We start from the raw sequence: 69,766 nt of genomic DNA on the forward strand, positions 1-69,766 counted from the left end.
ATATTTTTAATGATGATGATAAAAAAGAATTTATTTGTTTCGGTACTTTTTAAGACTACATTTTTTTTTTGATGATTATGTTACTTATTTATCCATTTCGTGTTTGAAGTCTAAATTAACTACTTTGGTTAAAAATTAGAATTACGAACCTATTTTGGTTAAATTCAGCTTAGACAAAATGGTGAATTTGTGTTTTTCATATTTGGTTTTTTTTGTTTTAAACCGAACCGAATTCTAATTTGGTTAGTCTATTTTAAATTACGTTTTGGTTTTGAAAAATAAAAATAAAAAAACCAAAAAACCCGAACCAAATAAACCGAATAACCGAAAACCGAACCGACGAACACCCTTAATTAGAATGTCTAACTTTTTTTTTTTGAAAGGTAAACAAATAGTAGGGGAGAAGGCTCGAACTCGGGACGTGATTTTTGTAACCTGGGTGTAAGCACCAGAACTCCAGAAGTAACAAAAAGAAAGTGAGGTCGTTTCGTGTCTACCAAGTGGTAAAATAGAAAGTACAATGTTTGTCATTAAGAAGCCGGTTGACTTATTCCACATGAAGCTAAACCTTAATATACATTTGGTCAATTATAGGCTTTCAACCTTTTAAATATGAACTTCTTTTAATGTTATGTGGTATGTAGATTCCTGTTGATGATGACGGGACCACTTACTCGTCATTTCTATTACATTAACGTCACATCAATACTTTTATATATATATATATATATCACTTAGAGCATCTCTAATGAAGTTTTTATAAAGTTTTTTTAAAAGCTTTTTATTATTTCATTAAGCTTTTGGATAACTTTTTTACCATTGAAGTGAAAAACCTTTTAACTTGAAGAATTTCAAGTCTTTGGAAGAATTTTACACTTTCTCTCATCTTTGTTTCATAATTAAAAAGTATTAAAGTCTTTTTTTGAGGTTTAACCATTGAAGCAATAATTTGATGAAAAGCTTTTTTAAAAAAAGCTTTTAGTCAATGGCTTGACCATCGGAGGTGCTCTTATGTTAACATCTCATCTCATCACTTCATCACTTCATTTATTTTTATTATTATTTTATAATTTATTAAATTTTAAAAAGATAAATAATAACATCACCACAACACTTTTAAATACTCATTAGTTAATCAATGAAAAGAACTAAAGAATTAAATTGACACAACGCTTCCAATAGAATGGGTAAGCTAACGAGAACCCACCGTTTGGGAGCATAAATTCTTATCACCACCATCAAGTTAGACTAATGGTTAGATATATTGCTTGGGTTAACATCATGGAGTCAGGGGCGGTACTAAAGGGGGGTATTTTGACATGTATTTTTAAAATTTTTATAAAATTTTAAAAAATTTCTATAGGCTTTTAACATTTTGCCCCTTTTTAGATTTATTTTTCATAAGTTTTCTAAGTTTGACCATTTTAGAATTTTTTCCTGGTACCGCCTCTGCATGAAGTGGAAATGGAAAAGTCTGATAAGAGTATGACCTATGCTTATAAGAATCTACCAGTTGCGTCCTTCTGCTTGAGGACGCTCGACGTTGAGAGGTGGGTAGGCAACAACTTTTTATCTTTTTTTTTTATATGTGTGGTATATACATATATATATGTGTGTGTGTGTATTTGTGTGTGTTAGGTAAATTATAAATTAATTGATGATGTGGTGGAAAAAGTTCCAAAAAAATTTTTTTACAGGTGAAGAGAGTCCTGAAGTGAGTCATAGGTGATTAGGCGTTAAACTGGTAAATAAGAAGCTCCAAAAAGTTTGCCTTTATAATCACAGGCCTAATTAACATGACATGGATATCACGGGCTCCTATCCATACGTTTGAGTCTGTCCTTTGGTCTTATTGTAACCAGAATTGTGAAAATCTTTTTTGTTAATTATTTTGTGATAAATGTGGTATGTCTTATTATGAAAAGCTAATGACAAAAATTCATTGTTGAAGCATTATTTTTCCCCTTATCATAGGAGTACTTGTGAAGCATAATTAACTATAAACCAATTACCAAACACACGTAAACTTATCAATTTAATTCGTGAACAAAACATCACATTCACATCAACCAACAAGTTGCTCATTACTCAAAAGTCAAAACTAGTTCTTCATCGATCCCGATCTATTTCTTCTTCCTCAAATATTAAATAATGATAATATTTGCGAGAATACAACTCTTACAATCTAGTATATATAACAATTCAACTTATGCTATATATCTACTTTCATAAATACACCCAGGTCGTACGTACGTACCTGCATTCATTTAAACTTGTGTCATATGATCAAAAATTATCATGGAGTTCCCTCTAATAGGCACGACACCGGTGGGATGGTCATCGTCTTAATCTCCCCATATACGTTCCAACAAAACGCGTCCAACACCATCTCTCCTTCAGCAGGAAGCAACTCAATTTCAGACAAAGTGACGTTTCTACATGGAACCGCGTCACTGCAACCAAAATGCATAGGTGGGCTTCTAACATCGTATGTACCTTTTATGTTCTTGTACTCGATGTTTGATACCACCACGGCTGACGTTTGGTTCAAGCATTTTCGTGCTAGGCAGTAGAACTGGTCTATTATGATCGGATTCCTCACATTATCCATTAAAATGTTTTCGTATTTTACACCATCTACAGTTCCATACCCACCTTGCCATGTCTTTATCCTAAGTCCGTTGTGTGACTGCCTTATCGTTGAGTCCCTAACAGTAATATTAGAAACCCATGCTCGCGAATTGTGATTTCCTAAACTCCCTATGCTGGAAACAAGACAAATAAATCACATATCAAATATTAAGTTAAACATTGAGCTTGTAATAATTAAGACTGATATTTAATAGGCTATTTTATTGTGCAACTAATCGATTACTAGGAAAAAAAATTCAAAGGAGAGCAATATTTGAACATCCATAGGAAAAATTTAAAAGTCCATGGCAAACTTTAAATTATAAGGGGGTATTGGCCGCTCTTTGCCCCCTTTGGTATCGCCCTTGTGTGTATGCATATATACCTGATTCCATGACCTTGTCCACAAGTGATGTTTTTTATGTCAACATCGAAACAACCCGATCCAATTGACACACAATCATCACCTGCCATATATATATATAATCAAATCTATGATGTCAAGTCGTGGCAACATAGTGAAAAGGTAATAACAATGTGTGTATAGTACCATTGGATATTATTGAGTTATAGATTGTGACATTGTTGGTATTTGCAAGATGAATCCCATCTGTGTTTGGACTTGATGCTGGCGCCATTATAGAAATGGATTCAATACGGATATCTCTGCAGTTATCGAACCTCAAGTTGAACTGTGGGCTATCTTTGATCCTAAATCTCTGTAGTGTCAAATTTGTGCTCATAAAGAATCGTATGGCCTGTCATTCATTACAATAAAAACTTACACCAATTAACTTATGCTTGATACATTACCAATTTACCATGTATATAAGAAAATGCTCATAACTGATATTGATGGAGTCACTCACCATAGGGCTATCACAAGGTCCCGGCAAAGTTAACCCATTTGGACCCTGTATCGATATATTTACATGCACATTATTAGTACTTAATTAGCATATCGGAAATATAACATTAATACTAATAAATACATCTTGATCAATGAAGACGCTATATACAACCTTGTGAGGCTTGCATGGAAGATTCCACCATTGTTGTCCCCTTCCATCTATAAGTCCTATCCCTTGAAACGTCATCTCGTTGGTCTTATAAAACACCAACCATTGACGCCGACTGTTACTTTCTGGCCATGCCTCAGGTCCATCTGGGGGCATTATTGTTCCATCAACCTTTTTTTTAACAATCAACACATAGATTGGTAAAAATAATGTGCAATTAACTTTAGACTTAAGAAAATTTAATAAAAAAAATCCATATATAGCTCATACTAAAGTATACTTGAAGTTTGTCAAAACCATTCTCAGTTTATGTATTAAAGTGAAACTGCGGGTTGATTCTGGCGCCTTTGTTTGTGATAGTAGTAAAGTTAAACCATATAACATATATAGCATGTAGCGTAATAAAAATATGTAGGCACCTGAAATGTTAATGGAGATAGACAAGGGCCAGTGAAAATGGTGGATTGTAACATGAAAGAATAGCCATGAGGGACCAAGAAAAGGCTTGAATTGATTTGATATTGGCATGCCGAATCCCATGCTTCCTTGAAGGCATTGGTATCATCCGCTACACCATCTCCTATAGCCCCAAACTCTCTTACATTAAATATCCCAGAGATGTAGGGGATATTAGAAGGTGATGGTGAAGGTGAAAATGAAGGCGAAGGTGAAGGTGAAAATGAAGGTGACGGTGAAGGTGAAGGAGAATGATCATGCTTGTGTTTCTTTTCATGATGATGATGATGGTGAAATTTTGCTTGGGTGCTACAAATATAAAGAAACAAACAACCTAACATAAGTGACTTGGAGATGGAAAAGTAGGCCATTTTGTTGTATCAGAGAAGGGATGCCAGCCTATATATAGATATGGACCAATTCCAACTTAGCCCAAATAAAAATGATCAACATGGATAAATGTAATTTTGAATTCAGAATGAATGATCAAAAGATAAAGCCCTACACTTCTTGACACAAATCACTAAAAAAAATGAGGTAGCTTTGTGGAATAAGGTGAGTAATGTTATGCTAGTACTGTGATCTGCATTACAGAAGAACTTGTTTAAATTTTGTTAGGCTAGTCAATTTCAATAACTAATTTTAGAATTATAACTTTAGATAAATTCAGTAAGTACAAGCTAGTCCTACATTTGGTTCTCGAACTGCATTATTGTTTACACGATAATGGGTTCAAATCCTCACTTGTTGGGTCTTTTTCTTTCAACTTTGACCATAAATAACTTTTTTTTATGTTATATAATACATAATGAAAGTTATATTATTAAAAATACATTAAAAACCCAATACATTCATACATTTTATATCAAGTGTTATCAAACATAAACAAAAATATTTACGGTTAAAGTTGAAGGAAAAAGACTCAACAAGTCAAACTATGACATTTAAATAATAAACTTAAAACTTTTTATTGTAATCAGTATTTCAATCATTTAAACATGGTTTGACTGATTACGGAGTATTAAACAAATTAAACCTCAATAAGCTAGTGGGAATTTTTTTTTTTTTCTTCCTTTTTGAAGCATGCTTATTAACCAATTATTGAGCTTTGAGGTGACAAAGTCTACATGCTTTTTATCATTCAAATAAACATGAATTTTCATTAGTGATGAAGTAGCTAGATAAGTTGTCTGTATGTGTAACAACACTTTTGTGCAGCTGAGTCACACAATATTTAATTTGTCCTATTTCAATCTTAGACAACTTTCCCTAAATAATCCAAAAAGAAACCAAAGCTATATGAACGAAATAATTTATTGTATGAGAATATTATAAGACCATGAGAGTTAGAACACTTAATCCTGTCAGTTTTTGTTAAACTAATACACATTCTGCAAAATTCTATTAGAAGCGTTTGGTAAGTGTTTCTGCAATCTGTCCAATGCATTATAAATAATGCAGAAATGCTATGATTATAACATCTTTCGTTGGTAAATGTTTCGATTTTCATACTAACTGATCCCTAAAATGTGTTATACATACACATTTTTACAATCCAAATCCGTAATTGATCAATTTACATGTGTAAATGAAACATTATATCAATCAATAGTAACAAATTAATACCAATGAATTAACACGTACTTAAAGATTTAGATTGACAGGAACACCAGCTTGAGGTAGCCAAGATCCTGCATCTATAAATTTGTCGGCAGCAAACTTTGCAGCCTCTTTCTCATCTTTAATAACCTTAAAGCCGTCCCATTCAACCCTTTTGTCCGTACTTGAACCAGGTCCCTTGTTGTCATACTCCCTGAACACACATGTATCATAATTGTGCTTTGCCTCCTTTGTATCCAGTTTGATCCATCCTTTGGGTTCAATAATATCTTCAATCTCTGTTTTCATCACGATTACTCTGGCCTCTGGCTTCCAAGGGCGCCCGAGGTAACTTTTAACATCTTTTGCTGACTTGAGTTCTGAGGATGCCATGATCTTGCAGTTATGGAATACCACACCTCCGTCTTCTATATATTTCATTCTTCCATCTGCTGAGATCGTGTTACTTTGGTCCTTTCCCGGTTTCCTGAGAATAATCTTTGAATCTTGAAAGAAAGCTCTGCCACTTCCTATTATAAAGTCCACAGTTCCAGATATGACACAGTTTTTATAGAATTGGTCATGGGTGTGGTAGTATAATGTGTTTTGGTAACCCTCAAAACTACAATCAACCATGACCGTGTTTGGTGATTGTGATCTGAATGCAACTGCTTCTTCCCCTTGTGGCCCAATCGTGTTTCTGAATCCGATGTTTTTAGCCATGAATCTTTCACCTTCAGCAACAAATGTTGCGGTGTTGGAGGTTCTAATATGTGCTATCCCGCCGTTCATTTGACCATTAATTTTTGTTTTGTCGCAACCATCACCGTACATATAGACATTGTGTTGGTTCCTGTTGACAATTATTTGGCCTTCATTGTAATCACCAGCTTTAATGTAGATGATGTACCTGCCTTTATTATTACTAGGATAAGCAGCAAGGGCCTCTTTTATGCTTTCATAATCACCGCTTCCATCCTTAGCCACAACCACATTAGGCTTAGCATTTTCTTTTAGAGGTTCAGGTTCAGCAGATCTAAAGAATTCTTGAGGTTTGGGTGCGATTGCAGGTTTATTTTCATCTTCGTCATCTTTGGGTATTTTGTGATCGGCATCAGCATGATCATCATTATCATCATCATCATCTTTGTCTTCAGATTCACCAAGAAGTCGACGGTCACTCATAGGGACCCACGAAGGGAAACCTTCTTGTTCAATTACTTGTCCTTCCTCGAGAAGCTTTCGTTGTTGTCCAATTGGGATCTTGAATTTATTCACATCCATCCCAAAACCCTTGAGGATCTTTTTGATACTATACATGATCTTTTGGGCATTGAATGTATGTTTGTTGGCATATTTCAATGCCTTTTTCATACCCTTTTTTAGTTTCTCATCTTTTATTTCATCAATGCATGTTGTTTGGTATGCACGAGCAGCAGTCAGCCAAATAAGGATCGGTTCGGTTTGATTAGGCAGAGTGCTTGTTGGGGCCTTAGATGAGACCTCGACAATGTGTTTGATGTCATCCGAGGCATAACCCAAAAATTTCTCACAGCTTGCAAGGTCAGCACGAGCATGTTTTGCATAGTCATCTGTTCGACCATGTAATCCCTTCCTAATTTTAATAGCCTTTTTGATGGCTTTTTTGAGTTCGTAGATGGTGCTATTGAAAGAAGCATAAATGTAATCCTTTTTGGTAGCCGAGGTGTTCTTAGCTACATAATATAACGACTCATAACATGCATCTTTGTAATCGGTTGGTTTACACATTGTTTTTTGTACCTTAGTATTCACCAAATGGAGATCATCCAAATCTGCATCTCTAGCGACCAAAGCAACAATAACGAGAATAATAGCAATGGACAAGCCTAATGATAATATCGAAGTAACTAATTGGTTAGCCATGGTGGAGTCTTCTTGCGTATACAATCGCTATGAAATGGGAATAAAATACTGTTTGCTTGTTCTAAGTTATTGTCTTCCAGCTAACTACGGAAGATCAGAACTAAGAACAAGCAAACACGGGGAGACGGAGATTGAGATGGAGGTTACACAAATCCCCTCTATCCCTATCTCTATCTCCTAATCTTATATATGCATTTGAGAATGCCTAAATTGTGTTAGTGAGAATTTGGATTAATAAATTGCTACATTTTTACTAAATATAGCAATGGTGACCCTCTTCTTTAGTTTTCCATGGACTATCCCACATTCATCTCCTCTCTTATTTCACGGTCTACCTTATACTATTTTCAGACCACTTTCTTACATTGAGGATCAAATAAAATACAACATATTGCTAAAAAAGAATGCTCAAATGTGTGTATGTATATGTCAGTCTCGAAACTACATGCATATGTTATGTATTCTAAATTTAGTTACATTAAATATTAGTATATGTTTTTTTTCCTTATTTATTTTCAAATCATATGTTTTTTCCTACTATAACTTCTTCATTTAAAAAAAAAATATGAATTAATTGCTAATATTGAAACGTCTGGTATACTTTATCTGGGTTGTGTTAAAGAATCCCACGAAAAATAGATACCCCATTTTAATCTCTTAGGCCTGTGCTTATAAGAGCCAGCTTCTTGGGGCTTCTTCACTGCCACATCAACATCACATAATCCAGGACTCTCACTGCCTATAAGGACAACTTCTTCAGAACTTCTTTGTCATATCATCAATACTTTTATAATTTCTTATTACTTAAACATTAAATTAAATAACTATTTATATTAATTAAAAAAAATACAAATAGATTAATAAAATCTAAAAAGTATAAAGTAAAAATAATAAATTAAATTTAGGGGCTAAATTGATAATTTTCAAAACTCAAATTAATATTTTATACATGTATTATATTTTAGGGGTATAATTGAAAATTGTTTAACTATTATATAATATATGCAAATGTTTCTCTTCTTCAATCCACCTGCAATGACCACATACAGAAAACTATATCTATACTTCATATACATATATATGTATTAAAGCAAAAAAAAAAAAAAAAAAAATAGAAGAAACCAACCATTGGTCCCACAAGCAGGACGTCTTCTAACTTCTTGGTGGAGAACAACCAAAAGGACGCAAACGCAAGGACGATTGATGTTTATAACTCGTCCGCGTCTTCGTCATTTTGGACGCTCTCAAAACGGTGCTATAAGCACCGGCCTTATCATCTAGAAAACTATTGAGAAAAACTCACTCTAAAAAAAAAATACATGGGATCACTTCACATATATTTAGGCATTTAGTAACAACATATTTTTTTAAATATTCCATTACTTAAAGAATTAAAAAATATTTAGATGAAGATTTCTTAAAGTTATTTAAGGTTAATTTGTTAATCATAAACTTTAAGTTAAAATCAAAAGTCAAGATTCAAAGATAATCTTTAAATCTATATTTTTAATTTTAATTTAAAATCAAAATGTTTTCAACTTTACTTCTAGATAACTTTAGAAAATCCCATCTATGATATTTCGGGTATGACAATATGTATCCTTACAAATTGCATATACGTGTATACACTTTGTTGTTATCTAAAAAGATAAGAAAACAAATGCAACTTGAATTCTCATGCTACTATTAACACCTTTGTCATTTTCTCTTTGTTATCTGCTAGCTACTTCATCTTAAAAACCTTTAGCCACAATTACATTTTCTAACATATTAAAAATGGATGATCCCACCGGAACCATCATCTTCACCACCGTTGGATGCCCGCATTACGGCTTCGACGTTTTCTCAACTCCCCTTCCCTCTAGTCTCCACGACTTCCCGTCTTCACCTCCTCTAGAACGCCGTCTCACGGACGGCGTTTCCATTAACTACAACGCGCAATTCGTCGGGACAAATAATAACTCTGATGACATAGTTTATGTATCCGAAAGAACCGGGTCATCCCAAATTTATTTAGGAAAAGACCTTTTAACATCTACAAATACTAGTCTCTTTCACGACCGACCGGTTGTGAAACATGACCGTGTGTACTTTATATCAGCTCGGGAGCCATCTGGCACGCCATTTAAAAGCTGGTCCGCACTTTATACTGAGGAACTAAACGGTTCCAACAAAATATGTCGGTTAACACCGTACGGAACTGTTGACTATAGTCCGTCTATTTCAGGCGACGGCAAATTAATTGCCGTCGCGTCTTATGGTTCCCGCCCTTGGGGCGGGGAGTTTCACCATATGGAAACTGATATTGTGGTTTTCCGGATATCAGATCCGGAAAACCGATGGGTTGTATGTTCCCAGGGCGGCTGGCCTACGTGGGCTGGCAACGATATGATTTATTTCCACCGACAAGCTGAAGACGGTTGGTGGAGTATTTTTCGTATTGATTTACCGTCTGAATTTAATACCTTGGTTTCTGCTCCTTTACGTGTCACTCCGCCAGGAGTTCACTGTTTTACTCCTGCGGCCATACAAGGCCGCAGACAAGTGGCGGTGGCTACTCGTCGAAAAGACGACAGCCACCGTCATATTGAGATATATGATCTTGAATTGGAAAAGTTTTTTCCTATAACGAAGGTTTTAAACCCTGATTTTCATCATTACAATCCGTTTGTTTCGCCTGACTCCGGTTTTCTAGGTTATCACCGGTTTAGAGGTGAACAGGATTCCGCTGAAACCGGTATGAGTGAGACAATAATCCCCCACTTAAACCCGGTTTCATCACCGATAAAGACTCTTAGAATGCTCCGTTTGAATGGAGCATTTCCATCATTCTCTCCTGATGGAGATCTGGTTGTATTTAATCCTGATTTTGATTCAAATTCAGGCATTGAGATCATGAAATCAGATGGCTCAAAGAAATGGAATCTATTAGATGGACGAATTGCATTTTGTAATTCGTGGAGTCCGATTGAAAAGAATGTAATTTTCACATCAATCGGACCCATATTTGATTCAGTCAAAGCGACTGTTCAAATCGCTAGAGTTTCGTTTGATTTACATATGGCCAATAACCAAGAATCTGTAGTTAAACCCAAAATTGAGATCCTTAGTAAGGAAGAAACTGGCAACAACGCGTTTCCATCGTGTTCACCCGATGGAAAAAGTTTAGTGTTCAGGTCGGGCCGGTCAGGACACAAAAACTTATACATAATGGACGCAATAGAAGGCGAATTTAAAGGTGAGATACGACAGATAACCGACGGGCCATGGATTGACACAATGCCTAGTTGGTCACCAGATGGGAAGCTAATTGCCTTCTCTTCAAATAGACATAGTCCAGCGAATGTCAATGCGTTTAGTATATACTTAGTGTGCCCTGATGGAAGTAATTTAAGGCGAGTATATGTAGCTGGAAGTGAAGGATCAGAGGAGGTTGATAAAGAGAGGATAAATCATGTGTGTTTTAGTGGTGATAGTAAGTGGTTACTGTTTTCCGCCAATATAGGAGGTGTGACAGCAGATCCAGTGTCCGTTCCAAATCAGTTTCAGCCTTACGGAGATCTGTATGTGGCCCGTTTGGATGGTAGTGACGTGCGAAGGCTAACCTGCAATGGGTACGAAAATGGGACCCCCGCGTGGTATCCCAGAGATGAAAGTGTGTTGGGGAGCTTGTGTTATGGTGTGGGGAATAAGTTATTGGGACAGTTTGATGAACCATTATGGATCAAATGTGATTTCTAATGTTTGTATATGTGTTTTTGTAATACTTTTATTTGAGACTATGAGTCTCTTTAACAAATCATTGGTAAACTCCTGTTTTTGTATTACTATTATTAAAGACCCTTTTTTTTTGCTCCAGACTTTATAACATTATAATTGTCAAATTGTTGAGAGTGCTAATCAAGATTGTAATACAACTAGTGCTTTTTATAATTCACATAAAAAGCTTGATGTTCCTGCTTTTTGTTTACATACAATGCAGTCAAACAGGCTGCGGGTCGTTGTTGTTGTTGTTGTTGTTTCCTGGCCAATTCTTGTTGCGGTTTTTTGCTATTCATTTTTATGGTTCTCATGTTAATTATGTTCTTATACGTAGCTGCTGGTCATTACACTATTAAACTGGGTCATGCGTGAAGATGATGGTAGAATGGGTGGGTTGGGTAAAAGTCTCTGATTTTGCTTGCTGTTTTTTTGTAGAGCGTTTTGTGACCAATTGCTGTTTATTATATGCATTTTGAGGTAGAAAACTGATGTTTAAATTTTAACCCATATGGGTTTAAGTGTAAATAAATGAAAAAAAAAAGACGGAAGAAGGAAAAGACATAGATGTTGACTTTAAAGCCGAATATAATTCAAGATTTTGACCAACATTATATATGGCATGTAGGTTCATTTTACTCACTACGACGGATAGTGCCCGCACGTTGCGGCGGTGTGATGGTGGGGTGATAGGTGATAAGTCATAGAGTGTAGTAGCCAAATACTTTAGCCGTACAGGTTCCGCCCTCAGATTTAAAAATTCGTCGAAAGTATATCAAATGACATCTCTAATGAAAGAGCATCAAATTTTAAGAATACTCATACAATTTTTATAATTTATCGATAAACGGTTTTTGAGATAAACGATGTTAAATGAATTAAAGGAATAAAATGATTTATGAAAGAGGAGGAAAAAATGAGTTGTTAAGATTTGAAAAGAGAGAAGAAAATGAGTGGTTGAGATTTAAGGGTATTATAGGTATATTAGATAGAGATGTTTAAATTAGTGAAAAAGAAGAAGGGTAATTTAGGTAGTTCAAATCATCTTTTGAGATTTTAAAAAAGGACAAAATGCTTTATAATATATATATATATATATATATATATATATACCTAACAATAAACTAAAACAGGATTGTAGCCTCTATTTGACAACACGTGGCGTTGTATTAAAGCGACAAGTGTCCTTTTAGTCATATCCATTTAAAAAATCTTTTAAAATAATAATTAAAAATTATATAATTAGTATTATCCGTATTAGAAAAAAATAAGGTCGCGTTTGGTTAACAGAATTTGATGGAATCTGATGGAATTGGAATTGAATTTCATTTCTTAGTGTGTTTGGTTGGTTAAAGATGGAGGAATCACATTCCGTTGGAATGTTAACATTCCCTCATTTGATGGAATATCCATTCCTTGGGGATGGGGGAAAGAATCTCATTCCGTCCCTCACTTGAATCTTTCAAAAAATCAAAAACATTCCGTCAAATTCCATTCCTTCAGATTCCAATTCCTTTGAAAGATTTCATTCCTTCCAAAAACATTCCGCGAACCAAACACGCCATAAGTTTCCTTTATTGTGTCATTCTCCGATTCTTATGTTGTTTTCCTTGCTATTCTCCAACACTTCCCTTATTTTAATTAATGAGTAATAATAATATTAATGCCCATATATGAAGATTCTTTCGGTGCTGTATGGATATGTATACTTTCTATATATAATAAATCCTATGGGATTTGTTAACTAGTGCCCCTAGTACATTAATTAAAAAGCATTTAATAAATTTGTTATTTCTTTATTAATTAAAAATTATATTTAATGTGTATTAATTCAACTTAATAATTTCTATTTTTAAATCAATAATTAATACATATTTTTATGTTTTAGGAAAGTTGGACTTCATTAAATGCTTCTTAACTAGTGCACTAGGGCACTAGTTAGCAAATCTCATCTTTATATTATACTCATCTTTATATTATACTCGTGCTCATCAAGGATAGTGTTGGGCTATTGGCTGAATATGTATGTTACCCCCATGGCCCCATTGATCATGTTGAACAAAGTCAGAGGCTTTTAAGGGCAAATATCTTTTTTACTCATTAAATGCTAAACGTATTAAATGACCGAATATATAAATAATGTTTGTATGCATTAAGTATGGAAAAAAAAGGTAATAGACGGTTATTTTTGCATATAAAGGCAAAAAAGAATATAAAATTTGACTGAATAAATTAAGTTCATAACAATGTAGTCTATTATAGAAAAAAAGAAAATGGCCTAAAACAGTCAACGTGTGACATCCGTCACCAAAACTGGTAATTTATTATAGTCTCTAACTTACATTCCAAATTTCTTGACTAGTCAATATGCCTATATAGTATAACAAGCATAGAAATGTGGTGATCATTTCCAATATGGGATTTCTATTACTTGAATTTCAAAAGTTTAGGATTGAGATATTTGATCTTCCTAAACATAGATGACTATAACTATCCCCGTAATTTCTAGACTTGTAGTTGTTAGTCATATTTATTTCTAGACATTGATAAATTAGTATACGCTATTTAGCGGTGAACAAAATCAATAATTATGAAAATAATATATAATTAGTATAAGTAGTAAGATGGTAATAGTAATAGTAAAATATCATATGTTTAGTAAAAAATTTTAGTCATATATATATTACAACAATTTATGGTGAGCAAGGAATTTTAATTCCATTAGAATTCTTATGTTGCATTAAGTCTAATCATAAACTAACTAAAACACTTATCTCCATATATATATATATATATAATAACTATAACCTAAATAATAATAAAAAAAAAACCAAAACCTTTTTTTGATTCTTTTTCTTCTCTTTGGTCGATCAACACCAAAGCACCACAACATCAAATATATTTTTTTTTTTTTTATTAATCATCTCATTGTCAAAGCAAACTTTGGTAAGTTTAATTATAATTCTATTGAATCTTGATTTAAATTACAATTAATAATAAAATTCTTAAGATTATATTCTATTCTTTTTTTTAGGTATCTAAGAAGAAGATCATCAATCTTGGGGTAAAATCACTTATATTCTCTTTTCATATATATTAGTCTTTTTATTTATTAAATATATATATATATATATAAGCATATATTTCCTTTTATTTATTAATTTTTATTTATAAGTAACCTATTTGATGAATATATATTATGGCAAATTTATAATAATGAATGAAAGGGTTTTTTTTAAGGTTAAATCAAAAGCTTGAAGTATAAATCATATTAATGTTAAAAGTTTATGTATTTATTGTATTATAATAATTAATGTAATTAGAGAAATTCAATTATGAAGGCATGGAAATCATAATAACAGATGTAAATAGGTGTTGGAAAGATTTGAAAGTTTATATATGAATATTAGTTGTAGTAGTCTTTAAAACAGTAAGTTTGGGTTATTTCAGAATCTGGACAGATTCTGTTTGTTAACTTTGAAATGTCGTATCTTGGTCATGGAAGATGGTTAAGTCACGTTTTTGGTGTCTAAAATTAATTTCAGGAAGTCTACTTTCTGGTGGAAGTGGTTTCGTGTCAAAATATGAAGTTTAAGGTTGTCAAACGAATTTTATAACAAAACTGCGCAAAGCTGAGTTTTCAGAACAGATTTAGGTCGACTTCAAATAGTCATATCTTGGTCGATTTTATGAACTGGAAGATTATTTTTTTCCAGAAACATTTTTAAGATGTTAAGAGTGTACAGTAAAAATTTGGATTTTGTTTGAAACTTCGAAGGACCTTAACTTTTATAAAACTTTTCTGTGCGCAAACAGTGAATTTATTAACTAGTCTGTAATTATCGAATTTTTAAAAATAGTTCAAGAACAAAATAAATTCTGTAAAAATTCATTTAAGTATCTAACACATAAAAGTTACTGTGGTAAAAATTTAAGGACTTGGTTAGTTCGGGTGATCTAGAATACAAATTGATAAAGTTACCAAAAATTTCAGCGAATAAGAGCTTCTAGAACTAAATCATAAATCATTAAAACAAATACTCTATATTAAGTTATGTGACTTGTAACTTAATAATAGATGACAAATCAGTTGGGAATATTTTGAAAGTAGCCATATATGTATATATCATCAAATACGGGTTACAATGGATGGTTCTTGACCATGTCCATAATTGTAACTTGTTCATATATATGTTGTGTAGATTCTAGCGACCTTGTTGGACTTTGCATAACTACTTGCTTGTTGAGGTGAGTTTCGTGGCCCCTTTTTATATTATTTCTTTGGGGGAAATGATGCTCAAAACACTTTTCATTTCTTTACTAGTTGTGCCAAAACTTGTTTTCATGGACAAATACGTGTAATTATGAAATGTGTATGTTAGCTTGCTTGTATTGATTTCTTTGATGCAATAGATGTCTTTTGATATCTATTGAAGACTATTGGAAAACTATCGACCAACTTTATACTCCAGCTGGTAGTTGTTGGTATTTAAAGCATGATTGAGTTGTTAACAGGAGTGATGGGGATTGTGTTGTTGGATAACTATGATGGCATTGATCAGTATTTAGTATGCTACTACATGTTTATATTTACACTATTGTCCAAAACTTGATATATCATGCACAGCAAACTCATTTGTATTCCTTTAAACCTACGAACTCACCAACGTTATGTTGACATTTTCGAGCATTCATTTTCAGGTGATAACAATGCTTAAGAAGATTGAGCTTATGGACTTTAGGAAGACCAATAAAGAGATCCTTCATGGACTCCTAGATTGCATGTGAAACATTGAACACTATTTGCAATTGTTAATTCTTTGCTATTTGAGGCATGTTGCCTAGACTTTCCGTTTGTGAAAATTACATTTATTTGAATTTCATTTAGTATGACTCTATTATAAAGTCCATGTGCTATAACTATATCTTTTCGTCATATCCTACGATTCCGCCTAAGGTGGGGTGTGACACAACGGAAAGTATAAATCATTTAAGGAAGCTTGCTACACACTCGGCTTGCTGGATCACGACCCGAAATATATCAAGGCAACAAAAAAAGCAAAAAGTTTACGCCTCGATATCATACCTTGCGAAAGTTTTTTGCAATGTTGATTGTTAAGAAAGATTACTACAAATTGAAATTGTTAGGGCTCAAACATGGAAGCTGTTGGCAGACGATATACTTCAAAGAAAACAGAAAAGATACTGATTCAATATGATTGTGTAAAAGTTTTTTCTTAAGAAGTTTCCACTCTAATGGAGATGAGCTTTTATTAGCTTAAAGTTAAATAAAATACATTACTTTAGTGTAAAAATGGATTAAAAATTTAAGATTAATAGGTTGATAAATATTTAACTTTTCATTTCCTCTCTCTATCTAAAAAATTACATTATATCAAACTTTACGTTTTTGTTAGCTTTTTACCATTGGAGTATAAAATTTTCTCTACAATAAGTTCTTACACACTCTTCTAAAAAAAACACTTTTGAAAACTTACCATTGTTAATGCTTTTAGTATAATTATATATTGTTTAAAAAATGTTTCAACTTGAATTTAATTGCCTATGTATCAAATAAGTATAAAATTTATTATAAATAATATGAAATATAAATACACATAACAATAAGTCGACCGTACAACACGCACGGGTATTAGTACTAGTTATATATATATATATATATATATATATACTCACTGTATATATAAAACCCCCCAAACATAATTCGAATCATAATTCCCTACATATACGTACCCTGCTAACCCTGTCGGTTGCCGCAAATTTTCAATCCCATTATATATACGTTAAGCCTAATTAACTAACTAATCATAGTAAGAAAGAAACATATATGGACGATACTTGTGTTGTGTGTGCTGATACATTAGAATGGGTTGCCTACGGAATATGCGGACACAAAGAAGTTTGTTCGACTTGTGTCGTTCGTCTTCGTTTCATCTGTGGCGATAACTGCTGTTGCATCTGCAAAACCGAGTTGAAAACCATCTTCGTTACCAAGGTTTTTCTTTCTTTTACTAAATTGTCTGTGTTTTTCTTAATTAGTGTTTGTTCTTTTAGCTATGTATTATTGGTGCATATATGTTTATAGTAATGTAAGTTTGTATAGTTGTTTGCAAAACAAGTACTATTTTATTAAAGGTCCGTGTTTATGGGTTGCTAGCTAAAAGTTTGGTATATCAGATATCGTAGAAATACACGATTTTGAAGTTGCATATACACAATAGCAAAACGAGAGAAGTACATACATTTAGGTGCAATTAGACCATATATTTATATCTAAAGAAATAACAGTTTGCTGTACAATATTAATATTAGTTGCTTGGGGTGTTTAATTGAATGAACCTTTTTTAGCTGTTAACTTTTATATCGTAAGAATGAATGACCCATGTTAACTTTGCGAAAATTTGGCCTTGATACAGGCTTTAGGGGACTACACAAATACGATAAGTGATTTTTCGGTGTTCCCTTCCGAAGATAAGTATTAGACGTGTATATAATTATTATTGTATTGTATATTTATTATGTAATAGTTCGAGGTAGTCAAGTGTAACTTGTAATCTTATATATCTATAATACCTTATAAAAGAAATGGCATATTCTATATTAGGTAATTCTGTCTTTGAATTACCAGATTTGCCCTTGGACTTTTTTGTTTTTTTTTCTTTATGTAACTATCCAAAATCTCTAACAGACCATCTTCCCCACTACTGCCGCTGCATTGTGCGGGTACCATTCTCGTTCTTATCAATGAGAAGGGGAAACCCAAGCAATTAGTTATCTTACAGTAACCAAATGTGGACAACACACAAATCAATAATTACTTTTCATATTTTAACTTTTAGTTATTCCTGTATTTCAATTTTATGCTGTTATTTCTTGTTAAAATAAGCATACAATGTTGATTATTATGTTAGTAATTCTAATTATATATGTGCACATGTTCTAGCACTAAAGATATGCCTAATCCGTCACCAAATGGTTTACATGTATTTTCTTCATTTTCCGCACCTTTTGAGTTGTAACTCTAGATAGTTATATACAACTCTTTGTGAGGTCTAAGAGAATGTAACATTGGATTTGGTTATCGTAGGGGCAAAGTGGGTGGATCAAACACGTTGGGTAAGGCCGTAAGGGGTTCTTTTTACTAGACGGGTGACCGCGCGTTGCAGCGGCAAAAATAGACAACGTTTGAGGTGTCGTGACAACGTTCGAGGTGGGATGTGAAGGGGGGGCCAAATTATGAGTTAGGTTTTTTGCTATATGTTTTTGTGTGAGAGAAAAATAAAGTCTGAAATTTTTGTAAGGTATTTTAGTCACAGTGTATAAAATACAAATAGAGATGTATTAAAATGAATGGTGAAATAGATATATCAGGTTCTTAAAAGTTTAAGAAGGGAGTGTCAGTTTGATTTATAAAGGAATATAGATACTGTACTTTCAAAATTTTTTTTCTCAAAAGTGAAAATGTTTGATATGAACATTAAAAAGTTATAATATTGACTGCTAAATAACTTAGCTTAAAAATACTGCATCTATAATGCATTTCAAATAAATTTTGACATGTTTTCTCATTTAGTGTTGTACAGGTTATAAAATTAACTTTCTAATCTTAAAAATATCACAATCTATTAAATAATTTAAAGTCAAATTATTAAAAGATAGACTTTTTTATCTTAAAAAGACTAGATTTGGGACTATGTCAAATAAGAAGTTGGTAACATGAGATGCTCATTTTCTTTGTTCAATTAATTCAAATATTCTATCTTAATGAGGTTAGTGACTCATTGTTTCTTTTACCCTGGGACGATCGACCATGGTTTTTACTTTCCACATTTATGGAGTGGATTAATAAAAGGTATTTTAAGAGTCTTGGATTACATCCAGATTTGCATGTAATTAATGAATGAAAGTAGAATAAAATATCATTCTAAAAAGAACCAGATAGGAAAAGACCTATACTACCCTTAATTATAATTTTTAAACATAAAACCCACTGAGATAACTACATTACCCTTTTTACATTAATAACCATCACTTTCTTTCGCCCTACTCTAAGGGTACTTTAAAGATTTTGATATTTTTTTTATTATTTATATTATATAAAGGCCCCAGAACGCTAAAAGGTGAGGGAACCAGAGTTCTCACCGCTACCACCACCAGTCCACCACTAACACTTGCGGCCATCACCACACTAATATAGATAAAAGTGTTTGGGTTTCTAATGAAACAAATTGAGTAATACAATACTAACGTCGCATACATTGTAGCTCGGTCTACCCTATCTCTACACGTAGTTTTTTCCCTTAATATGTTTGGTAAATCTAGATGTAACTGATAACTGTAGTTTTTTATTATAGCTGTAAGTTGTAGTTTTTGAGCAAAGCTGTTAGCGGTTAACTATAACATTTATTTTCTAGATGCATTTGGCATGTTAGTTGTATTAGTTGCATTTAAACAAAGATTTTAACACAATAAAAATTTATTATTCAAAATTAAAACATAAAACTTCCAAAAAAAACTCTTAAAGTACAAAAAAACTCTTAAAAAATCCGGTCAAACATGGACCTGTAACCCGGTTTATTTTATCAGGCAGTTCCAATGCTTGACCCGAATCCAACGCATTGATTATTACGAGTATAAAAAGAACCCGAAAGAAAGGAAAGACATCGATATCGACTTAAACCCAAATACGAGTATAATTCAAAGATTTCGATCAACATTATAACTTCCATGCACGTTCATTATTACTCGGTATATATAAAAACCCCCCAAATTATTCATTCGATCAAAAATTTCCCTACACAAACCCTGCCCCAATTTTCAATCCCAAATTACAAAACCCTAATTAGTTAATCGCAAAAAAATTGAAAAATCATGGACGATACTTGTGCGGTGTGTGCTGATACATTAGAATGGGTTGCCTACGGAATCTGCGGACACAAAGAAGTTTGTTCGACTTGCGTTGTTCGTCTTCGTATCATCTGCGGCGATAACTGCTGCTGCATCTGCAAAACCGAGTCCAAAACCATCTTTGTTACCAAGGTTGTTTTTCTTTCTTTAATTTGTTTTAGTACTAAACTGTCTGTTTTTTTTGTTAATTAGTGTTTGTTCTGTTTTTGTTACCAAGGTTTTTTTTTTTTTTTTTTTTTAATTTGTTTTAGTACTAAACTGTCTGTTTTTTTGTTCATTAGTGTTTGTTCTGTTTTTGTTACCAAGGTTTTTCTTTCTTTAACTTGTTTTAGTACTAAACTGTCTGTTTTTTGTTAATTAGTGTTTGTTCTTTTATCAATGCATATATATTTTTGTATATATACAATTACTAAGTATGGACATCCAATTTATTATCAATACTTTTAGGACTAAGTGCATGAAAATAATGTAGTATATCCCTACTGGAAAATCTGCTTTTTGACGGCCGAATTAGTTGTTTGGGTTGTTTGATAAGAATAAATTAATTAAATGAATTTTTTTTTAGCTGTTAACTTTAATTTTTCAAGAATGAATGACCCGTGTTAACTTTGTGAAAACTTGTCCCTTTTGCAGGCTTTAGGGGACTACACAAATGTGATAAGTGATTTTTCGGTGTTCCCTTCTGAAGATAAGGAAGGTCAATCTGGATCATATTGGTATCATGAAGATACGCGGTCTTACTTTGATAATTTTGAACAATATAAGATGGTCAAGGCCATGTGTAAGCTTACTTGTAATGCTTGTGATAATGTGGAGAGAGAGAATACTGATAATATTCGTCAGCTTAAGGATCATCTGTTTCACCAACATAAATTGTACATGTGCAACTTGTGCTTGAAAGGAAGGAAGGTTAGAGTCTAAATCTTTGTATTGTTTTCTTGACTGTACCCATTTGCAATATTTGACTCTTTGTATGCTGCATTCACGATATTGTTTAGTTCATTAAGTGTTTCCCGACTTCTTCTGCTACAATTTGAATAAAAAGGCGTACGTATAATGTACTATTGACTGTCAAATAATGGATCTGATCTACTAGATTAGGAACAGAAGATATCCTATTAAACTTGTAAAGATTCATGATATAGTCTATATCTACTTTTTCGTTTTGCCTTTCTTTTCTAAAATTATCAAAGTTGTTTGACATGATTTCATTGTTTATAGGTATTTATTTGTGAACAAAAGCTGTATACCAAAGCACAATTAGAGCGACACAAAAATACAGGCGACTCTCAAGTTGATGGAACCGAAAGCGAAAGAGGTGGCTTCAAGGGCCATGTTTTCTGTAAATTATGCAGGTTATGGTTTTATGAAGATAATGAGCTTTATAGGCATATGGAGACCGAACATTACCACTGTTCTATATGCAAACGGTAAAATATACAGCCTTCCATTATCTAACACATCCTATTATGTCAGCTAATTAACACAAGTTGTTTAAACTATTGCCTTTTTTAACCTGGCAGACGGAATATTGGCAACTATGAATATTACAAGAATTATGATGACCTAGAGGTACGTTGTTTCTTTGAATCACAATGTTAGTTTGTCTTTGAGCTCCTATAGAACTCAACTCATCAAAGTTATGATGTTACAGAATCATTTTCGGGAAGCCCATTTTTATTGTGAAGAAGCTGAGTGTCTTGCTAAGAAGTTCATCGTTTTTCCATCTGAAGCTGAAATGAAGGTAACATTTTTAGCTAAATAACTGGTATCACACACACACACACACACACAAGTCACAGCCCATAAGGGGGAAGAAACATTATGTTTTTAGAATTCAATCTTTAGATTCTAATTTTGTTTTCAAATTTCAGTTACACATAACTCAAGAGCATGCGGGCCACATGTCACGAGCAAGGCGTAATGCTACTCTCCAGGTTTGACTTCATGTTTTGTGCTCATGCTGATAGAATACAATCAAATCAGAATATAACCCTTGCTCAGTTTGATTTTTAGTACATGGATGGGTTGGGTAACATGTTAAATACATTAAATGTCGAAACCGGCTTGAGAAGGTCGTCTACAAACACTTAGTCAATTTACCTTTTTTACAAGTATTTAACATGTTACTTGTGATTATGAAAATAATGATATTACAGTAACAATCTAGATATCTAACTAAATAAGAACGGTAAAGAGGTTGTATGCAATTTTTTTTTGTCTGCTTCTGCTCTTTTTTTTTTCTTTTCTAATTTGATTTTTCTTTTTTAGTTATCCACCAACTTCACATATGGACAAACCAGTGAACATGGTAATAGACGTGGTAGACGACAGAATGATCTATCTGAACCAGAGCTGTCTTCAGCATCGGAACCCAGCCATGAGACGGCTAATGATAGTGATGTGAATGACATGCCACCAGAGGAATCTGACTTCCCTCCACTTCCAACTGGTTCTTATGCTATTTCCCAAAATCCCGAACTTTTATGGAGCAACAATCAGGCTTTGCCCGCATTACCCCGTGTACAAACTAATAATAGCCTAAGAAGAAGAAAAAAAAGTAATCATAATAACCAACCCGAAAGTTCAGTCTCTAGATCTGAATCCGCCTTCCCTCCACTTCCCACTTCCACAGGCCATGATACTAGTGTCCAAACGCCCGAAAGTTTACAGAATAATAGTCGGCCCCCATCCACATCAGCCCGTTTAAAAACTAATCATAATAATCAACCCTCACCCAGTTCAGTTTCTAGAGCTGAATCCGCCTTCCCTCCGCTTTCCACCGGCTCTGATGCTATTACCCCAAATCCCGAAAGTTTACTTAGTAACAATCAGGTTCAGTCCACATCAGTCCGATTAAAAACTAATCATAATAATCAACCCTCACCCAGTTCAGTATCTAGACCTGAATCCGCCTTCCCTCCACTTTCATCTGGCTCTGATGCTATTGCTCCAAATCCCGAAAGTTTACCGAGTAACAATCAGGTTTGGTCCACATCAGTCCGTTTAAAAACTAATCATAATAATCAACCCTCACCCAGTTCAGTATCTAGACCTGAATCCGCCTTCCCTCCACTTTCATCTGGTTCTGCTGCTATTGCCCCAAATCCCGAAAATTTACCGAGTAACAAGTTGGTTTGGTCCACATTAGGCCGTTTAAAAACTAATCATAATAATCAACCCTCGCCCAGTTCAGTTTCTAGAGCTGAATCTGCCTTCCCTCCACTTTGCTCTGGGCCTGATGCTATTGCCCCAACTCCTGAAAGTTCACCGAGTAACAATCAGGTTTGGTCCACATTAGCCCGTTTAAAAACTAATCGTAATAATCAACCCTCACCCAGCTCAGTTTCTAGAGCTGAATCCGCCTTCCCTCCACTTTCCTCTGGGCCTGATGCTATTGCTCCAAATCCCGAAAGTTTACTGTGTAACAATCAGGCTTGGTCCACATTAGCCCGTTTAAATAATTATAATAATCAACCCTCTCCCAGTTCAGTTTCTGGACCTTCAAGCACTAGCAGAATTAGCCATTCAACGTCAGCCCTGAATTTGGTTGATACTAATTCGGTGTCTGATTTTCCACCAATGCAAAGACATAATGTGCCTGCAAACGGACGTTCCACAGAAAGTGCGAAAGATTTATATTCTAAAAACAAGCCAATGGTAGATAAAATCCGCACAGATCTAGAACTTGATGATTGGACATTACCTGGTGGTCAATTTGTTTTAAAACTGCCAAAGAGTGATGACGAAAGCAGCAGCAGTTATGGTGGAGTCAAGGAAGTTAGAAGCAAGCAGAAAGAGAAGAAAACGTCAAAGTTCACAAAGGCCCGTCTTGGTAATGGATCTATGGTCTCACTCCTAGATGATCTTACTAATACCTTTGAATGGGAACACAGGCCAAGATCCTAATGAAGCTGTACCAGTAAAAAGTGTTTGGCTCAATGGTGGAGGTCATAGGATAATTGGGAAAGACGAAACTAGAGCCTACACCTTTGAGTAAGAGCATAGCAACTCTAAGTAAGAGCATGGGTAACGTACGTTTCGTGAATCAGGTCTAGTCTTTTGGAATATGGAGATATATGCATGTGGTTCATTTTATGGTGGCTTGTTGCGTAGGCTGAAGTTGAATAGAGATTGGAACAGAATTCTGGCCATTTGTCCTCTATATTCTATAAGCTTATGTTTAGCTTTTTAGGGGATATATAGTTCATGGATGTAGATCCACTTCAGTTATCCAACTTGAGGTGTAAAGTTAAGATAATTATAAATTTAACTATGGGATTAAAATTGAAAGTCAAAATTTAATGATTATCTTTTAATCTTGATTTTGATTTTAATTCAAAGATCAATTCTCAATTTAATTGAAATACAAATATATATTGCTAATTAATGTATATGACCCACTTTGCAAGCCGAATAATTCTACGACAATCATCTACTTTTTAGGTGCCAAAATCGTTGTTTGTTTTATATATAAAATTATATGAATTTTATAAAGATAGAATTTTTAACGAAATTATGATTTTTATAAAAAGTTCAATTTTTTTAAACGATCAGTCGAGTAATGACATTAGAGAATCTCACCCATGATATGTGGGTAAAATGCAATCGTTTATTAAGTTTGATTATAGTGTTAGAAATAGATATATAGTTAATCAATAATAAAAAAGATACATTAATGTAGTAATTAGTAACAAATAAAATAAAATAGTAGTAGTTTGCATATTAGAATTTTATAAGTTTTTAATAGAATGGAACAATTTTTATAAAAATTATTAGGTACAGAAACCTCATGTTTCAATTACGGGGATTTAAAGTTAGATATTCGAAATTTTGAAGAGTGGACTTTTACTATCCGATATACATATCCATATTTCGGTTATCTGAAATTCGGATCTTTGGAAATTTTAGGTATATACGAAATTGAATATCCAAACTTAGAAAAAGAGAGATATTTGAGATATTTTTTTTCTAGGTATTTTTAGATATTTTCGAATATTTGATAAAAATTATTGAAAAATTTATTAAAAAAATAGGCTTTTCGGATATATCCAAAATTTTCAAATATCACTATCCAAATATTTAGACATTCAACTTTTTCAAAAAATCGAATTGCATATTCGATCTTTAGATAACAAGTTTAGATACGAGATAGTTTTGAAGACTCGGCTCTGGAAACAGAGGTCATGAGTTCGATTCTCATGCCCAGTAAGACTGGAGATCTTTTTCTACCTTTGATAAGGGTAAGACTTGTCTACATATTAACTTCATCCATATACCGTTAAAAACCATATTAGGACCCCAAACCTATAAAAAACGGCATTGAGAGTATACTTTCGAAGACCCGGCTTTGTAACTCTTATTAATCCCAATAAACAATTCTTTTACCCTCGGCTATTTTTATTACTTAAAATAATTTTATTTTAACTTATAAAAAAGCAAGACACCAAATTTGAACCCGGATCAAATCAAATACAAAAAAAAATCCCCAAAATTGACATTAAACTACCGTACGAACCCTAAAATAGCTGTGCCGCAAAATCCTCAAAATCAACATCCATCATCTTCACCGATCTTTTCAAAATCTAACATATAGATACACATATACATACAGAATATGGATGATACTTGCGCTGTGTGTGCGGATAGCTTAGAATGGGTTGCGTACGGAATCTGCGGACATAAAGATGTCTGTTCTACATGTGTTGCTCGTCTTCGCTTCATCTGTAGCGATAACTGCTGCTGTATTTGTAAAACTGAGTCTAAAGTGATTTTTGTCACCAAGGTTGTTAATTTCTTATATCTATATCTATATATATATTTTTATATGTGTGTATATATAGATCAAAAAGTTTAAATTAAGAAAAAGGAAAATATATCATATTCACATATATTATATATATCAAATATGTGTAGAAAAAAGGAATAATATATATAGATCATGATTATGCTGTTTTTGCTCTTTGCATTTGTTCAAGATACATTGTGTGATATTATGCATCTATAAGTTCCACAAATTTTTGTTTATATTTTTAGTTAGTTTTATGAATAAATAAAAGTATTAGATGTTTAGACGTTTAGTGTTGCATTGTGCGTCGGATAGAGCAAAGTAGTAAGCTTTGTTGGATATTGTAATGCTTGTACGTATTTGAGCGCATCTTTGAGAATTATATGTGGGAATTTGATGTATTTTTAGTGTTCTTAAACTTTAAATTTTACATCCGATGCATACATGTGTGTGTTTGATGGTTTATGAATTTACGTTAAGTGTGTTAATTTTGTAGGCGTTAGGCGATTACACTAAGAATATAAATGATTTCTCGGTGTTCTCATCTGAACCTAAGGAAGGTCGATCTGGACGATATTGGTATCATGAAGATACGCAGGCATTTTTTGATGATTTGGATCAATATAAAATGATCAAGGCCATGTGTAGGCTTTCTTGTAGTGTTTGTGATAAGGCTGAGGTGGGCAATGCTGGCAATGGATCAAAAAGAAAAGCTCGGTTTCATAATATTGGTCAACTTAAAGGACATCTGTTCCACCAGCATAATTTGTGCATGTGCAGCTTGTGCTTGGAAGGAAGAAAGGTTGCTTTTTTGTCCTCCCTATCTTGTTCAACTTGTTTTATGTTTTATATCAAATATATATTTGCATGCTCTTATAATTCTTATGAACCTGTAGTATGATGTTCTTCTCCCCTTGTGGTCTCTATGAGCCGAGTCTTCTAAAAGAGAGACCTGCTAATCTTAGTGATTCCCATTATGCGATTAATAGAAGTGTAAATTTCACAAATTAGTGGTGTCCTTAATGGGGATTATTCAGCCACTGGATGATGCTAGATTGATGAAACTTAATTTCTAGTTAAATTTGCAAATTTGGAGATACATGGTACGATAAGAAACACATAGTGTCTATAGAACATACTCAGATGGGGCCTTTTAGTGCTTAAAATGTTGGTGTTTGCATCTTGGGTAAGATATGGACATTTTAGCTTCAAGGTCAACTTCAGTTTAACTTCTTGAAATGGAACTCCTGTATGGATCCTATCTTCAATATCAATACGCTGGTATCAGGCAGAACTGTAGAAGCACTTGTATCCATAGGGTATATGTGTAATATGTCTGGGTGACTGGATAGTAATCATGGTTGATATAGTTTGACAAGTCTGGCGGTCCATTTTTGCTATATTAGTTGTTGACTCGTTGGCATCAAATGCATACAATATTTCTTGTTCTTTTTTCTGAAAAAGAAGTTGGACAAACATAATTTTTACTCTTTTTATTTTAAAAAAGAGTATCTTAGTGCACATTTTCACTCGTTGCAGTCAACCATGTTTGCATCTTCTTAGGCTCATAGCTAATAAGTTATTCATGTGGCAAGACCTCTATCTTTTCAAACACTAGATCCTTCACTTATTTCTGAAACAATATTATGACGAAGATGAAATAAGTTCCACGGTAACATCTCTTTGTTAATTTTCCAAGATTCACATCTTTTCTGTTTTCTGGTGTAGACATTTGCAGGCCTTAAATCCCATGTTTCATATTCACATTTTTGGAACGTTTATCCATTCTTGTCTACATCATCTGGAAGTAGTAAATGCATATTGGATATGCAGTTCGGGTTGAAGTTAGACAATCATATACAAAAGCTTTGCTGAAAAAATGTATAATACTGACGAATATTTAGCCAAACAAAAATGGGAGCATATATTGTAGAGTATTAGCATTTTTTTAATGGATGTAATTTATTAGATCAGAAACCTATGAGTTTATGGAAAATGACTATAACCAGCTTATCAAGAAAAGATTTCATCGCTAGCACCTGAAAGTTACGTGTGAAGGAATGATTTGTTGGTTTAGTTGAAAGGCAACTTTTGATCTTTCTTATAAAGCTGGTCAAGATTCATATATCTTCATGCGACTTTCAGTTTTTTTTTGACTTTCTTTAATACTCTATTTGTTGAAGTTATAACTTTACCTTCTTTACCAGAGTTTCTGAGATTATTGTATTGTCTGAACTCATTTTCTACATCTAAAACACATCAGGTATTTATTTGCGAACAAAAGCTTTATTCAAAAGCACAGTTGAGGCAGCATATAAATACAGGTGACTCGGAAGTCGATGGAACCGAAAGTGAAAGAGGTGGCTTCCAGGGACATCCTCTATGTGAATTCTGCAGAACACCATTTTATGGAGATAACGAGCTTTACACACATATGAATACTGAACATTTCAATTGTCATATATGCAGAAGGTAAAATGGCCTTACATTTTTTCCGCCATCATCCGTCTTTATAATACATGGCTTCTGAACCGTTCATTTTTTCGACCCTGCAGACAAAACCCTGGTAAATATGAGTATTACAAGAATTATGATGACTTGGAGGCAAGTTGGGTTTTTTAGATTAAAATGTTTCTGTATATGAACCGTTATAGAATTCAATTAATTAATATCATTTTCATGGCTGATTACTTTCTTCTCCTCGTGGTAGAAGTAAAAGAACGTGCAATTATCATTTCTCCATGTTTTGATAAATCATGCTAGCATTTTGCAGAATCATTTCCGCGGAGAGCATTTTTTGTGTGAGGATGAGGCTTGCCTTTCCAAGAAGTTCATTGTTTTTACGTCTGAAGCTGAAATGAAGGTAACTAAGCTAAATATTTCCACTTACCCATGACAAATAGACAAATAAATAACAAAACAATTGCAGGCTTTAATTTCTAACTTTATTTATATATTTTGTTCTTTTAAATCTAGAGGCACAATGCTCAAGAGCATGGGGGTCATATGTCACGATCGCAGCGTAATGCTGCTCTACAGGTTTGACTTGTATTTTGTACCTATGCTTGTATAACTTGGTTGGTTAACATTAAAAGTAGTTTGGCTCAAGTATATTGATTCCTACTTATGGGTAAAATGTGATGTGTTGGGTTGATCCACACTTGCCCTCTTGTTTCTTATATAAATATTTTATGTGTTATCTATGATTATAAGAAACAATTATTAGAGTAATGAATGGCTAGGATGGTGTAAGCATTGAAAATGACTTAACACGAAATTTAACCGTTTTGACCAATTTGACATGTACTTTTCGCTATTCTTTTGTTTTACCTAGTTGACCTGTTTAGGAGATATGTCACACCTTTTTGACGAAATTTAGCTTTTTTGAGTGAAATAAATTGACGCTTTAACACTTATTGATTGATTGAGAATTGCTGGTCTGTATTTACGTTGTGACCAATTCTTATAATTTCAGCATTCTTTGTATTTTTAATTTCCTTCTTTTTTGGTTCTTAGATACCGACCAGCTTCACATATCGGCGAAGCAATGAACAAGATAATAGACGTGGAAGAAGAAATACATTTCAACGTGATTTCTCTGAAGCTGAACTATCTGAAGCTATCGAAGCTAGCTTTCAGACAGCTGATGCAAATGCTAGATATCCAGAAGCATCATCTTCTATTGTTTCTGATCATGCTGATGCAAATGGTTTTGATCCATTAATCCAATCTCTTGAAGCACTTGACACAGATGCTGAAACACCTTCAAGGTATCTTAATGCTGTGTCACATGGACCTAGGAACACACCACTTGAGGAATCTGCCTTTCCACCACTTTCTACTGTCGCCAGTGCTAGTGCTCAAAGGCCTGATGGGTTGCCAAGGAACACCATGGCAGACAATTTACGTAGACAAAACAAAAAAAAGATCAATGTCCTGAACACTGGTCATGCTTGGCCAGCTGCAGCCCGTGCAAGTAATAATCAATCTTCATCAAGTTCAGTTTCTAGACCTGCGAACACCGGGTCCAGTTCAGTTTCCAGACCTGCAAACACCGGATCATTGGTCATACCTGGTCAAAGAAAGTCTACAGTTAACCCGATTCAAGTCCTAGCCCCGCCGGCTGTCGCGTCTTCAAGTTCTAGCACATGGAAGAGCACAAGCAAAATCAGCCATTCAACGTCGGCTCCTAATCTGGTTGATACAGGTTCAGGATCTGATTTTCCTCCAGTTTCGGCATCTGATTTTCCTCCAGTTTCAGCATTGCAGATGCGAACTGCGCCGGTAAATGCACCGAGTACAAAAAGTGTGCAAGAAGTATATGCTGCAAACAAATCCATGGTGGAAAAAATTCGCGAGGGTTTGAATCATGATCAGGATAAGTATGCTGATTTTAAACAAGTGTCTGCAGAATATCGGCAAGGTGTTATCAATGCAGAGACTTATCTGGTATATGTGGATCAGTTTGGATTGTCTGATCTAGTTCCTGATTTGGCTCGGCTTTTACCCGATCCCGGTAAAGAGAAAGAGCTTATGGCAGTCTACAATGCCAATCAAGCCGTGAGTGGCCTGAATCGAAATGTGAATGGCCCAAAAGGTAATGGTCGGAACAATAAAGGGAAATCTGTTTCTGCCGGCGAGAACAGTTCGACAAACAAGTTGACAAATAGCATCTTAAGCACGGTTCGAGAACTACAATCAAACTACAGGCTGGACGAGGAGGTGGAGACGCTTTCAAAAGATGGATATCGGGTCGCTAACAAAGGGAAATCGAAAGCAGAGGTTGACGATCGAGCTTCACCTGGTGTTCAACTTGTTTTAAAGCCACCCAAGAATGAAGGTGGCAGTGGTGGGGGTGGTGATGCAGGAGAAGGGAAAAGTAAGCAGAAACAGAAGAAAATGTCAAAGTTTCTAAGGAAGCGTCTTGGTAATGGTTCCATGGCTTCAATCCTTGATTCTACAAGTTCTAATGGTGTTGTTGATTCCACAGAGGCAGATGGGGCACCAAATGGAAAGCAAGACCTGGACCCTAATGGATTACCAGTGCGAGGTGTGTGGCGCAATGGTGGAGGCCACAAGCTAATTGTAAAAGATCAGAAAAGACCCTAGTGATGAGTAAGCGGGTTCTTTTCCATATTTTAAGTGCCATGGAAGCAATGTGTCTGGATGTTTTCTTTTTTGATGGGATATAAGATATGTATGTTGTTAACATGGCAGCAGACAACTGTTGATAGACAAAACTTGGTTTTCAATCTCACTTTGAATTTGAAGTTGGTTTTGTTTGTAACGAAATATTGCCCAAGATGGCTTATGAAGATTTTGGTGTTCGGTAGATTGGTCGTTGCAATAAATTATTTATCATGTGTTATTTGTTATCATATCCACATATTTGAAACTAGAAATGCATTATCTACATATTTGTTATTGTGTTTGCCTCTGTCAAACCGACCAATGTTTAGTTTTTTTGCATAGGATGGTGAAATTTTTGCAGGCGGATTTATATCTTTTCCAACGTTTTTTCTACGTGTAAAAGGTATGTCATACATTCATACTTTTAGTTCATCTGACAGGTTGCAGAGTCAATATCATAATATTGTAACTGATGTGTTCAAGAACTTCAACTGTGTGGAGTTTGTCATAGATGAAAAAAAAAGAAGATGAAGACGAGCTTCAACTGATGTCTCTAGGGATGTATAATTTTCACCACACTACAATTTCAAGGATCCTTGGCACGTGCCTTCGAAAAAGGTCATGGGTGTTTCTGGAAGAAGCCACTGCTTGAATATTATAGAAACAATATAAACACATAATCCGTGGCACCGTATACAGAAACACAGTATTTGTAATAACAGTTGATTATTTCACTTTACATCAATAAAAAGTGCAGATTAACAGCAGATGCACGAAAAAACAATACAAATTAGAGTTAATTCATGATGCCACCAAAGGTTTTCTCACTGCTGTAGCACATGTATAAGAAACCATCATCATCCTTAAATGATTCATAAACGCTGTCTATCAAGCTAGCTGCAAAATAACCGTTGTTCAATCAGTTAGTCATTGCGTTTCAAATCCAACTACTAATATATAGCGCCTAACAATATATAATATTTATAATTATCCAAAATCATACATGTTTGAGGTAATGTATTCTGCACAAATATGAATAGAGCTTTTCCAGGAGCCAGATGAAGCCTCCCACTAAGTATGTGAATAAATTGCCCGATTGACATATCTCGGGGCACCAAATATCTGGTGAACAAAAAAGAAATACGATAAATTCAACAGTGACCAAGAAAGCGTTTATCCATCTATGTATCACATTCAATAGGATGTTAGGCATTGTGTTTTAAAGCTATGTGGTATTCTTAAAATCCTTAATTCAACGATTAGATAATCAACTTCAAAACGCAATGGCCAACAATTCCTTAATTTTATCCGTTCTATATTTACGACAATAATCTAGCGCGGAATCCTATTTTACATCATGTTAATGCTTAAGCAATTTATATATACATACATTCAAGTAGAAACTAACTAACATACTTTTTCTTATCCATCTCAGGTAAGTCAGTTTTTGTATATCTTTCCACTACCACCTGCAGAAACAGTAAATTTTAGAAAGTTAAAAATAATTTACTATCAATTTATTAATAATTCAAAATATTACTTTTTTTTTTTAGCTAAAAACGAAATCTATCAAGTATATATGTATGTAATTTAAAGAATATAATCGATAATAAAAAGAATAATGAATTAATTACAGGTAGACGATCGGGATATCTGGCAATTATATCTTGTGATTCTTGGCATCTTTGTTCTGCGATTTTACAAATTAATTTTAATCAGAAATTTTGATGACAAAAATTAATATGTAAAAAGGAATATTAATAACAATAAACTAACAAACCGAATGAAAAAGTGCTCTTGAAAGAAGTTGATTTTCCCATCTGAATTTTTTATTTTGGTTTTAGTTTCTGTTTTAGATTTATAGACTTTTTTATTGTTGTTTTTTGGTATCAATCGAATCAAAGTGAAGGCTTGAATTTTGGATAAAGACGACACGCTAACCTCTTTCTTTTTTCTATTCTTTTTCAATATTTATAGAAACAAAGAATTATAAAACAATTAATTGGGCTGGGCTAATAACAATAAGGCCCAAAATCAGAAATATTGTTTTTGACTTTTTGTAGTCGTAACTCGTAAGTTTGTAAATTGTAAATCTATAAATCGTAAATTTATGGATTAGTGTTACGTTTTCTAGGTATGTATAAACTTATCGATTAATGTTTTTATGTTTTCACATTGTAGTAGCTACCCTCAGTATGAGTAGTTAGATTTTACAATTTTGCGAGTGAACAGTAAAAAGTTCGGAAATGACCTTAATATGTTTTTGATTAATCACATATATTTGAGTTAAAAAGATTTACTTTTTTAACTTATCGATTAATGTTTTTATGTTTTCGCATTGTAGTAGCTACCCTCACTGTACATGACATGAATGAGTAGTTAGATTTTACAATTTTACGAGTCAACAGTAAAAAGTTCGGAAATGACCTTAATATGTTTTTGATTAAATCACATATATTTGAGTTAAAAAGATTTACTTATATTTTTTTTTTCTGCAACTCGAATATAAAAAACCTCATTTATACTTTTTTTTTATGATTCATTAAGCAAGCCTTTTCTACTAACTTTTGAAATTACAAAATTAATTCACTAGATTATAGTCACAAAATGCACATTTTTTTTCACAAGAACAAGACTTCACTTCTCAATCAAGACCAAAATCACATTATCACAAAACCAATATTGTACTAGCTATCCTCACTCATGACAATGAATGGATTTTCAAACTTTACAATTTGGGGGATGGCCATCAAAAGATTTGGAAACGGTCTTAGTATATCCGTTGCCTTTTTTTTTTTTGAACAATCATATATCCGTTGCTTTGATAGAGTGTCTTCCAAATTGAAGAGTACACTTTGACGATTCTCACTCTCATAAGGGATCGAAACTTGATCAAGAGTCAACTCGTGTCTTTCGCAAATATGTGCATATTAAATTACATGTAATTAAGTTCATTTGAAAGAGAAAAATAAAACTTGAAATATTATACACATATAAATGAAAGTGTTTACATTTACTTTTTACTCGTGAACATATCAAATATTGTTTTTTTACATGTTTTCAACAATATATATTTTTTCTCGGATAAACTTTTATTACGTTTTTCATATGTGAATTAACTTTAAAAAAACCATGTGACAATAAAGTGAAACTTCGTTTTGATTGTTTTAATGTTTGATGGCATCTTCAGAGTTTTTGCATATCTTGATGTCTCGCCGTATATTGAATTTTGCAAAGCTAAATCAGTGCGTGACTCTACATCCATTTCCAAACTTGTGTTTTCTAATGGGAGGGTGATATACTCACTAAAAATATTTAGCCACAAACAACAATTATACATGTTTTTTTTAGCCACAAACAACAATTGTACACGTTTTAATAAGTAGTATACAACATATAAAACATGTAGTATTGTGAATACAAAATGTGTTGTTGGAATATTACTTACTTTTTATTTATTAATGTAGAGGTCATAAGTTTTATTTTTGACATAAATTTTTTAGTGGTCATGGAAATTCATCCGTTATAACTTTAAGCTTACAAAACGAGTTGTTTTAAAATTAGTTTGCCCTGAAAGTGAATGGGATCAACCAAGCTCATAAGAGGAAAAATCTTAACAAAACCTACACTAACTCACTAAGGCCAGTGAAGAAATGAAATAGACCATTGGTAAATGGTAATAGGCTCCAACAGAACATAAACCTAATTACTTTCTATTTGTGCAGTCCCTACTTAAAAACATTTCGAGTAATTTTAGACATCATATGCAAATGACATATCTCAACATTAAAGGTGTGTTTGTTTTGCAATGCAATGTCTAAAGTAAAAGGGTTTTACTAATTTTAGACTGTCCCATTTGCAAGAAGTGGTTTTGTTTTGAAAAAACAAAAGTTGCAGCCTAACTAATATATAATAAGAGACATTTCTGTTATATCTTTGCATCAAATTCTCTTTTTAAAGATTGCTTGTTTGTTAATCGGATTACATACTGCAATTAGCATCCGATGTGTGTTATGTAATGATAACATCAAAGTCGCTCACTGTCCATTCTGCTTCTTCGTCTTTGTCGCTTACAAATATCTCGGTTCCTACATCAAGTGATGTCCATACCCTTTTAGCAGCTTTAGTTCCTGGATCCTACATTAGTTCATCATATACCAAGTTCTTATGAATTATATTATTGTAGCGATTCGTAGGTGGCAATTTCAGCCCATTTATTTGTAGATGGGCTGATCTGTGTTATTTTATCTAATAAGCCAAACAAAGAACATAGCTAAAACTGAATTGTGTCATACGGGTCAACGGTCTCCTAAAGTGTATTCATTTTTCTAATATTTGATGCATTAACTATTTTGGGTCATGTTGACACGACCCTTTCTGACCCATTAATTTATGAATGCCCGATAAAGGTTATATAGTTTATCGATAGTCCAACGCATACTTTACTGAAAAACTATCACTTTTGTAAATATATTTATAAACCAACTGTTATTGGCCCAACTCAACTCAACCTGATTACCCAACCCACCCAATTTACCAGCTCAGAGTTCATTATAAATGTAACTTACTAGTAAAATTTACCTGATAAAAGTAAAGTCTACTAGCGAGGCTACCAACATCAAGCTCCCATGTCCTGGCATCCCCGACCCACCCATCTCCTTGTTTTGTGGGATACCCATACTCAGCCCATATCGGATGAGGCAGCAGCTGTACAATTTCTTGTGCCTGTGGATTGCTATACGGGTCGCAGGTGCTGTATGGTTTCTCTAAGTGTTCTGCATTCCCAGGAGCACAATAATAATGATAAGCCCCATATGGGAATCTTGCAGTGTCATTTCTAAAAATCTTTGTGTTGTTGGGAGTAATGTGGTAAGGCGGGCAGTTTCCAAGCCCGGTTGGGGCGCACCATGCTGGGGTCTCGGGATTTATGATCATTTCACTGTATCTTGTAATGTCGGTTAATACATCTCCATCACAAGGTTTTCCATTGTTTTTCCAGCAACTCCCCATGTCGATCAAATAGAACTGACTCTTTGGTCCACCACCTTTCTTCACATCTAGACTCAGTTTCATTTTGAAATTTGGGGACTCTGGGAGCTGTTTAGAGAGATGCAACATACGTTACGGTTTAGTCCAGGGGAATTTGTTACAAAAAAGTGAAAGACCAAGTTTGACCGAGTTGACTGAGGTTTGGCTGCATTTTGACCAAACAAACTCAAAGTTGGACCTTCATTCTAACTCACTATTCATTTATAAGTCCACTAACTACTCAATGTTATTTGTATCTTTGTATTTTGAACTCGTGGTATCTGAATTTTGGCCAACTAATCTATCAGTTTCAAGTTCACTGTCACTCAAAATAGAACCCATTCAGAAAAAGACTGACATGGTCATTGACCCATTGGTTTCTTTTTAAAATAAACACAAAACCAACACAAAAATGTTTTGGGAAAAAAGGGAAATAAGATAAAACTAAATGAGGTAGAAACATTCTACCTGTCTACCCATGAGACTCAGGGCACACTGATCCTGGCCCATTGCATGTTATGCTTAATAATACATGTACTACTAAAGTCAGTAACATGTCAATCTTTTCAATTGTTTGGTGACCCAACAAGCACTACTCATATTCTTTTTTCATGGTTAAGGCAAATACATCGATATTCTCTTCAATAACACTTTATGAACCAAAATGACAGAATCCATGGGTGATCTTGAGGATTAATGGGTCCAAGGCGAGACGGAAAAAAGAGACACTAGGCAAAGGACTTACGAGAAAAATAATGTGAAAAGTGTGCACCGCTAATGTCCTAACCATCCAAGTATCCAACCAGAATGCGTATAGTTGATTATTAAATATAGAGATACTATATAAAATATAAAATTCTTAATATAGAAAATTAATATAAACAGAAAGAAAGTAGTGAACATACTGTTTTAAGCATGCCTCTTGTGTCATAGTGATATCCACCAGAAAAGCCTTTGGTTGCATCAGCTCTAAGGTATAACATCAGCCATGGGTAAGACTTTGATGTCTTAAGTTTATGGTTAAACTCCCAACTACCAACTCCAACTCTTTTCTTCCAAGTTACTTCAAAATATGAAACATTGCCACCACCACCGGTCCCCGGGCCTAAATCATACGTGCCATTGAAACCGCCTTGCATAACAGGAACAGAATCTGACCCATATCCAATGACCGTTTTATTAGGCCCAGACCAAGTGATGGATGTTGGCTGATGGGCTAAAATGGGTTGGTTCATACACCCATTTCCAAAACAAGGGAATCGGCCCGGGGGGAATGGTGGCACCTTTTTACCATCCTGTGGACATAGTCCTGAAGTGGTGTCATAGTTTCCATTTTTTAACATGACCATCCAAAACTGCCATGGGTTTGTGTTATTTTCAGCCACTTGGCATAGGTTGCCAAGATAAACCTCTTTCGCGGCTGCATAAAGGTCTGGGTCATCAAGTGCTTTTGGACTTAATCCAGAAAACGAGTCACCTATACCTAGCCGGTTATCGTCTTCACTCACTTTGTGATCTAAGCGATATCCATCTTTACCTATCAAGACACACAACTACATTCAGAATCAAGAGAGCTATTGTCATTGCTTATTCAGTCTACAAAATGTTTGTTAGATAAGCATTTCTCAACAGCTTGTAGAATGTTTATCAAAATTGGTTATTTTTAGTATGAAAACAGAATGAAAGAATAATACTTAATAATTACCACCCGAAACGAGATCAAAACAATCGGCAGCTCTAGGACTACCCATAGAAGGTGCTTCAACACCAACTTCATTACAAAAATTCCATGCTTCAAAAGCAACTCTTAGTCCATCTCTTTTCATTCCAGGGTCACCAACAGCAGAAGTTTTAGAAGCCAATGTTGGTGCTAAATCTACATCTCCAAAATCGGCAATCGAAAGAGAAACCCCAACAACAATAGAGACTTGAATGGTAGCTAGTAACCATGATATCACTAGCACATATCTTCTTATCATATTGAATGTCATTTGCCAACCTCTAAGAATACAAATGAAAGTTGGTGAAAGTTGTTGTAGTTAAACACTTAGAAAAATATGAATGAATGTGCAGTGTATGTGTTTTTTAAGTCCATTTAAAAAGTAGTATAGTGATGCATACACTTGCCGGACATTACTTTTCCGGCAAACCACTCACTCATTCACTATGTAAATGTGTTATTTTTATTCTTGTTATCTTTTTTCTAATGTTCTGTTTATGGGATGGAGCCAAAGTTATTCGAACTAATAAGGTTACCTTTCAAAAAAAAAAAACTAAAAACTGTTGTTTTCCAACTCATTGAAATACTAAAAGGATAAATGTTGTTTTAAAGTTTACTTATTTTGTCTTTGGTTTTCACCATTTTTGTATGGTTAAAACGTGTTATATTAATGGTGTTATATTTATGGCTTTTATTATTATTGGTGCCAATGTTTATACTTATGGGTTAAATTAATTTAGGCGTGTGTGAAAATGTTGTTATAAATTGACAAATATTCATCAAGAATGCATACGAGTATTTGTTTGTAAAGTCATCCCAACTGTAACTTACTAAATAAAAGTAACACAGTCACCCTTTGATTTATTTTTTTTTATCTTATCACGACCAAAATATTAAGTTAGACAAATTTCATGTGATCGAACAATGGTATTATTGAATATTGGATGCATTAGCAGTTTTATGTGTAAAAGTGTTTGACAAAAGGCTTTGCGACCGGGTCCGGATCATCCAAAAAAGGGCAAATATCAAATATCCCCTTCCTAAACCCTCTAAATATCATATATACCCAAATTACAAGTTTTCAATGCATGATGTACAATGGTCGTAAAGCAATGTTTGGGTAAATATGATATTTCATGCTTTAGGATGGATATATATGAAATTAACTATAAAAAAAAAAGTATTACTTTTGTATTTTTAGTCAACCTATTGAACCAACCGGTTTAACCAGATCAACCGTCTTGAAAACTTGTTTTCAAATTATTGCCTTGAGCAAAATTTAGCTTAAAGGGAATATTAAAAAACTCGTCCATGTGCTCTACAAACACAGGAACAATTTTGTAAATAAATTAAAAATTACAAATTTCATCACTAGCTGTTTTTAAAACCATAAAAATAAACTCTCATGAAAATTTTATTAGAGCTCAATGACTATTTTATAGTTTTCCCTTTGCTAAGCTTCATACAAAATACCAAATATTCACTCTACAAACGTAAGGAGTTAATTAGAATGATTGTAAAGGTTGCAACCTATGAATATTAAATTACTATATTAAGCTTGGTCATGTCAATTATTCTGCTTTGATAATACATCACAAGGGAATTAATGTGTGGGTATTGAAACGTAGAAATGAAACACATTATCTGGATTGGATTGGAGTGTCATATGTTAAGGTTTGTCTTGGGGTTTGGTCCACCTAACGTTTGTATTTATGCAATAAGGTATTGTTTGGTAATGTTTATGTGTCATTTGAAAGATACAGAATAATAATCAAGTAATGCCAAGTTGCCAACGCTCTTGCTAACAAGGACTCATAACCAAAGTAATAACAAAAATATCCAATTTTTAGTTCAATTGATTATCTAATACTCGTACAGTCTTACTTGAAACAAAAACTCAAAAAAGAGAATTGGAAAATGAACTTGACTAGAGACCAAATAAAAATTAGCTTTCAATTTATGGGCTTCAAGTTAGCTTTTTATTCCTCAGCATTTCCACACTAGTATGGAACCATTTACCAACATGAATGAAATAAAATGGGAGTAGACACGGATACATATGAGTACTTTCTTTAGAATTTGGAACCCGGTGAGGCGGTTGGTTCAAATACTTCATTTTCCAATAAGTACCGGATGGACGGTATGGTATGTAACCCGGTGACCAATCAGTACCGGCTTAGTTCATGGGGTAGACCGTTCGCCCTTATAGATTTTGCACCCATAACCTTATTACGGAGAATTTATACAGGTGGAAAAAAAATTCAAAATATTGTCGTCTCAATCCCCTCTCATGAGATATGCAATATGTTTTCATTACAACTAACCCTCATGCCATATACACAAACCCAACTAATAATCATAAATCATATATACCATAAGTCTCTTTACAAATAGTCACAACCACCTATACATCTTTTTGATAATTGGTTGAAATGAATAAGAAATAAATTAAATGCTGCGACCTGCAATGAGACGACGCATTGTTATCTTGCCAGAATTGCTACTATCAAGCTTGCTGAATTGATTGCATATCTCCATTATATCCCTTTCTTCTATCTTCTGCATTTCTTTCAACTTAAACACTATATATTCACTTTTGCTGCATTCACCACAACAATTTCAAAAATCATAAACTATCTACTACTAATTCCCATTTAAAATGGATAACCCATATAAACTGAAAATTGTATGCTATAAGCTTATAGTACGCGCTTATTGCAATTTGAAAAGGCTAATAAACTTATATAAAATGACTTACGAGCTTATAAAATTGAGCTTAGTGTTTATTAGCCTATAAGCTTAAGTTATAAGCCGTTAAAATAAGGTATACCCAAAAGACCCAATAGACAAAACCAAACGCCTAATGTAAGAAAACGATAAAATCAATGAGAATTAACCTGAGGAAGCCACTGTTATTGATATCGGCATCAAGCAAGTCTTTAACAGTAATTTGCCTATGCAAAACCCAATTCGCTAATCTACGATGCCTCTTATCAATTCTAGCCTCAGTTAGATACAAAAAAGCCCGCGCCACCATAAGTGTAGAAAACAGAAGCCAAAAAGATGCAAACAATCTTCCAAGAAGTGTCCTAAAAGCCCTATCTCCATAACCAACAGTAGTAACCGATAAAACCGATAAATACAAAGAATCAACCCAACCCAAATCCTCAACATAATACAACACAAAAGTCCCAATTCCAATACTTAACAGAACCACACATAGTGCTAAACAAACCTTCAGCCTAATCCGAATTCTCCCTTTTGCAAAATCATATATATAATCTATAGGCGAAAACTTTGTCTCTATTGGATGATCAACTCTAGAACTATTCATTAACATATTTTCTTGCAAATCTAGAACATAATTCACTACCCCAGATAACATAATATCAATAAAACCGAAACCTACTAATACGAAAAAACATGAAAATAATTTAGCAGTAGGTGTTACGGGGGCAATGTCCCCGTACCCAATAGTACACATAGTAACTATACAAAAATATAATGCATCAACTATAGGATGTGTTTCTAAACCCGAAAAATGATCACGGTTAAAATAATAAATTGTTACCCCTAAAGTAAGATAAAGGACTAGTAAAACTGCAGCCTGTCTAACAAGGGATGCAGAACTTGGTTTTGGGTTAGTAGTTATGCCCGGGGGGTTTTCGGGCATAACTACTAACTGGGGTGCAGTTTTGCACCTTTGAAACTTTTTTTTTCTTGAACTTGAATGGTTTAAAGAGACGACGGCTTGTTGCCAAACCGGGTCGGATGTGCTTGGATCATTGTTGTTGGGTTTTTGGGTTGGATGGGAATAAAGTAGCAATGGGTCTGATTCCATGTTATGGATATTGGAATTGGAATTGGAATTGGAATTGGGGAGGAAGATGAGGGACAGAGTTATGAGAAGATATTGTATTATTATTATTATGTTTAATGATTGGTGGCTTTTGGTTATTATTAGTAGAGTATTTTTTTAATTACTATATGTATAACATGTTGTACCTTTCAAAAAAATATATATAACATGTTGTATTATCCATATCATGGATTTTCTAACTTGTGTATTTTAGTACCAATATTTTCTTCCATAAATTTTAAGATTACAGACCTTTTTTCCGGAAAATAAAAAAGCTACAAAGATTCTTCCAAAAAATGTATTATTCATATTTTGATATTTATTTTTAGTAACTTAACATGTGTTTTAGAGCACATTGTAACTTTCTTAGAATTATTATTGTTGTTAGTATTGAAGTGAAATGGCTTGTAGTATCTATGACTTGGCAAATGACTCGACCACACATCATTCTTGGACACTTCATTGGTGTAGGACAACTTGAAAGTCACTGTCACTCTATCAGAATTCCAACTTGTTTATATTGTACTAGGTATTTTACCCCGCGCGATGCGCGTATTATTATAAGTTATTGTTCAATTAGTGTTGATTTAAATGTTTTGATGTAGACATACACAATATCAAATATTTTGTTTAATTAGTTCAATGTGATTGTTCTTATTAATTTCGTAAGCATGTGAATATAAATAAAACAATGTTAAATATGAGTATAATATATCACTATCAAAATGTTATTAAAGATAAATATGAAAACAATTGATGTTTACACTTGAATATTTTTAAAATGTTCATTGGGCATTATGGAGGTTTTTACCAAATAAGTTGATGAACATTTCCTTCAACTTTAATCATAATAATAAGAACATATATAAAAATTAAAGAGAAAAGTCCTTCATGTTTATAAAATTTTTTTTTTTAAAAAAACCTTATATTAAATAAAAAAGAAAATTATTTTTACATGATCACCAAAAAAAAGATAATAAAAAAGAAAACTAAATTAATATATCAAATGATAAATGTGATATAGTTAGAGTTTATAATACGTAGGATTGAATATAACTATTTTGAAAACTAAATATTTTCCAATTTTAAAAGTATATATTTTAAGTTTATACAGTTTATGATTTTTTTTTCTTTGCTTTTGAATTTTGTAAAAGACATATATAAAATAGAGATAAATATTGTAAAAAATTATAGGGATACCACATAGGATAAAAACCTATGTGGCAAATTTTAAAAATAGCTTTAAATTTGAAGAGGCCTTTAAAATGCTAGGTTAACTACTTTTTTAATAATTATATAGATATAAATCGTATATGCACGCTCGGGTCCGATTGACCGATTAATCCTTTGCAAAAATTTCGGTTTTTTTTAAGGAAAACATGGTATATACAAAATTACAAAATTTATAACCAAAATTAGATTGAAATATCAAAATATTTCATTCTCCTCAAACTCAACATCATCGAAAACGTCATCTTCTACATCTTTACCCAGCAGGTTATCCACGCCACCTTAGGTATTGCCGTACCCAAGAAAGAACACACCTCTAGCTCCTCCATGCCCCCGGAACCTACACAATATGTCACGGTGCTGCATTACCCAGTTCTTACTCATGTGGGAAAACGACTTTCAATATATAAAGGGCCAGATAATCAATATTGTTGTTGGTTGTGTTAGGGTTCAACTATAATTCAATCATCCTCCATTTGGTTCGGATACGATCGGTCCGGATTTGATCATGGTCCAAAATAAAACGTCTTTTTCATGGCAATAATATGTCCATGTCTATAAACGACCTCCTTAGCCACAAAATGGGCCCACAAACATATTTTGTTAATTTTTCAGATCACAGCCTCCGTAGTTTTTAACAAAAAGGTAAACGAGATAGGTTTGTGGTCCCAGTCTGGGCCAAGGAAGCAGGACATGGATAGGTTATTGCCAACAAGAGGACTTTTTATTATGACCATAGCTAGATCCAGACGGGTCATATCTAAACCTAATGGAGGATGATCGAGATCTCGTTGTTCCCTAACCCACCCAATAACAATGTTGATTATTTGGCCTTTTATATACTAGAATTTGGTCACCCACAGGAGCAAAAATAGGTAATGCAGCACCAACAACATATGATGTAGGTATCGGGCGCCGTGGAGAAGTTGGAGATGTGTTCTTTCTTGGGTAAGGTAATGCAGACGACGACGTAGATCACCCGTTGGGTGAAACGTAGTAGATGACGATTTCAATGATGTTGAGTTTGAGGAGAATCAAGCCTTGTATATATATGGGAACTAGGATTTTAGGGTTTTAATTATTTAGGTTCATGGGTTTTTGGCGCGGGCCTGAAAGACGTCGTCGGAAATCAACGGGTCACAGTCAATAAATAATGGGAGGTGGAAATGAAATGAGATGATGGAAAATCAATAAATGACCAAATACAAAAGTATATGACAAATATGACTCGGGTATCGGCAAGGAAGTGGTGAATTGAAAACTTTATGCAAATTAAAATGATAATGCAATGCACTTTGTTAAATTCAAAAAGAGAGAGATTTTATTACTTAGTTAAACTACGAAAATTAAATGCAAACATAAACTAAAGCAAGGAAAATAAACACACAATCAATAATCAACAAAAGTGTTTGGCTAGGCGAATTTTCCTACATTGTGACGACCATGGTTGACTAAAATAAAGCAATGCAAACGGGTTGACTATTTATGACTTGAGATTATTGACTTATACTTGAGAAATGGCGTGACTTAATTATCCAATTCAATTAACTAGACAGTCATTTACGATAAAAGATTTAGACATTAAAATCACCAGAAACGGTAAAAATGAGTATTGTGGTCACAAGTATTCCCCACTCCCACCGTTTAGCAAGAAAAATGACTCAAGAGGCTTTGATTAAAATACAATTTGGTGTCCCATTTATGTACCCAAACCAAGCTAACAAGTTATAAAAACATTTAGACGCTCATGTTTTAATGCAATTATAACCTATTAATTTATAAATCTTATTTGACTAATCGACTCCAAAAGCAACATATGGTTTTACGTTCATAAACACCATGGTGAAAAATCACCAACATATACAAGTTCAATCAAACGGTCATTTGCAAAGCACTAGTATATATCATGTTATCCTAATTCATCAATTAGTCAAAATATGACTTTTAAAGTCAACAATCTCAAAATCACAAACAATCAACCTTCAACCATCAATTAAACAATATTATCACAAAGTGAGTCTCATTCTAATGCCTAGCCAAACACATATTACACTACTCACAGATCATATTAAGGAAACAAGCACAAATAATCATATTATCATATAAAATATCCATGTTATTTACAATAAAATAAAATAGAGTAGAGAAATACAACCCTTAAATGCAAAATCAAATCAATGGATGAGATGGATGAAAATCTTCTTCTTCCTCAACCCTCACAATGCTCCAAGACCCAAAATCGTCAAATATGACAACTCTTCATTATTTAGATGAAAATGGTTGGTGGGTTTTGTAGAGAGAGTGGTAGAGATGAAGATGGGTGGATGAATATTTAGATGATTATGGATTGATGGTGATTAGATGATTGAAGATAAGGGGTTTTTTGGTGAATGGTATTGTGTGTGTGTGTGTTGGATCAAAGTCAAGACAAACCAAAATCTTCAATTGTAAAATTGAAAATGGGAGCTGCTGTAGTATTATGCGCGAGCTGCTGCTGCTACTTGATGCTCCACCCCACAAAATAAAGAAATCCTTCAAATAAATAAGTGTGCCGCTTTTCTTGAATATCACCATTTCACTTTATCATCGTTCTATATCGCCATTTGCATATTTTAGCTCCGTTTTAGCTTCATAAGCATCCAAATCACATAATTGACCTACAAAGTGCTTAGGCAAATAAAAAGGAACTAAATTTACACAAATTTGACTTAAAATGTGAACAAATAAATAATATTAAATCAATATGCAAAACATGTATAATTTGGCTAATATTAGTTTTCAGTTTTCCCATGCTCGGGGCTAACTGAAGCCGCTTCATAAATAACTTTATAACGTATATATCTTGATTTTGTACAAGTGGTAAGGATGAGTACTGGTCAAAACACGGACAAGACCGACCTTACCTAAAAATCTAAAAGAATCAAAAACCGAATTCTGGCTTGTTAACCTATCGGGCAATTCTGTTCAGTCCGGTCTAAACCACATAAACCTGAATTATATTTGGACAAAAAGTTACATAGAAGAAGGGAGTGGAAGAGTAGAAGCAACATGGACATGGGTAGTAATAAGATAAGCAAAATATAGGAATTTAAGTCGTCGTTAGTTTTTAAAGATCTAAAGAGTTTATTATTTCTCCGAGGGGAAGTTTTTTCAGCACCTGTTTATTTGTGTCCGTGTAAGGGACTCTAGCAGTTATTGTAACATTCGTGATTATGACCCGTTGAATATAATTTAACTAAACATTTTTAGTTAGTAATATATTTGAGGTCATTTTAGAGTTCATTTTGTGCAATGTGCTTGTTGAGGTCAATTGGCTATTTTATTTAGTCATACGATATAATTAGAGGTGACAAATTGGAGATATAAGTTTTGGGGATCAAATGGTTAGTGGTCAAACAAGCATACATTTGTGCAATTAAAGGGGTTGACCTTCCAAGATTTTGTCTGAAAAAATAAAGGTTGTAAAAGTGCAAAGACCATAGTTCACAAAGTAGAGATAAGTAACAGTAACAAACCTAGATGGTATGCGACTGGTGCTACAATACCCGGTTCTTGTTCTTATGGGTGAACGGATTTCAAGATATAAAAAAGGCCAGCTAATCAACATTATTGTTGGCTGGGTTAGAGTTCAACAATGAGTCAATCATCCTCCAACGGGCTTGGATTCGACCAATCCCACATCATGGTCAAATTAAAATGTCTTTTGGAGGGCAATAACATGTTCATGTCCATCCTTTGTCCATCGCGGGGAAATATGACATAATACGTGTGATCCGGTTCAACATCTAAAACTTTTTTTATATATCGAATGAAATCCTTATAATAATAATAATATAGACTCGCATCCAACTTTATATAAAAATATTTTTTATATATCGAATGAAATCCTTATAATAATAATATTGATAATAATAATAATAATAATAATAATAATAATAATAATAATTATTATTATTATTATTATTATTAAATATTATTATTATTATTATCATTATTATTATTGTTATTATTATGTGTAGGAGCACTACAAACATAATATGAATTTCTACATATCTCTTTTACAACCTCAAACCAACTTGTAATTTCTTTTAACTTGATAGACACTTAATTACAAGCATCTAAAAAATGCATAAAGTTATAAGAAAGTTTACGTATTGAACTAATATTAACGAAAGTACTTAAATTGATGTAGAAATATAAAATTTTCCAAAATCACTTAAAAAGAATTAACTTAAAGTTGAGGCAGAAATGGGATAAAGTTAAGTGTGGTTCATAAGTGTATATATATTATCGATCATACTCACTGTCCCAATACGAACCAACTTCATGTTTATGATAATACGACCCACTTTCCTAATTAATGCTTCGCTTCTAAGTCCCAACTATCCTTTTAAAAGATAACAACTATATTTTAAAAGATAACAACTATGTAAATGGATAATATTTTTGTTCAGGCAACTCGGATACAGTTGAACTCTTTCCTTTTCTTTTTCTTTTTTTGGTCAATAGCTAGTTATTTTTTATGGCCTGATTATCCACAGTGTCATCCAAAGTCCAAACGGTGTATAAAGTTAAACTTTTAAGTTTTAACCCCATGTGTACATGATATAACCGGTAATCTCGTGACTATTTCTGCCTTTTTGGAATAGAAAAGTAAAAGACGAAGCTATAATTAGTACATATACATATATAACTTGATATAAAGAGAAGTAGGGGGAGAACTCAAAAGTGTGTACATTGGACCACTAATGATCACCAAACCAATAGTATAGACTTCCAAGCCAAGTGTTACCATATTAAACTAAATATACATATATTCCTTCAAAGCTTCGTTTAACTTTGTTTCTATATATTTCAAAGTATTGCATTCCAAAATGCCATATTCATTGTTTCAATATGGAATTCTCTGTAACAAAATCAAATGGAAGCTTAATTCCACCTTCTGAACCAACAACTCCGGGCACGCTTGACCTATCACGAATCGATAGATTACCAGTCCTTAAATGCAATGCGCGCACACTCCACGTGTTTGAAGCAATTGGACCTCATGGAGCTGCACAATCTATCATCCGTGAGGCCGTGTCCAAGGCATTGGTACCTTATTATCCTCTAGCTGGCCGTCTTTCTTCAAATGGTTCCACCATTGATTGCACTGGAGATGGTGTTTGGTTTGTCGATGCATCTGCCAATTGCAGCCTTCGGTCTGTTGGTTACTTTGAGGATGTCAAGTCCATTCCTTTCGATAGCCTGCTTCCTGGTCATCCCCAAGAAGATCAAGGCATTGATCCTCTTGTACTGATGCAGGTACATTGACCCAAAACAGAACACTATGTGGTTTAACTTATTTTTCATAAGTGTCATTGTATTTTGCATTTCAATCTTGACATATATCTAATAATACAGGTTACAGAATTTGAAGGTGATGGGTTTGTAATGGGCCTCACATTCTGCCATACCATATGTGACGGTCTAGGAGCGGCACAATTCCTTAACGCAATAGGTGAGTTTGCCAGATGCGTTAACCCTCTGACCGTCGCCCCTGTATGGCACCGCGACTTCCTGCCACCCCCAAAACAAACAACTGATCTAATAACCAACCTACCTCCACCAAATTTCATACTCCCTCATTACCATCTAGAGCAAGCCAATATTGACCTTCAACTAGAAGACATAAGTCATCTCAAACACGAATTTATGCAACATTCTTTGAAACATTGCTCCACTTTTGAAATTGTGGCTGCCATGTTATGGAGAAACCGGACTCAGGCAATGGACTACTTAGGGTCCGAAAATAAGATCATGAAGCTTGTGTTCTTTGCAAACTGCCGGAATCTAATCGAGCCACCCTTACCAAAAGGTTTTTACGGCAATTGTTTCTTCCCAGTGACTATAAGTGCATCAAATGAAACTCTAACACAATCATCAATCATTGAGGTCGTTAAAATGATTCAGGTAATAACGTTTAGTTTAGTAATTAATCACTCTTTAACAACATTGGTCCATCCCATTTTGTTCTAGTTTGACCTTTTACTTCTTTTTCTTTAAACTTTGACCATAAATAATTTTGTTTGTATTACCTAAAACTTGATATAAAATATATGAATTAATTAGGTATTAAATGTGTTTTTCATTGATCTAACGTATATCAAGTATTATATAACACAAACAAATTTAGCTGGGGTTAAAACAGTCAAACTATAATATTTCAAAAGAACCTAAAAACAGCTTATGCTAACCAAAAAGGCTTATTAACTACATGTCTTAATAAGCCATGTTTACATGAATATTAATATATTATTATCAGGAGGCTAAGGAAAAGTTGCCAGAAGAATTTTCCGATTGGGTGAAAGGAGACGTCGATGGAAAGAAAGATGACCCGTTTGCACCACCATTAGGATACGACACATTGTTTGTATCTGAATGGGGGAGACTTGGGTTCAATCAAGTTGATTATGGAAATGGACCACCCCTTCATGTTGTTCCTATGCAAGGCTCTCCAATCATACCCGCGGCAATCGTGGGCAGCCTGCCTCGCCCGAATAAAGGAATAAGGCTCATGACATGGTGCTTTCAAAAGCACCATCTCCAACCTTTCCTAAATTCCATTGCTGCTACAATTTCACCTCAATAATTGTTGTTATTTTTCATTGATTTTTAATTCATGTCATTGGCCTGTTTGGACTTTAAATTTAAGTTTCATATTATATGTACATGTATTTCTTGTTTTGTTATTTCTTAAAATAAAAAGGGATGGTAATGTGTGAAAGTTAACTGTCTGTTGGAGGACTGCCTACTTTTGATTATAAAAAAAAAAAGGAGTTTTCAAACATTATTTCCTCCCCTCTTCTTTTCATTGGGTTTTTATTAATATGATTCAAATTGTCAATTTGTTTTTGAAACATCTAAAACTGTATGTAATTTGGTAGTTTAATTTCCGAATTATGAGGGAGTATAACTTGGAGAGCAAATTATGTAAATAGTCACCCAACCCGGTCTTCAATTAAAAATTAGTTTCTCTCTTCCACCTATACAACCCAATCTAATTCAAATTTTCACTCTCACCTACAACCCAACCCAAACCAAACCAAATTTTTATTATATTAAAATGATTTATCAAAAAAATACATTTTTTTAAATGGCTCCGTTTTTAATAAAATTTATATCAAAATGTTCACAACTGAAAAATAAAAAATACTAGGTTTTTATACTTTTATAAAAAGTTATAAAATGTAAGAGATTAAAGAAAAACCAATAAAATATATAATAAAACTAAATGTATACAATAAAATATAATAAAAGTATCTACCGGATACAAGATTGATGGCATAATTTTAGATTATTTTAAAGTCTAGATCCATAGAGTTTGGAATTTTTTACTTTTATTAATTTTTTATTCTACAATTTCAATTGAAGTATACGTTTTATTAATTTTTTATTCTACAATCTCGATTGGAGTTTACGGATAATAATAATAGTGGGGCTTAATGAGAGTAGTGTTATGAGTCTTTCTGTTGGAAATGGGCCTCACCTATTAATTTTTATTGTTTGCTATTACCAGACCAGTACGTCTTTTTGATCCATCAATCAATCCGTTTGAAATGGGCCGTACCTAAGAATTATTTGTGAGTGCACAAAGATAAAGTCGACATCGATATCCGTACTTCACTATTTCTATAAGGCCAGGAAGAGCTTCGAGCCTTCAATTGAGCCAATTCCTGACTGAAATATTATTTGCATATAACACATGAAATAATTGCATTAAATCTAGAAGAGAAAATAAAATATTGAAGCCAAGAAGCTTGATACATACTTAAATAGATTGATTAATAAGGTCTATTATATTAGAGTTAATTACAAGTTTCATCCGTACTTTTTATAAATTACATTTTGGATTCTTGAATTTAAACTCTCATCAACAGTTTTGGTCCAAAAGCGTTACCTTTTGACCAAAAGTGTAGATTGTTTGACGAGAACTTTGACATTTGGACCAAAACTGTTAATAGGTCTCTAAAGGTAGGCATCAAAATCGTAATTAATGAAAGGTATGGATCAAACTTGTAGTATTTGATAAATTACAAAGACTGATTAGCTCTTTATATTATTAAGGGAAAATTACACTTTTCGTCCTTAAAGTAGAAAATATTTTCACCTTTTCATTTTGAAGTGAAAAAATAGCAAACAAATCCTTAAATTAGCATATATTACAATTAATGTCCCACGACTAACAACGTTAGTTTTTGTCACTATCACCGTTGCTATTATTGTCCGTCACCACTCGCAACTACCGTCATCACATTGCCCGGTACCCCTCTAGTATTACAAATCGATAGGTTGGTATAAAATAGGCTTAATATATGATTGTTTTTCAGAAAGCATAAATTTCGACAAAGTGATATGTCGTTGCGCATATAGTGAAGGGCATGTTTGCCATCGAGAAAAAGCAAGAATAATTATTCTCGGAACAACTCCTTTTGCAGCTGGTCCCTTTTGATATAATAACAATAATAATAATAAATTAAACAAGCGTTATACGTGTGTTAGTTTGTTTCCTATAAGATGCCATCATGTGAAACCAATTATCCACTTTCCAAAAGGGATGGAATTTCACCAATAAAACTTTATTGGCACAATGGCACATAACAAAGTACAAGACCTTTCTGTATAATTTGTTGTCACCAATATATATTTCACCACTTCAGCACATTGTGATCGTTAGAACATCGTTACGAGATCTCTTATGATCTATACTTATATACTTACTATATAAAAATTCTCTACTTCATTACGTGACAAAATATTGAAAATATCTCATACGAAATGATCATTTTACCCTAAATAGATTAATTAATTTTTTCTCATTTATTTAATAATTTAAACATCTCTATTTAAAATACCTATAATATCCTTAGTGAAATAATTACAACATAGATCTCTCAACTCATAAAATAACTACACTACTCCTTTTTACAATAATAACTACACCGTCAACACCCGTCACGCCATCACCACTACCAACCATCATTGTCACAACCACCACCGCCGCATTGCGTAGATAAAATGCTAGTAATTTTTTAAAAAAATTATGATGGATCGGGACAAGAATGAATCTAGTAGACATAACTAAGGGGTAAGGGTGTAGTCGGCTTGTTTTTTGGGGAAAAACTATCGGCTAGTATCGGCACATTGGCAACCCTATAGCACATGCATCGGCTAGTTTTGGCTATATATATCGGCATGTTTTGGCCGATCCTTGTGAACGTGGTGAGCGTGTACTTGTGACCGTTTATTTTTTGTTCTTGTGCCAATCTTTTGACTTCACCGGAAACCTAACCGGAAAATTTGGGGGTTTCGATTTTGAGGCTAGATATATGTTTTTCTTAACTTTTATTCTCGGATTACATGCCGATAAAAATTGTCGATGCTCCTAACGTTATATATCACCCTTTACGGTGAAATCGGAAACCCCTTTTTGGGGTTTTCGGTGGTTGTCGGCCAGAAACGTTCACTTTTAACGGCCAAAACTTTGTTTGGCTTGTGCAAGGGTGTAGTTGGCTATTTGACTACTTGTTGTTAGGTTTTCCGGCGACCCCCTTTTTTGGGTTTCCGGTTTTATCGATAGGGTTTCCCGTTGCTTTGTTGGATTGGTTTTCCGACGAGCCCTTTCTTGGGTTTCCGGTGAACTGTTGGTACTACTGCATGTTGCATCGGTTTTCCGGCGAGCCATTTCTTTAGTTTTCCGGTTAACTGCTGCTGCTTAGGGCGGCTGTGGTTTTTGGCGATCCCTTTATTGGGTTTATGGTTACTGCTGCTGCTTACGGCGGTTTGTTTTCCGGCGAAAACTTTTTTGGGTTTTCCGGTTAAGCTGCTGCTGCTTATATGTATATATATATATGTGTGTGTGTGTGTGTATTTATCTTTTTACATTGCCGTTAATTGCATGTTTGTGATTAGCTTGGTAGTGTTAACTTAGCGGTAGCGTTGCCAGATTTTTCATTGGTAGCGTTGTCGGATTTTGTTCCATTAAAGCAATAGGTAGCCGGAAAAAGTAGGTTTAGCCGATGATGGTAACGTTGAACAGTTAGGTTGCCGATGCTACGTTAAATGGACGATGATGATACAAATGTTCGTAAAAATGGGACTCGGATGATCTGGGGTGTATCTTAGTGCGGTAAATCTTCGGGTTAGCAGCCATGGCGTTTCCAACTTCTGAAATTCTCGACCCCCAAATTCTGAGCCCAAGTTTTTTTTTTTATACAATAAACGGTCACTTTTTTATTTTTCTGGCAACTTTGATTTATAATTCCGGTTACCTTTGCTTTGTTATCAAATTGATAAGATTTGGCTAGTTTTGTATACTACACCATGTGTTTTGACTAGTTTTTGGCAAAACCACGTGTTGACTTTTCATTCGTCAAAAACTTGTCAAAATTTGCCAATTTGTCATAGATTTGACACTACACCCTTAACTCTAAGTGTTTATAAATTAAAATTAAAAACACTAAAATATAATAAGTCATATAAAATATTGATTTAGCAATTATAAAAATGCTAAGTCTTATATATGTCACAAAATCCAAATTAACTTTTCCACTTTGAATATATAATATTTTTTTCAATGGTCAATTTAAATTAAAGAATTTTTTACATTACTATTTATCAATTATCACCATCATCTCCATATTACATATATTTTGTGGTATACATCAAAAACTGATGGTGTACACACTACAATAAAACAATCATGTAGAGACAAATTCAATAACTCACAATTAAAAGTCGCTATTTGCGATGTAAATAGAGACTTGTTTAGCGACTCCTCGATTTCATTTTCGCAACTTGAGTCGAAAATTGAGTCACAAAATGTTCTTAGTTTACAAAGTCGCAAGTGTTGTAGCAAATTAAGTCGCGAGTACTATAAAGAGCAGAAGGTTTTATCAAAACGAACTTTCAGTTCTTTTCCCACTAATTAAGATTCTGATTGGATGATAAAGAGCAAATAGATGAAGGCATTTTTTTTTGGTTGTATACAAATAATATCAATTCAGATAGAAAGAAAAATACTACACAAAAAAATCTCAAATAACTATTAAAAATAAATGATTGCACAAGTTGTTATCGGCACTATTTTCTTTAGAGGAGGCCCGACAAGTGAATTTCGGTATTCGTGTGCGAAATCAAAATTTCAAAATGGGGCCCATATAACAAAGAAAGAATATACAAGAATTACAATAAGTGCACAAAAAAAGTAGTAATTGTTTATAGGAATTTATTAAACACGAAATGTTCTTTATCATAAAAGTAGTTATGGTTTATCATTTTTTTCATTCTTTGCTGAATACTAGTCTATTTTTAAAAAATGCATTTAATATTATTTTTAACTTTTATAAATCCTTAAAATAATGATTTTATAATAAAATATTTAAATTATACTAATATATAACTAAGAATTTTTAAAAAAATGGGGGCCGTCTTAAAATCGGGGCCTTGTGCGCTGGCTTATATAGCACTTGCCAAGATTCTCCACTGCTTTAGAGATGTAATTTACTCGTAAATAATGAGAAATCTAACATATATTGTTTTAAACCCCTCATAGATAGCCCTAGTTTAAACTTTTTGGTGAAAACCTCTATCACTATGGAAATGGAAACTAACACAAATTCACTATATGTGAAAATTAGATACATATGATAACCTAAATATAGGTCTAAAAACCTGAAACTAAATAAAAGCTCCTTTTGCCACTAAACTAGTGGTTTTATTGGCACTAATTGACATTAAAATAAATTAAGCTTTTACAAAATTGGTAGCTGCTAGCCCGCTACTGTTATGCATATAAACGTGGAGGCCCAATAAAGTTGTGGAAAGAAACCATATCACACATTTCCACCAATTAAATATGTAAATCTTGTGCACCCCACGCATGTGTCATTCGATCTTAATACCACTTGATTTTATTTTCAGCTCATCTTATAGGTTTATTTCCGTTTATCTATCTAATTTATTAAAAAATTTCCAATGTATTCAATCTACAACACCCCACAAAAGTTAACAGATCGATTTTGGTAAAATAGCCGGCTAATTTCATGATTGTTTCTAAAACCCATCGACGTCGATTATCACATAATGATTCGTAATAATCGAGATTGTGTATTTTTTAATCAATTAATTAATTTATTTTAATTTTAAGGGGAACCTAAATACTTTGAACTAATGTATGGCGAAGTTAATAGGTTACCACATTTAATTTCAAGTTTTCTACACACAATCTTTGTGTCCCGAGATAACCGGGAAATGACAAAGGCATCATGCCATCATGTTCACATATCATTGTGATTCGTTTTCTCTCTTTGAATTATAACCGACATGAAGAAATAAATTTCTTTAACTATTTATTTAAGTAATATAAATATATTTTTGGTGGCCAGTCCAGACTCTCAGTTTTACCCATGCTCTTGAGTTCGATCCTCAGGAAAGGTAAGCATTGAGTGGTTTTTCTCATTGTCTATAGTACGTGCAATGCTTCACCATGCATTATACGGTGAAGTTTCACAGATGTTGTATGCCGATTACAATGTTCGAAAAAATATATATAAATATATTTGGTAGTTAACTTGATTTATTAAAGAGAAATACCATCATATCAGGATTCTAATTAAAAATATATAAACATGTACAAGTTAAATTTAAAAGTTAGTTTAACGGATACATTTTATAGTTATCAAACCATGCATAAATAGTAAGTCTCGTTGTCTTTTATTTAATTTAATTTCATTTGAAACAACCCACATATATTTATTGATTTTATCAGATTGTTATCATATTTTGTAACAATAGGACCACTTTTCATTCTTTCTGTCTTTCTTTCCCTCCTGGAAATCTGGAATAGCATAAATTAGTACTTTTCGATCTTTTGAAAATTTCAACCTTCAACTCTTCAAGTCGTTTACGTAACTAATTAGCAGCTTGGGTGTGCATGCATTATTGCGCATAATTGTCAAGTCAGGACTATCAAAAAGCCACAAGTCAAAAAGTACTTTTTTGATAAATCAGTCATATGTATATCGAGGAACAAACATAGAAATGTTATAATTAAATTAAGAAGATGGAGAGAATAAGATTCATATAATTAACATGTGACCTAAATTAATTGGAAGCTTCATTCCATTCATTTTATGTTGTTGATGTATTTTTACTTTTAAGAAAAAAGAACACTGTACTTAACTTTGAATCAACGTACAATATATGAATTTTATATTCAAACAAATATCCGCCATTATTCTTGGACCCCAATATTCCTTTTCTTTGACTTTACTTCTTATTTGTTTTGTAGTTTGGTGTTAATCTTTAGCTTAATTATTTATCTTCATTTTCTTTCTACTCAAGTAAAATCCTAATAACAACATAACTAAGCAAAAGAAAATTTGTATTTTTTATTCACGGGAAATTAAAAGAAAGACAACTGGAGAAGTACGTTATCTTTCAGTCAATTTTATTGCTTGGCAACCACGCACGCAACATGTATTTTATGTATCACTAAAAGAAAATGGTATGCATCACTAAAAGAAATTACTTATTGGATGATATGATATTAAGATCTTTTTATGTGATGTGCAGTGATATAGATCGATGCATGGTTTTTAAAATTTAAATATAAAAATGTTAATAATAAACTCTAAAATTTCAACTAGTTGAACGTACATGCACTGTCCTAGCTAGTGTTGGTAATCATTTAATCAACAACCGGGTTTGTTAAACCGTCTATTTTTGTTGGATGTAGCTTTTCATATAAATATCATAAATAATGATAAATCAACCTAATTTATATAACCTAATTTATATGTTTTAAAATTAGTCTAGTTATAAAATGATGACACATGATGAGTTAATCAATGGATAAGATTAAAAAAAATTAAAATTCACGTGTCAAACTTGATTTTAAGTTAATTTTTAAATATATGCATTCATTTCACCTGATTTATCAATTTCCAAAATTAAATATTTTGACTCTTAACAATTTAATCGGTGTTTACATTTTTATATTCTATTACTAGAGAAGTGGAAGAATAAGAGTGTACTCTTGAATTAAGTGATCAACATTTTTGTTTATAAAAGTAGAAATTGTTTTTATATCTACCAAGTTCATACCTTTTTTAGATATAATCATAAAGCCTTCATTTCATTTTAAGTAAAGTTGTATGTATCTCAACATTCCCTCAAACATATGGCCGGAAACGATATAATAACTCTTAAATCATCAAAAATGATATTGAGAGCTACTTAACTTTTCGTTTTCTTATAATATAAACTAGTAGAACTTCTAGAATGTTTGATTACTTAAATTGATCAATTTAATTTGTTTTTTCATTACATCATTATTATATTTAAATAAATAAGTTAATATATAAACGAAAAGTTAATTTCATTTATTGGTCAAAAGACATCACTTGTCTATGTGACTTCTCGTTATTACGAAGAATAATTTACATAAGTCCGTTAATGAAGATTTATATTTACTTTGGAGATCACTTGTGTATTAAATAGTCACAAAAGTAATAAAGAATGGTGTGTTTACGTATGCCATTGCGTATGCACCGTTGCTACCTTCTTCTTGCCTTCCTTTTACTCCGTATTAATTATTACGAGTACTATTTATACATATTGTCACGTACACCATCTTAGGCATCTGGTATCCTGACTATATTTTTGATAACCCGACCAGACTATTAATGATAGGGGGCCGTTTTTACTCTAACAAATTTACCATTACATACAGAAGGGCCCACACTATTTTAAAACGATATGATTGAGATATCAAAAATGTTGGTCGGGATACACCAGACTCCATCTTATCTCATAAATTATTAAAATAAATAAATCTTAAAAGTCTTACATGAACATGAAAACAACACAACAAACAAATCCACTAAACATAACTATTACTTTGAACATTGAAAGTTTGTTAATTTTCCTAATTCACTATTAGCATGTAAACCCACATCATGTAGAAAAATGAAAAACTTATTCGGTTATAATTTTACCTATATCTTTGATGTAAAGGGTGATGCACGTAATAGTCATTGGATATTTTAATGTGAATTTAATTTCTAAAACATAATCATTTTAATTTCCACTTCGATCATGTTATAAATAAATGGGAATTGATATTTGTACTAATGTTTTTAATTATTTCATTATATCTGTGTAGTGAATACTTGTACAGTATGTTGTAACACTTGTATATTGTGGTAAATGTATTAAAAATTTTGGTACGATTATCAGCTCCCTAAATAAATTAACGTTATATACTCTTTATAGTTTTATAGTTTTTTTATTTTTTTATTTAATTTCATGCATAATTCAACAAAGTATATTGACATCACTTTCCATCATGTTATCAAATGTATATAAAAAATTAAAATAGTTTAATATCTTGTTATGAGAGAAAGTACCCGCACATTGTGACGGTGAGATGGTGTGGTTGATAGGTCATAGAGGGTGATAAATTATAGAGTGTGATAGTCAAATGCCATAGCCGTACGGGCTCCGCCCTCAGATTTAAAAATTTATCGAAAAGATATTGAATGATATCTCTAATGAAAGAACATGCAATTTTAATAACACCCATATAGATTTTATAAGTTATCGATGTACGATTTTTGAGATAAAAATTTTTGAATGAACTAGATGAATAAAAATGGTTTATGGAGAAAGAGAAAAAAAATAAGTCGTTGAGATTGGAGAGAGAGAAAAAAAAATGAATGGTTGAGATTTAAATGTATTATAAGTATATTAGGTAGAGATGTTTAAATTAGTGGATAATAAAGAAAAGTAATTTAGATAGTTCAAAATTGTAATTTGAGATTTTAAAATAGGAACTCCTCCATTATATAAGAGTAAAGATAACGATATATTAAAAAAAAGAAAAATGATAATGACAGCCCTAGGGGATGTTACTAACAACTTATTACATGCTTAAAAATTTGTACATTATATATTAAAAACCGCCCCTTAAATTTTCTAACAACAAGGTACAAATTTCAATTCACCCAATTAGTTTTTACTCACCAGGGTTGTCATTAACAAAATAAAAAAAATAAAATACCAGACCCTTTTTAATGTCTTCGTGCAAATTACACAATAATAATGATTTTTTGGATGCACATTTTCTATTCTATCAACTTATTATAGGATTGAAATTTTCACAAAGATAACCTTAATTATTAGATTAAAATTAAGGACTAGGTCGCGTTGTTTCACAGAATTTGATGGAATCTGATGGAATTGGAATTGAATTCCATTTCTTAGTGCGTTTGGTTGTTCAAAGAAAGAGGAATCTCATTCCGTAGGAATGTAAACATTCCATCATTTGATGGAATCTCCATTCCATGGGGATGGAGGAAGGAATTTCATTCCTTCCGTTACTTGAATTCTCAAAAAATCAAAAACATTCCGTCAAATTCCATTCCTTCAAATTCTAATTCATTCGAAAGATTCCATTCCTTTCAAAAACATTTTGTGAACCAAACGCGCAGATTCAATGGTTATCTTTGAATCTTAATCATTTATTATAATGTAAAAGTCACGATTTTTCTAACTTAACCACTCAAGTTGTTTTCAACTTCTCCATCCCTTATTATATCTTAAGCTACTAGTTCTAATGCTCGTACGATGCACGAGAACTATACAGATTGTATCATAAGAAATTCGAATATGCCTCATACCTGATTCGTGAATATGAAATATATTGTGGTTAAAGTAAACTGATGATCGAAGCTAAATTATACAATAATAAACAATAATGATAAATATAATATATCTTTAGTTGGACTTTAAATTTACATTAAATTTTTAGAATCACATCAAATCAGAACTTGTAAGCATAGTGAATGACGACAAATAGCCTTCTGATTCCAGATCGTAAACTCAAAATTTTAAAGTCTTTATGTTAATAACTTATTATAAGTAATAGGAGTTAGAAAAATAAATAGAGAAAAAGAGACAATTTATTAATAAAAAAACAATCAATCAAATAAAGTTATAATATCTTTCATATTAATAAGCCAATAGTTAGAATTTAATTCTAAGTCTAATAGAAAATTTGAATATATATATACAATTAAAAAATAATTTAATAAAATAAATAAATTAAAATGACACGTGTCGATCAAAAATTATGCTACGTGTCATTTCAAAAACATTTCAATCTTGTTTTAGTTTGATAGATATATGTTTAATTTATTTTCGTAGTTCCCCAAAAGCTAGATTAGAAAACATAAAAGTACATCAATTGCATAAATTCACACAAAAAGAGAGATTCTAAATTATCTTTAAGAAGAAAATCATAATTATAATAATAATACATATATTTATATTATCTCTCTCTCTATATATATTTTTTATATTTTATAGTTATAATAATTTATGGACAACAGAGCTTTGACCATAGGCAAACTAGCTTGCACAACAAGGAAATATTGAACCTCTGATATCTACTTTGTATTCTGATTCATATATATATATAGTAAACTTTAGGCACTACATAATTTTTAAAACGCACCTACCATTCATACAATCATATCATACATCACACACATATAGTTATATAACATACAATATAATAATAGATTCGTAATAATTTATATATAATCATATTCCACTTTTTCCTCAACTGCAGTTTTGGGAGCATCTGCTCTCTTTTCTGCTCTCTCTGATCATCCTACCAAGCTCTCAATTATATTGCCACTTTCTAAAACTATATTTGTAAGTTCTTACCTTCCTATATTTATATATATATATTTATATATGTGTATTCCTATTTAACTATATTTATGTTCAGGCTACCGGGAAAATTAAGTCATATTTATATATGTGTGTGTGTGTGGCCTAACCAGTATATATTTCCATGGCCTACATTTTTTCCATGGTCAATATTTAAGCAGTGAGATTGTATAGTGTAAGGAATATGGATTATGTTAACTTTCATGCATTTCTTAATTGGAAATAACATACACTATTTTGACTTGTTTTTATGTATGTATGTATATATGAACCTTTTGGACTTTATTATTTTTCCCGGATTCCGGTTAAGATCTGGATCGATCCAAGGTGAGATGTAAACAGTTATACGTACATTTAAGGTTGCAGAAGTCGCTAAGCGCTCCTAGGTCGGTCCACTAGGGAGTTGGGAGTACTCCGGTGTATGAGGTGAGTACTCAGGGGGTCAAAGCGGCCAAGTCGGGATGTACTCGAGTAATCGGCCGACTCGAGTCGACTCGGCTCACTCGGTGAGTTATGCAACAGTGCAGGTGGACCGTCTACTTGAAGACCTTTGACCCATATTGGATCCATAATTCATGTAAATATTATTAGAGTAGGTGGCTAATATATGTGAATATTGTCTTTGCCTGTGAAGTTACGCAACATACAATTAAACCGTGACACTATCTAATCTAATCTAAAGGTTAACATCTTAATTAATGTTCTTTCAGTTTTCATTCATTTATTTTTCATGATTCTGATTCTTGTTTTTAATTGTAGGCATAGCATATTAAATGAACATTTTTATTGTGTTTTTAAATTCTCATACTTCAACTAGCTAAAGTAACAGAATTAATCACATGGGCTAATTACTTTGCATTTACAGGGCGGCAAATATATCAAACCTACTAATCGATAGTAATAGTAAACCGGTTAAAATGAACACGGGTGATAAAGAAATGGCCGAGGCATCCACTTCTGGTGGCGACGGTGCACAAGACACCGGTTTGTCCAAAGAAAAAGAAACGGAGAAAACAGAAACTGTCCCGTTTTATAAGCTATTTTCTTTTGCGGATTCCACTGATTACATATTGATGATTGTTGGTACGATTGGTGCCATGGCTAATGGAGTAAGTATGCCACTCATGACTATTCTTTTCGGCGATCTTATTAACTCTTTTGGTGAGAATCAGAATAATGATGAAGTGGTTGATGCGGTTACCAAGGTACCACGACACAAGATTATACAATATATGTTTTAATTATTTAGTTTTGTTACTATTATGTGTTATTGATTAGTAAACTTTTTTGGTGTATAGGTAGCGCTGAAATTCGTTTACCTTGGTATTGGGTGTGGGATTGCAGCATTTCTCCGTAAGTGCTTATCTGATTATTGCTTTTACAATGATTTTTTTTAAAACAAAGATCAACTCAGAATGTTAATTTTCTTTGTTTGGGTTATTGGGGATAGCAAACCATTTTGACTCAGATGTAGCGGCCTAACCAAGCTTTGCCCCTGGCTGGTGCTAACCATTTCTGTGGCCATTATGATATGTTTACCTTGGGTAGTAGGATCGAACCCGTGTCACTTTTGTGAGAGGTAGTCTGCGTATACAATGGTTTACAATAAGTTAAAGAAAGTCCCCCCTATATATGTTATGCGATATTAAGAATTGTAACTAATAGAAAATGGTCACCATCTAACACAAATTTGATCCTGATTATTCCATATTGCTTAGTCACTTTCAAAACGCCAAGGGAAACAGCCTTTGAGTTATCAAAGTCTAATTTATTCTTAAAATATTGTGCGTTTTGCAGAGGTGACAACGTGGATGATAACGGGAGAAAGACAGGCTGCAAGAATTAGAAATCTGTATCTAAAAACAATTTTGAGACAAGATATTTCCTTCTTTGACAAGGAAACAAATACAGGGGAAGTAGTAGGTAGGATGTCAGGTGACACTGTCCTTATACAAGATGCAATGGGAGAGAAGGTTTGTTAACCTGTTGCTTTCAAATATTACACAAACTTAACTTGCGGACAATTAATAAAATATTATCTGGTTTTGCAGGTTGGAAAATTCACACAGCTAGTGTCAACATTTGTGGGAGGTTTCGTGATAGCATTCATTAAAGGATGGCTTCTTACACTTGTCATGTTAAGCTCGATTCCTCCAATGGTGATATCTGGTGCAATTATGTCGATAACAATAGCAAAGATGGCATCAACGGGCCAAGCTGCTTATGGTAAAGCAGCCGTTGTAGTCGAACAATCTGTTGGCTCAATCAGGACGGTAATAATAACCTCTCAGAATCCTACATCATGTGATAGAATCCTGATTTATTTACTGAACACCATTTTAATCTGGCTATAGGTTGCTTCTTTCACCGGGGAGAAAAAAGCTGTGGCTGATTACAATAAATCCCTTGTAAACGCTTATAATTCTAGCGTTCATGAAGGCCTGGCTACTGGTCTTGGTCTCGGGTCGATGATGCTCATCATATTCTGTAGTTATGCACTGGCTGTTTGGTATGGTGCAAAGTTGATAATCGAAAAGGGGTACTCTGGTGGGACTGTGATTACTGTGATGTTCTCTGTGCTAACTGGATCCATGTAAGCAACAAATTTCTCTTTCTTGTTCTACTTTACTAGAGGTGGCAAGTTTATCCGAGTAATGTTTAATTTTTAAGTTGTTGCACTTAAATTGCTTAAAGTTTAACCTGTTGAACTGGTCTAACGGGTCAAAAGTTGTCCAAAGTGCATTTTTAATGCGTAAAACCTCATAAATCAATTTTTTCCATTGATTAAGCTGTAATCATATTTGACAAAAATGATATTTAGGAGAAAAAGAGTTTCGGCCAACCTAGCAATCTCGACCCATTCCAATAAATTACTCAGTTTAGCTTGCTACCGGAACCACCCACTGTATTATATGTATACTTAATTGTTGAATGTGGTGTTCTTCAGGTCTCTGGGGCAGGCGTCTCCATGTTTGAGTGCATTTGCTTCAGGCCAGGCAGCAGCTTTTAAAATGTTTGAAACTATAAACAGAAAGCCTGAAATAGATGCATATGACACAAAAGGCAAAGTATTGAGTGATATTCGTGGCGATATTGATTTGAAAGATGTATATTTCACGTATCCAGCAAGACCAGACGAGGAAATATTTAGTGGGTTCTCTCTTAGTATCACAAGTGGCATGACTGCAGCTTTGGTCGGTCAAAGTGGAAGCGGGAAATCAACTGTGATTAGCTTAATAGAGAGATTTTACGATCCTCAAGCCGGGGAAGTGCTTATTGATAATATTAATCTAAAAGAATTCCAGCTTAAGTGGATTAGAGAGAAAATTGGTCTCGTTAGCCAAGAACCGGTTCTGTTTACATCGAGCATTAAGGACAATATTATGTATGGGAAAAATGGTGCATCTATGGATGAGATTAGAGTTGCAGTTGAGCTCGCAAATGCTGCCAAATTTATAGACAAACTCCCTCAGGTTTTATCTTAAAAACTTCAATTCTCATACATATATATCTTTTGAATTTTTTTTTTTCCTAAACCTTTTGTTGGTTTTGGAACATTTAGGGACTAGATACCATGGTCGGTGAGCATGGAACACAACTTTCTGGTGGACAGAAGCAAAGAATTGCCATAGCCAGAGCGATTCTGAAAGATCCTCGAATCCTTCTTTTAGATGAAGCAACTAGTGCACTTGATGCAGAATCTGAGAGAGTTGTGCAGGAAGCGTTGGACAGGATAATGGTAAATAGAACAACTGTCATTGTGGCACATCGTCTAAGTACAGTCAGAAATGCCGACATGATTGCAGTGATTCATCGTGGAAAGATGGTTGAAAAAGGTACGTTCATATTCTATAAATTTATTTTCCAAATTTAATAGATTCAAAAGTATAACGGGTGCTTGATGATTGATCAGGATCACATTCCGAGCTACTCCAGGATCCAGAAGGAGCATATTCTCAACTTATAAAATTGCAAGAGATTAATCGTGAATCAGGACAACATGGCTCAGACAACCAAGATATGGAACTCAGGAAACTGTCAAGCCGAAAGTCATCCTACCAGCGGTCAATAAGCAGGGGGTCATCTAGCAGTCGCCGCCACTCAATGAATATCTCCTTTGGTGGTGTGCCTACACAAATTAGTGTCCCTTCAGGTGAGTCTATGGAGACTGAAAAGGATCAACCTTCCGAAAAACCTCCCAAAGTCCCAATCCGAAGGCTTGCCTATCTCAATAAGCCAGAAGTTCCGATAATCATATTGGGTGCAATAGCCGCAATTGTAAATGGAACACTCTTCCCAATTTTTAGCATAATGCTCACTGGCATGATCAAGACCTTCTTTGAACCACCTAAGGAAATGAAAAGTGACGCAAGATTCTGGGCTCTAATGTTCATAGTCCTGGGAGTGGTATCATTTTTGGCTCATCCTGGGAGATCTTACTTTTTTGCTATTGCTGGATCTAAGCTAATAAGAAGAATCAGATCGTTATGCTTCGAAAAGGTGATTAACATGGAGGTTGGTTGGTTTGATAAGCCAGAAAACTCAAGTGGTGCAATTGGTGCAAGGCTGTCAACAGATGCAGCCAATGTTCGTGGTTTGGTCGGAGATGCACTTGCTCAGCTTGTTCAAGATTTAACGTCGGCAATTACTGGTTTAGTAATAGCTTTTACAGCGTGCTGGCAGTTGGCTCTTATAATTTTAGGCCTCATTCCCCTTATAAGTGCTAATGGATATGTTCAAATGCAATTCTTGAAAGGGTTCAGTGCAGATGCTAAGAAGATGTATGAGGAAGCAAGTCAGGTGGCAAATGATGCAGTTGGAAGTATAAGGACGGTGGCTTCTTTTTGTGCAGAAGAAAAAATGATGGAACTTTATAGAGTTAAATGTGAGGGTCCCAAGAAAACAGGGATTAAACAAGGTTTGATCAGTGGGATTGGGTTTGGAGTGTCGTTTTTCCTACTTTTCTGTATGTATGGAGCCAGCTTTTATGCTGGTGCTCGGTTTGTTGAGGCTGGAAAGACTACATTCACAGATGTATTCAGGGTCTTCTTTGCTTTGACTATGGCAGCCATAGCTATATCTCAGTCAAGCTCGTTTGCCCCAGATACAAGTAAAGCCAAAAGTTCTGCAGCATCAGTTTTCGCTATTCTAGATAGAAAGTCGGAGATTGACCCGAGTGATGAATCAGGTGTGACTTTAGACACAGTCAAGGGTGAAATTGAGCTCCATCACATTAGCTTTAAGTATCCAACCAGACCCGATGTTGAGATATTTCGTGATCTATGTTTGACCATCCATAGTGGCAAGACAGTGGCGTTGGTTGGTGAAAGTGGAAGTGGGAAGTCAACAGTTATCCAACTCCTACAAAGATTTTACAATCCAGATTCGGGTTCTATCACGCTAGATGGTGTTGAGCTACAAAAGTTTCAACTCAAGTGGCTCAGAATGCAAATGGGCCTGGTGAGCCAAGAGCCAGTGTTGTTCAATTACACCATCGGGGCTAACATTGCTTATGGAAAAGATGGTGATGCCACCGAGGCTGAAATAATTGCTGCTTCTGAGTTGGCCAATGCCCACAAGTTCATCAGTGGGTTACACCAGGGTTACAATACCATGGTAGGGGAAAGAGGAGTGCAAATGTCGGGTGGCCAGAAGCAAAGAGTAGCAATAGCCAGAGCCATTGTCAAAAGTCCAAAGATACTATTGTTGGATGAGGCTACAAGCGCACTGGATGCCGAGTCAGAAAGAGTGGTTCAAGATGCATTGGATCGGGTCATGGTTAACAGGACCACAGTGGTAGTTGCTCATCGATTGACAACGATCAAGAATGCAGATGTGATTGCAGTGGTAAAGAATGGAGTGATTGTTGAGAAAGGAAAGCATGAAAAACTTATCAATATCAAGGACGGGTTCTATGCATCTTTAGTTGCACTTCACATGAGCTCTAATCATTAGCTATAGTTGAGTCAGTGCACTTCTTTTATTTATTTGTTTAATATCAGCAAGCACATACAACATGTATTTCAATTTTTCAATTTCTTTTTTGTAATATCTAAATATGTATGGATTTAAAACAGTTGCTTATCCCTAGAAATTTGTAACCTTATCGGAGGATGTCATTGGAGAATGAATTTCTAAAAATGGAAATGAGGATTTTCCACTTAGATTCTGAGTTGTGAGTTTTTGTCTCTTTCCTAATTTTTTTTTTATATATCACTGATGTTTCTCTTTGTGTCTGTCCACATCTGTTCATCTTATTTATATATGTCTCTGTCTGATGGAAATAGTCTTTCAGTGTTTTGAGCTTGTTTCTTAATGTATGCATCTGTTTGTTTGTATGTACACACCCTTATAAAACCATTAACTTAGCTGTTTTAATCAGACCTTTTCCTTGCAGGCAAAAGTAATTAACCAGAGTTTTTTTTGTTTCTTTAGGCCAAGTCAACCCAAGACTTTCAGGGAAAAACAAAAACAGCATCACTTTATTTCCTGATACACCTTTTTTGTTTATGGCTTTATAAGTATCTGGTGTACAAAGTTTACCATCTTAGTGTTCTTTCAGTTTTCATTCTACTTTTTCATAATTCTGATTCTTGTTTTAAATTGTAGGTATAGCATATTAAATGAACACCTTTTGTATTATATTCTACTACTTCAACTTGCTGAAGTAACAGAATCACATGGGCTAATTACTGGTATTGCATTTCCTGTTTTGTGGTCTACAGGCAAATATATGTAGTATACTGATCAATAGTAATTGTAATCGTAATCGTAAACTAGCTAAGATGAACATGGGTGATGAAGAAAAAGATGGAGAATCCACTTCTGGTGGTGATGGTGCACAAGACCCTGGGCTGGCCAAAGAAAAAGAAAACGAGAAAACAGAAACTATCCCATTTTATAAGCTATTTGCTTTTGCAGATTCCACTGATTACATATTGATGATTGTGGGTATGCTCGGCGCCATGGCTAACGGAGTATGTATGCCACTCATGACTATTCTTTTTGGCGATCTTATTAACTCTTTTGGTGAGAACCAGAATAACAATGAAGTGGTTGATGCTGTTACCAAGGTACCATGACAGAAGATACAACATATGTTTTAGTTATTTTGTTTTGTTATATATTATGTGTTATTGATTTAAATTGTTTTGGTATATAGGTAGCGCTGAAATTTGTATACCTTGGTATTGGGTGTGGCATTGCAGCATTTCTCCGTACGTGCTTATTTATTTTTTGCTTATACAATGGTTTTAAAAAAACCAGGTAAATGGAGAAGGTTTTCTTTGTTCGGGTTAATGGGGATAGCAAACCATTTTGACACAGATGTAGCGACCTAACCAAGTTTTGTGAGAGGCAATGATACCAATAGTAACTTATCCTATACAAATATGTTAACTATCTAACGCATATTTGCTCCTATTATTACATATTGCATTGTCGCTTTCAAAACACAGTGCCAAACAGACTTTGTTATCAAAGTCAAGAATTAGAAATTTGTATCTGAAAACCATTTTGAGGTGACAATGTCACATATTTTTTCTGAAAATATCACGCATTTTGCAGAGGTGACAATGTGGATGATAACGGGAGAAAGGCAGGCTGCAAGAATTAGAAATCTGTATCTGAAAGCCATTTTGAGACAAGATGTTTCCTTCTTTGACAAGGAAACAAATACAGGGGAAGTTGTTGGCAGGATGTCGGGTGACACCGTCCTCATACAAGATGCAATGGGAGAAAAGGTTTTTCAACCTTTTGTTTTCAATTATACAAACTTTGCTTGTAGAAAACTAATAGAATATCATCTGTTTTTCAGGTTGGAAAATTCACACAGCTAATGTCAACATTTGTGGGAGCTTTTGTGATAGCATTCGTCAAGGGATGGCTTCTTACACTTGTCATGTTAAGCTCGATTCCTCCAATGGTGATATCTGGTGCAATTATGTCAATAACTATAGCTAAGATGGCATCACGGGGCCAAGCTTCTTATGGTAAAGCATCCGTCGTAGTCGAACAATCAGTTGGCTCAATCAGAACGGTAATAATAATATCTCAGAATTTTACATCTTCTTATACAATAACTAACTTGTTTACTGATCACCATTTTTCTCTGGCTATAGGTTGCTTCTTTCACCGGGGAGAAAAAGGCTGTGGCTGATTACAATAAATCTCTTGTGAATGCTTACAATTCTAGTGTTCATGAAGGCCTGGCTACTGGTCTTGGTCGAGGGTCAATAATGCTCATCATATTCTGTACTTATGCACTGGCGGTTTGGTATGGTGCAATGTTGATTATTGAAAAGGGGTACTCTGGTGGGACTGTAATTACCATAATGTTCTCTATGCTGACTGGATCCATGTAAGCAACAAAAGTTTTCCTTTCATTTTTCTACTTCGTTAGAGGTGGCTAGTGTTTTCTAGTAATGAAACATGTTGAACAGATCTAATGGGTCAAAGCTGTCGAAAGTGCATTTTCAATGTGTAAAACCTCATTAATGAACACAAAAATTTGATTAAAGTATAATCATATATGACACACGAACTATTTACGCAGAAAAATTAATATTCATGGAAAGAAAGTTTTTCGGCAAACCCAACCATGTTGACCCATTCCAAGAAAATAATCGCCCACTTTGCCATCTGTATACTTAGATCTTTGTTTTTCTGCTTTAATTGTCGACTGTGGTGTTCTTCAGGTCTCTCGGGCAGGCGTCTCCATGTTTGAGTGCATTTGCTTCAGGCAAGGCAGCAGCTTTTAAAATGTTTGAAACTATAAATAGAAAGCCCAAAATAGATGCATATGACTCGAAAGGTAAAGTATTGAGTGATATTCATGGTGATGTAGAATTGAAAGATGTGTATTTCACATATCCGACAAGATCAGACGAGGAAATATTTAGTGGGTTCTCTCTTAGTATCTCGAGTGGCACGACTGC

The 69,766-nt window shown here is 33.6% G+C and overlaps 11 protein-coding genes across 12 annotated transcripts in view; 6 read left to right on the plus strand and 5 right to left on the minus strand.

Annotated features, from left to right (window-relative positions):
- Positions 1-2,201: 2,201 nt before the first annotated feature.
- On the minus strand, positions 2,202-4,477 carry LOC122609464 (polygalacturonase At1g48100-like). The gene is made up of 6 exons (XM_043782510.1): positions 4,070-4,477; positions 3,654-3,821; positions 3,501-3,545; positions 3,182-3,389; positions 3,017-3,098; positions 2,202-2,765 (listed from the first exon to the last, which is right to left on the minus strand). The coding sequence occupies exons 1-6, from the start codon at positions 4,475-4,477 to the stop codon at positions 2,297-2,299; spliced, it is 1,380 nt and encodes a 459-aa protein (XP_043638445.1). The 3' UTR covers positions 2,202-2,296.
- A 1,273-nt stretch (positions 4,478-5,750) lies between these two features.
- Positions 5,751-7,610, minus strand: LOC122609465 (pectinesterase-like). The gene has a single exon (XM_043782511.1). It carries the CDS (start codon positions 7,608-7,610, stop codon positions 5,751-5,753), a length of 1,860 nt encoding a protein of 619 aa, XP_043638446.1.
- Positions 7,611-9,314: 1,704 nt separating this feature from the next.
- Positions 9,315-11,468, plus strand: LOC122607120. Its single transcript, XM_043780038.1, has one exon. It carries the CDS (start codon positions 9,387-9,389, stop codon positions 11,349-11,351), a length of 1,965 nt encoding a protein of 654 aa, XP_043635973.1. The 5' UTR covers positions 9,315-9,386; the 3' UTR covers positions 11,352-11,468.
- Positions 11,469-20,069: 8,601 nt separating this feature from the next.
- Positions 20,070-24,608, plus strand: LOC122606524 (E3 ubiquitin-protein ligase HEL2-like). Its single transcript, XM_043779379.1, has 7 exons — positions 20,070-20,429; positions 20,931-21,206; positions 21,519-21,727; positions 21,821-21,869; positions 21,952-22,041; positions 22,172-22,234; positions 22,569-24,608. Exons 1-7 carry the CDS (start codon positions 20,262-20,264, stop codon positions 24,204-24,206), a joined length of 2,493 nt encoding a protein of 830 aa, XP_043635314.1. The 5' UTR covers positions 20,070-20,261; the 3' UTR covers positions 24,207-24,608.
- Positions 24,609-25,760: 1,152 nt separating this feature from the next.
- On the plus strand, positions 25,761-31,463 carry LOC122606555 (E3 ubiquitin-protein ligase HEL2-like). The gene is made up of 7 exons (XM_043779401.1): positions 25,761-26,082; positions 26,582-26,887; positions 28,349-28,557; positions 28,641-28,689; positions 28,859-28,948; positions 29,062-29,124; positions 29,602-31,463. The coding sequence occupies exons 1-7, from the start codon at positions 25,915-25,917 to the stop codon at positions 31,192-31,194; spliced, it is 2,478 nt and encodes an 825-aa protein (XP_043635336.1). The 5' UTR covers positions 25,761-25,914; the 3' UTR covers positions 31,195-31,463.
- Positions 31,464-31,909: 446 nt separating this feature from the next.
- LOC122606556 (autophagy-related protein 8i-like) lies at positions 31,910-33,164 on the minus strand. The gene is made up of 5 exons (XM_043779402.1): positions 32,996-33,164; positions 32,850-32,905; positions 32,632-32,684; positions 32,219-32,337; positions 31,910-32,112 (listed from the first exon to the last, which is right to left on the minus strand). Exons 1-5 carry the CDS (start codon positions 33,033-33,035, stop codon positions 32,012-32,014), a joined length of 369 nt encoding a protein of 122 aa, XP_043635337.1. The 5' UTR covers positions 33,036-33,164; the 3' UTR covers positions 31,910-32,011.
- Positions 33,165-35,137: 1,973 nt separating this feature from the next.
- On the minus strand, positions 35,138-38,446 carry LOC122607694. Its single transcript, XM_043780718.1, has 4 exons — positions 37,949-38,446; positions 37,149-37,780; positions 35,797-36,312; positions 35,138-35,352 (listed from the first exon to the last, which is right to left on the minus strand). Exons 1-4 carry the CDS (start codon positions 38,232-38,234, stop codon positions 35,227-35,229), a joined length of 1,560 nt encoding a protein of 519 aa, XP_043636653.1. The 5' UTR covers positions 38,235-38,446; the 3' UTR covers positions 35,138-35,226.
- A 1,853-nt stretch (positions 38,447-40,299) lies between these two features.
- Positions 40,300-41,891, minus strand: LOC122607385 (two-pore potassium channel 5). The gene is made up of 2 exons (XM_043780349.1): positions 40,861-41,891; positions 40,300-40,562 (listed from the first exon to the last, which is right to left on the minus strand). Exons 1-2 carry the CDS (start codon positions 41,802-41,804, stop codon positions 40,412-40,414), a joined length of 1,095 nt encoding a protein of 364 aa, XP_043636284.1. The 5' UTR covers positions 41,805-41,891; the 3' UTR covers positions 40,300-40,411.
- Positions 41,892-47,929: 6,038 nt separating this feature from the next.
- On the plus strand, positions 47,930-49,783 carry LOC122607898 (acyl transferase 4). Its single transcript, XM_043780970.1, has 3 exons — positions 47,930-48,356; positions 48,456-49,004; positions 49,357-49,783. Exons 1-3 carry the CDS (start codon positions 47,949-47,951, stop codon positions 49,681-49,683), a joined length of 1,284 nt encoding a protein of 427 aa, XP_043636905.1. The 5' UTR covers positions 47,930-47,948; the 3' UTR covers positions 49,684-49,783.
- A 10,856-nt stretch (positions 49,784-60,639) lies between these two features.
- On the plus strand, positions 60,640-66,977 carry LOC122606636 (ABC transporter B family member 21-like). The gene is made up of 9 exons (XM_043779474.1): positions 60,640-60,812; positions 61,696-62,035; positions 62,129-62,183; positions 62,628-62,803; positions 62,882-63,103; positions 63,185-63,423; positions 63,778-64,303; positions 64,393-64,666; positions 64,744-66,977. The coding sequence occupies exons 2-9, from the start codon at positions 61,748-61,750 to the stop codon at positions 66,783-66,785; spliced, it is 3,822 nt and encodes a 1,273-aa protein (XP_043635409.1). The 5' UTR covers positions 60,640-60,812; positions 61,696-61,747; the 3' UTR covers positions 66,786-66,977.
- A 638-nt stretch (positions 66,978-67,615) lies between these two features.
- Positions 67,616-69,766, plus strand: part of LOC122607363 (ABC transporter B family member 21-like) — a 5,028-nt gene continuing 2,877 nt past the window's right edge. Inside the window, exons 1-6 of one of the 2 annotated variants that reach the window (XM_043780323.1) lie at positions 67,616-67,903; positions 67,993-68,047; positions 68,397-68,572; positions 68,647-68,868; positions 68,951-69,189; positions 69,527-69,766. The exon at positions 69,527-69,766 is cut by the window's right edge and continues 286 nt beyond it. In XM_043780323.1, the coding sequence (XP_043636258.1) occupies positions 67,616-67,903; positions 67,993-68,047; positions 68,397-68,572; positions 68,647-68,868; positions 68,951-69,189; positions 69,527-69,766 (1,220 nt within the window). The remainder of the gene's footprint in view (positions 67,904-67,992; positions 68,048-68,396; positions 68,573-68,646; positions 68,869-68,950; positions 69,190-69,526) is intronic. The other variant, XM_043780324.1, reaches the window with a different exon arrangement.

This window comes from Erigeron canadensis, chromosome 7, assembly GCF_010389155.1.
Source record: "Erigeron canadensis isolate Cc75 chromosome 7, C_canadensis_v1, whole genome shotgun sequence".
NCBI lineage: Eukaryota > Viridiplantae > Streptophyta > Magnoliopsida > Asterales > Asteraceae > Erigeron > Erigeron canadensis.

What these genes read in the sequence shown, in the direction of transcription:
- LOC122607898 (XM_043780970.1), top strand. Translation starts at nt 47,949, where the DNA reads ATGGAATTCTCTGTAACAAAATCAAATGGAAGCTTAATTCCACCTTCT. An exon ending in ATCCTCTTGTACTGATGCAG is followed by an intron (nt 48,357 to 48,455) that starts GTACATTGACCC and finishes CTAATAATACAG; the next exon opens with GTTACAGAATTTGAAGGTGA. An exon ending in AGGTCGTTAAAATGATTCAG is followed by an intron (nt 49,005 to 49,356) that starts GTAATAACGTTT and finishes TATTATTATCAG; the next exon opens with GAGGCTAAGGAAAAGTTGCC.
- LOC122609464 (XM_043782510.1), bottom strand. Translation starts at nt 4,477, where the DNA reads ATGGCCTACTTTTCCATCTCCAAGTCACTTATGTTAGGTTGTTTGTTT. An exon ending in TAACTCAATAATATCCAATG is followed by an intron (nt 3,099 to 3,181) that starts GTACTATACACA and finishes TATATATGGCAG; the next exon opens with GTGATGATTGTGTGTCAATT. An exon ending in GGACAAGGTCATGGAATCAG is followed by an intron (nt 2,766 to 3,016) that starts GTATATATGCAT and finishes TCTTGTTTCCAG; the next exon opens with CATAGGGAGTTTAGGAAATC.
- LOC122607694 (XM_043780718.1), bottom strand. Translation starts at nt 38,234, where the DNA reads ATGACATTCAATATGATAAGAAGATATGTGCTAGTGATATCATGGTTA. An exon ending in TTTTGATCTCGTTTCGGGTG is followed by an intron (nt 37,781 to 37,948) that starts GTAATTATTAAG and finishes GTGTCTTGATAG; the next exon opens with GTAAAGATGGATATCGCTTA. An exon ending in CAAGAGGCATGCTTAAAACA is followed by an intron (nt 36,313 to 37,148) that starts GTATGTTCACTA and finishes CTCTCTAAACAG; the next exon opens with CTCCCAGAGTCCCCAAATTT.
- LOC122609465 (XM_043782511.1), bottom strand. Translation starts at nt 7,610, where the DNA reads ATGGCTAACCAATTAGTTACTTCGATATTATCATTAGGCTTGTCCATT.
- LOC122607120 (XM_043780038.1), top strand. Translation starts at nt 9,387, where the DNA reads ATGGATGATCCCACCGGAACCATCATCTTCACCACCGTTGGATGCCCG.
- LOC122607385 (XM_043780349.1), bottom strand. Translation starts at nt 41,804, where the DNA reads ATGGAATCAGACCCATTGCTACTTTATTCCCATCCAACCCAAAAACCC. An exon ending in AATAACAGTGGCTTCCTCAG is followed by an intron (nt 40,563 to 40,860) that starts GTTAATTCTCAT and finishes TGGTGAATGCAG; the next exon opens with CAAAAGTGAATATATAGTGT.
- LOC122606524 (XM_043779379.1), top strand. Translation starts at nt 20,262, where the DNA reads ATGGACGATACTTGTGCGGTGTGTGCTGATACATTAGAATGGGTTGCC. An exon ending in CATCTGAAGCTGAAATGAAG is followed by an intron (nt 22,042 to 22,171) that starts GTAACATTTTTA and finishes TTCAAATTTCAG; the next exon opens with TTACACATAACTCAAGAGCA. An exon ending in GGCGTAATGCTACTCTCCAG is followed by an intron (nt 22,235 to 22,568) that starts GTTTGACTTCAT and finishes TTTCTTTTTTAG; the next exon opens with TTATCCACCAACTTCACATA.
- LOC122606555 (XM_043779401.1), top strand. Translation starts at nt 25,915, where the DNA reads ATGGATGATACTTGCGCTGTGTGTGCGGATAGCTTAGAATGGGTTGCG. An exon ending in AATTGTCATATATGCAGAAG is followed by an intron (nt 28,558 to 28,640) that starts GTAAAATGGCCT and finishes TCGACCCTGCAG; the next exon opens with ACAAAACCCTGGTAAATATG. An exon ending in AGAATTATGATGACTTGGAG is followed by an intron (nt 28,690 to 28,858) that starts GCAAGTTGGGTT and finishes AGCATTTTGCAG; the next exon opens with AATCATTTCCGCGGAGAGCA.
- LOC122606556 (XM_043779402.1), bottom strand. Translation starts at nt 33,035, where the DNA reads ATGGGAAAATCAACTTCTTTCAAGAGCACTTTTTCATTCG. An exon ending in GATATCCCGATCGTCTACCT is followed by an intron (nt 32,685 to 32,849) that starts GTAATTAATTCA and finishes CTGTTTCTGCAG; the next exon opens with GTGGTAGTGGAAAGATATAC. An exon ending in GAATACATTACCTCAAACAT is followed by an intron (nt 32,113 to 32,218) that starts GTATGATTTTGG and finishes GTTATTTTGCAG; the next exon opens with CTAGCTTGATAGACAGCGTT.
- LOC122606636 (XM_043779474.1), top strand. Translation starts at nt 61,748, where the DNA reads ATGAACACGGGTGATAAAGAAATGGCCGAGGCATCCACTTCTGGTGGC. An exon ending in TGGTTGATGCGGTTACCAAG is followed by an intron (nt 62,036 to 62,128) that starts GTACCACGACAC and finishes TTTGGTGTATAG; the next exon opens with GTAGCGCTGAAATTCGTTTA. An exon ending in TCTGTGCTAACTGGATCCAT is followed by an intron (nt 63,424 to 63,777) that starts GTAAGCAACAAA and finishes GGTGTTCTTCAG; the next exon opens with GTCTCTGGGGCAGGCGTCTC.